Source organism: Symphalangus syndactylus, chromosome 24 (genome assembly GCF_028878055.3).
Source record: "Symphalangus syndactylus isolate Jambi chromosome 24, NHGRI_mSymSyn1-v2.1_pri, whole genome shotgun sequence".
NCBI classification, from domain to species: domain Eukaryota; kingdom Metazoa; phylum Chordata; class Mammalia; order Primates; family Hylobatidae; genus Symphalangus; species Symphalangus syndactylus.
The window spans coordinates 48,169,543-48,241,631 of record NC_072446.2 but is presented as its reverse complement, the minus strand read 5'-3'; positions in this window follow the sequence as shown (position 1 = coordinate 48,241,631).

Below are 72,089 nucleotides of genomic sequence, written 5' to 3'. Positions count from 1 at the left end.
CAGAATTGAACCTTACTTTTGATTGAGCAGTTCTGAATCATTCTTTCTGTAGAAAATGCAAGAGGATATTCCGTGCTCTAAGGGGCCTATAGTGGAAAAAGGAATATCTTCAATTAACAACTACACAGAAGCATTCTGCCAAACTTCTTTCTGTTCTGTGCATTCAACTAACAGAGTTGAAGCTTACTTTTGATTGCGCAGTTCTGAAACACTCTTTCTGTAGAGTGCATGTGGACATTGGCAACTCTATGGGGCCCAAAATGGAAAAAGGAGAATCTTCAAATAAAAACTACCCAGAAGCATTCTGCGAAACTTCTTTCTGTTCTGTGCATTCAACTAACAGAGAGGAATCTTACTATTGATTGAGCAGTTCTGAAACACTCTTTCTGTGTAAACTGCAAGTGGACATTCACAGTGCTATGGAGCATGTACTGGAAAAAGTTATATATTCAAATGAAAACTACACAGAAGCTTTCTGTGAAACTTCTTTCTGTTCTGTGCATTCCACCAACAGAGTTGAACCTTAGTTTTGATAGAGCAGGTCTGAAACACTCTTCCTGTAGAAACTGCACGGGGATATTCTGAGCACGAAGGGGCCAATAGTGGAAAAAGGAATATCTGCAAATAAAAACTACACAGAAGCATTCTGTGAAACTTCTTTCTCTTCTGTGCATTCAACTAACAGATTTGACCTTTACTTTTGATAGAGCAGTTCTGAAACACTCTGTGGAAACTGCAGGTGGACTTTCAGAGCGCTACGGGGCCTATAGTGGAGAAAGGAATATCTCCAAATAAAACATACACAGAAACATTCTCTGAAATTACTTTCTGTTCTGTGCATTCAACTAACAGAGTTTAAGCTTTCTTTTGATTGAGCAGTTCTGAAACACTCCTTCTGGAGAAACGGCAAGAGGACATTGTGTGCTCTAAGGGGCCTATAGGGGAAAAAGGCATAAGTTCAAATAAAAACTACAGAGAAGCATTGTGTGAAACTTCTTTCTGTTCTGTGCATTCAACTAACAGATTTGAAGATTACTTTTGATTGAGCAGTTCTGAAACAATCTTTCTTTAGAAACTGCAAATGGACATTGGGAACCGTAAGAGGCCTATAGTGGAAAAAGAAATATCTTCTAATAAAAACTACACAGAATCATTCTGTGAAACTTCTTTCTGTTCTGTGCATTCAACAGAGTTTAAGATTTCTTTTGATTGAGCAGTTCTGAAACACTCTTTTTGTGGAAACTGAAAGTGGACATTCAGAGCGCTAAGGGGCCTATAGTGGAGAAAGGAATATCTTCAAATAAAAACTACACAGAAGCATTCTGTGAAACTTCTTTCACTTCTATGCATTCAACTAACAGATTTGACCTTTACTTTTGATAGAGCAGTTCTGAAACTCTCTGTGGAAACTGCAAGTGGACTTTCAGAGCGCTACGGGGCCTATAGTGGAGAAAGGAATATCTCCAAATAAAACATACACAGAAACATTCTCTGAAATTACTTTCTGTTCTGTGCATTCAACTAACAGAGTTTAAACTTTCTTTTGATTGAGCAGTTCAGAAACACTCTTTCTGGAGAAACTGCAAGAGGACATTCGGAGCATTCCCGGGCCTATAGAGGAAAAAGGCCTATAAACAATTAAAAACTACACAGAAGAATTCTGTGAAACTTCTTTCTGTTCTGTGAATTCAACTAACAGAGTTGAACCTTACTTTTGATTGAGCAGTTCTGAATCATTCTTTCTGTAGAAGATGCAAGAGGATATTCCGTGCTCTAAGGGGCCTATAGTGGAAAAAGGAATATCTTCAATTAACAACTACACAGAAGCATTCTGCGAAACTTCTTTCTGTTCTGTGCATTCAACTAACAGAGTTGAAGCTTACTTTGGATTGCGCAGTTCTGAAACACTCTTTCTGTAGAGAGTGCATGTGGACATTGGCAGCTCTATGGGGCCCATAGTGGAAAAAGGAGAATCTTCAAATAAAAACTACCCAGAAGCATTCTGCGACACTTCTTTCTGTTCTGTGCATTCAACTAACAGAGAGGAAGCTTACTTTTGATTGAGCAGTTCTGAAACACTCTTTCTGTATGAACTGCAAGTGGACATTCACAGTGCTCTGGAGCATGTATTGGAAAAAGGAATATCTTCAAATGAAAACTACACAGAAGCTTTCTGTGAAACTTCTTTCTGTTCTGTGCGTTCCACCAACAGAGTTGAACCTTAATTTTGTTAGAGCAGGTCTGAAACACTCTTCCTGTAGAAACTGCAAGGGGATATTCTGAGCACGAAGGGGCCAATAGTGGAAAAAGGGATATCTGCAAATAAAAACTACACAGAAGCATTCTGTGAAACTTCTTTATGTTCTCTGCATTCAACTAACAGAGTTGAACGTTACTTTTGATTGAGCAGTTCTGAAACTCTCTTTCTGTAGAAACTGCAAGTGGATATTCAGAACGCTTAGGGGCCTATAATGGAAAAAGGAATATCTTCAAATAAAAACTACACAGAAGCATTCTGTGAAACTTCTTTCTCTTCTGTGCGTTCAACTAAGAGAGTTGAAGATTACTTTTGATTGAGCAGTTCTGAAAGACTCTTTCTGTTGAAACTGCAAGTGGACATTCGGAGCGCTAAAGGGCCTATAGTGGAAAAAGTTATATCTTCAAATGAAAACTACACAGAAGAATTCTGTGAAACTTCTTTCTGTTCTGTGCATTCAACTAACAGAGTTGAAGCTTACTTTTGATTGAGCAGTTCTGAAACACTCTTTTTGTGGAAACTGAAAGTGGACATTCAGAGCGCTAAGGGGCCTATAGTGGAGAAAGGAATATCTTCAAATAAAAACTACACAGAAGCATTCTGTGAAACTTCTTTCTGTTCTATGCATTCAACTAACAGATTTGAACTTTACTTTTGATAGAGCAGTTCTGAAACACTCTTTCTGTGGAAACTGCAAGTGGACTTTCAGAGCGCTACGGGGCCTATAGTGGAGAAAGGAATATCTCCAAATAAAACATACACAGAAATATTCTCTGAAATTACTTTCTGTTGTGTGCATTCAACTAACAGAGTTTAAGCTTTCTTTTGATTGAGCAGTTCTGAAACACTCTTTCTGGAGAAACTGCAACTGGACACTCGGAGCATTCCCGGGCCTATAGAGGAAAAAGGCCTGTAACCAATTAAAAACTACACAGAAGAAGTCTGTGAAACTTCTTTCTGTTCTATGCATTCAACGAACAGATTTGAACTTTACTTTTGATAGAGCAGTTCTGAAACACTCTTTCTGTGAAAACTGCAAGTGGACTTTCGGAGCGCTACGGGGCCTATAGTGGAGAAAGGAATATCTCCAAATAAAACATACACAGAAACATTCTCTGAAATTACTTTCTGTTCTGTCCATTCAACTAAGAGATTTTAAGCTTTCTTTTGATTGAGCAGTTCTGAAACACTCTTTCTGGAGAAACTGCAAGAGGACATTCGGAGCATTCCCTGGCCTATAGAGGAAAAAGGCTTATAACCAATTAAAAACTACACAGAAGAATTCTGTGAAACTTCTTTCTGTTCTGTGAATTCAACTAACAGAATTGAACCTTACTTTTGATTGAGCAGTTCTGAATCATTCTTTCTGTAGAAAATGCAAGAGGATATTCCATGCTCTAAGGGGCCTATAGTGGAAAAAGGAATATCTTCAATTAACAACTACACAGAAGCATTCTGCGAAACTTCTTTCTGTTCTGTGGATTCAGCTAACAGAGTTGAAGCTTACTTTTGATTGCGCAGCTCTGAAACACTCTTTCTGTAGAGAGTGCATGTGGACATTGGCAGCTCTATGGGGCCCATAGTGGAAAAAGGAGAATCTTCAAATAAAAACTACCCAGAAGCATTCTGCAAAACTTCTTTCTGTTCTGTGCATTCAACTAACAGAGAGGAAGCTTACTTTTGATTGAGCAGTTCTGAAACACTCTTTCTGTGTAAACTGCAAGTGGACATTCACAGTGCTATGGAGCATGTACTGGAAAAAGGTATATCTTCAAATGAAAACTACACAGAAGCTTTCTGTGAAACTTCTTTCTGTTCTGTGCATTCCACCAACAGAGTTGAACCTTAGTTTTGATAGAGCAGGTCTGAAACACTCTTCCTGTAGAAACTGCAAGGGGATATTCTGAGCACGAAGGGGCCAATAGTGGAAAAACGAATATCTGCGAATAAATCTACACAGAAGCATTCTGTGAAACTACTTTATGTTCTCTGCATTCAACTAACAGAGTTGAACGTTACTTTTGATTGAGCAGTTCTGAAACTCTCTTTCTGTAGAAACTGCAAGTGGATATTCAGAACGCTTAGGGGCCTATAATGGAAAAAGGAGTATCTTCAAATAAAAACTACACAGAAGCATTCTGTGAAACTTCTTTCTCTTCTGTGCATTCAACTAAGAGAGTTGAAGATTACTTTTGATTGAGCAGTTCTGAAAGACTCTTTCTGTTGAAACTGCAAGTGGACATTCGGAGCGCTAAAGGGCCTATAGTGGAAAAAGATATAACTTCAAATGAAAACTACCCAGAAGAATTCTGTGAAACTTCTTTCTGTTCTGTGCATTCAACTAACAGAGTTGAAGCTTACTTTTGATTGAGCAGTTCTGAAACACTCTTTTTGTGGAAACTGAAAGTGGACATTCAGAGCGCTAAGGGGCCTATAGTGGAGAAAGGAATATCTTCAAATAAAAACTACACAGAAGCATTCTCTGAAACTTCTTTCTGTTCTATGCATTCAACGAACCGATTTGAACTTTACTTTTGATAGAGCAGTTCTGAAACACTCTTTCTGTGGAAACTGCAAGTGGACTTTCAGAGCGCTACGGGGCCTATAGTGGAGAAAGGAATATCTCCAAATAAAACATACACAGAAACATTCTCTGAAATTACTTTCTGTTCTGTGCATTCAACTAACAGAGTTTAAGCTTTCTTTTGATTGAGCAGTTCTGAAACCCTCTTTCTGGAGAAACTGCAAGAGGACATTCGGAGCATTCCCGGGCCTATAGAGGAAAAAGGCCTATAACCAATTAAAAACTACACAGAAGAATTCTGTGAAACTTCTTTCTGTTCTGTGAATTCAACTAACAGAATTGAACCTTACTTTTGATTGAGCAGTTCTGACTCATTCTTTCTGTAGAAAATGCAAGAGGATATTCCGTGCTCTAAGGGGCCTATAGTGGAAAAAGGAATATCTTCAATTAACAACTACACAGAAGCATTCTGCCAAACTTCTTTCTGTTCTGTGCATTCAACTAACAGAGTTGAAGCTTACTTTTGATTGCGCAGTTCTGAAACACTCTTTCTGTAGAGAGTGCATGTGGACATTGGCAGCTCTATGGGGCCCATAGTGGAAAAAGGAGAATCTTCAAATAAAAACTACCCAGAAGCATTCTGCGAAACTTCTTTCTCTTCTGTGCATTCAACTAACAGAGAGGAAGCTTACTTTTGATTGAGCAGTTCTGAAACACTCTTTCTGTATAAACTGCAAGTGGACATTCACAGTGCTATGGAGCATGTATTGGAAAAAGGAATATCTTCAAATGAAAACTACACAGAAGCTTTCTGTGAAACTTCTTTATGTTCTGTGCATTCCACCAACAGAGTTGAACCTTAATTTTGATAGAGCAGGTCTGAAACACTCTTCCTGTAGAAACTGAAAGGGGATATTCTGAGCACGAAGGGGCCAACAGTGGAAAAAGGAATATCTGCAAATAAAAACTACACAGAAGCATTCTGTGAAACTTCTTTATGTTCTCTGCATTCAACTAACAGAGTTGAACGTTACTTTTGATTGAGCAGTTCTGAAACTCTCTTTCTGTAGAAACTGCAAGTGGATATTCAGAACGCTTAGGGGCCTATAATGGAAAAAGGAATATCTTCAAATAAAAACTACACAGAAGCATTCTGTGAAACTTCTTTCTCTTCTGTGCATTCAACTAAGAGAGTTGAAGATTACTTTTGATTGAGCAGTTCTGAAAGACTCTTTCTGTTGAAACTGCAAGTGGACATTCGGAGCGCTAAAGGGCCTATAGTGGAAAAAGTTATATCTTCAAATGAAAACTACCCAGAAGAATTCTGTGAAACTTCTTTCTGTTGTGTGCATTCAACTAACAGAGTTGAAGCTTACTTATGATTGAGCAGTTCTGAAACACTCTTTTTGTGGAAACTGAAAGTGGACATTCAGAGCGCTAAGGGGCCTATAGTGGAGAAAGGAATATCTTCAAATAAAAACTACACAGAAGCATTCTGTGAAACTTCTTCCTGTTCTATGCATTCAACTAACAGATTTGAACTTTACTTTTGATAGAGCAGTTCTGAAACTCTCTTTCTGTGGAAACTGCAAGTGGACTTTCAGAGCGCTACGGGGCCTATAGTGGAGAAAGGAATATCTCCAAATAAAACATACAGAGAAACATTTTCTGAAATTACTTTCTGTTCTGTGCATTCAACTAACAGAGTTTAAGCTTTCTTTTGATTGAGCAGTTCTGAAACACTCTTTCTGGAGAAACTGCAAGAGGACATTCGGAGCATTCCTGGGCCTATAGAGGAAAAAGGCGTATATCCAATTAAAAACTACACAGAAGAATTCTGTGAAACTTCTTTCTGTTCTGTGAATTCAACTAACAGAATTGAACCTTACTTTTGATTGAGCAGTTCTGAATCATTCTTTCTGTAGAAAATGCAAGAGGATATTCCGTGCTCTAAGGGGCCTATAGTGGAAAAAGGAATATCTTCAATTAAAAACTATACAGAAGCATTCTGCGAAACTTCTTTCTGTTCTGTGCATTCAACTAACAGAGTTGAAGCTTACTTTTGATTGCGCAGTTCTGAAACACTCTTTCTGTAGAGAGTGCATGTGGACATTGGCAGCTCTATGGGGCCCATAGTGGAAAAAGGAGAATCTTCAAATAAAAACTACCCAGAAGCATTCTGCGAAACTTCTTTCTGTTCTGTGCATTCAACTAACAGAGAGGAAGCTTACTTTTGATTGAGCAGTTCTGAAATACTCTTTCTGTATAAACTGCAAGTGGACATTCACAGTGCTATGGAGCATGAATTGGAAAAAGGAATATCTTCAAATGAAAACTACACAGAAGCTTTCTGTGAAACTTCTTTCTGTTCTGTGCGTTCCACCAACAGAGTTGAACCTTAATTTTGATAGAGCAGTTCTGAAACACTCTTCCTGTAGAAACTGCAAGGGGATATTCTGAGCACGAAGGGGCCAATAGTGGAAAAAGGAATATCTGCAAATAAAAACTACACAGAAGCATTATGTGAAACTTCTTTATGTTCTCTGCATTCAACTAACAGAGTTGAACGTTACTTTTGATTGAGCAGTTCTGAAACTCTCTTTCTGTAGAAACTGCAAGTGGATATTCAGAACGCTTAGGGGCCTATAATGGAAAAAGGAATATCTTCAAATAAAAACTACACAGAAGCATTCTGTGAAACTTCTTTCTCTTCTGTGCATTCAACTAAGAGAGTTGAAGATGACTTTTGATTGAGCAGTTCTGAAAGACTCTTTCTGTTGAAACTGCAAGTGGACATTCGGAGCGCTAAAGGGCCTATAGTGGAAAAAGTTGTATCTTCAAATGAAAACTACCCAGAAGAATTCTGTGAAACTTCTTTGTGTTCTGTGCATTCAACTAACAGAGTTGAAGCTTACTTTTGATTGAGCAGTTCTGAAACACTCTTTTTGTGGAACCTGAAAGTGGACATTCAGAGCGCTAAGGGGCCTATAGTGGAGAAAGGAATATCTTCAAATAAAAACTACACAGAAGCATTCTGTGAAAGTTCTTTCTGTTCTATGCATTCAACTAACAGATTTGAACTTTACTTTTGATAGAGCAGTTCTGAAACACTCTTTCTGTGGAAACTGCAAGTGGACTTTCAGAGCGCTACGGGGCCTATAGTGGAGAAAGGAATATCTCCAAATAAAACATACACAGAAATATTCTCTGAAATTACTTTCTGTTGTGTGCATTCAACTAACAGAGTTTAAGCTTTCTTTTGATTGAGCAGTTCTGAAACACTCTTTCTGGAGAAACTGCAACAGGACACTCGGAGCATTCCCGGGCCTATAGAGGAAAAAGGCCTGTAACCAATTAAAAACTACACAGAAGAAGTCTGTGAAACTTCTTTCTGTTCTATGCATTCAACGAACAGATTTGAACTTTACTTTTGATAGAGCAGTTCTGAAACACTCTTTCTGTAGAAAATGCAAGAGGATATTCCGTGCTCTAAGGGGCCTATAGTGGAAAAAGGAATATCTTCAATTAACAACTACACAGAAGCATTCTGCCAAACTTCTTTCTGTTCTGTGCATTCAACTAACAGAGTTGAAGCTTACTTTTGATTGCGCAGTTCTGAAACACTCTTTCTGTAGAGAGTGCATGTGGACATTGGCAGCTCTATGGGGCCCATAGTGGAAAAAGGAGAATCTTCAAATAAAAACTACCCAGAAGCATTCTGCGAAACTTCTTTCTCTTCTGTGCATTCAACTAACAGAGAGGAAGCTTACTTTTGATTGAGCAGTTCTGAAACACTCTTTCTGTATAAACTGCAAGTGGACATTCACAGTGCTATGGAGCATGTATTGGAAAAAGGAATATCTTCAAATGAAAAGTACACAGAAGCTTTCTGTGAAACTTCTTTCTGTTCTGTGCATTCCACCAACAGAGTTGAACCTTAATTTTGATAGAGCAGGTCTGAAACACTCTTCCTGTAGAAACTGCAAGGGGATATTCTGAGCACGAAGGGGCCAACAGTGGAAAAAGGAATATCTGCAAATAAAAACTACACAGAAGCATTCTGTGAAACTTCTTTATGTTCTCTGCATTCAACTAACAGAGTTGAACGTTACTTTTGATTGAGCAGTTCTGAAACTCTCTTTCTGTAGAAACTGCAAGTGGATATTCAGAACGCTTAGGGGCCTATAATGGAAAAAGGAATATCTTCAAATAAAAACTACACAGAAGCATTCTGTGAAACTTCTTTCTCTTCTGTGCATTCAACTAAGAGAGTTGAAGATTACTTTTGATTGAGCAGTTCTGAAAGACTCTTTCTGTTGAAACTGCAAGTGGACATTCGGAGCGCTAAAGGGCCTATAGTGGAAAAAGTTATATCTTCAAATGAAAACTACCCAGAAGAATTCTGTGAAACTTCTTTCTGTTGTGTGCATTCAACTAACAGAGTTGAAGCTTACTTATGATTGAGCAGTTCTGAAACACTCTTTTTGTGGAAACTGAAAGTGGACATTCAGAGCGCTAAGGGGCCTATAGTGGAGAAAGGAATATCTTCAAATAAAAACTACACAGAAGCATTCTGTGAAACTTCTTTCTGTTCTATGCATTCAACTAACAGATTTGAACTTTACTTTTGATAGAGCAGTTCTGAAACTCTCTTTCTGTGGAAACTGCAAGTGGACTTTCAGAGCGCTACGGGGCCTATAGTGGAGAAAGGAATATCTCCAAATAAAACATACAGAGAAACATTTTCTGAAATTACTTTCTGTTCTGTGCATTCAACTAACAGAGTTTAAGCTTTCTTTTGATTGAGCAGTTCTGAAACACTCTTTCTGGAGAAACTGCAAGAGGACATTCGGAGCATTCCTGGGCCTATAGAGGAAAAAGGCGTATATCCAATTAAAAACTACACAGAAGAATTCTGTGAAACTTCTTTCTGTTCTGTGAATTCAACTAACAGAATTGAACCTTACTTTTGATTGAGCAGTACTGAATCATTCTTTCTGTAGAAAATGCAAGAGGATATTCCGTGCTCTAAGGGGCCTATAGTGGAAAAAGGAATATCTTCAATTAAAAACTATACAGAAGCATTCTGCGAAACTTCTTTCTGTCCTGTGCATTCAACTAACAGAGTTGAAGCTTACTTTTGATTGCGCAGTTCTGAAACACTCTTTCTGTAGAGAGTGCATGTGGACATTGGCAGCTCTATGGGGCCCATAGTGGAAAAAGGAGAATCTTCAAATAAAAACTACCCAGAAGCATTCTGCGAAACTTCTTTCTGTTCTGTGCATTCAACTAACAGAGAGGAAGCTTACTTTTGATTGAGCAGTTCTGAAATACTCTTTCTGTATAAACTGCAAGTGGACATTCACAGTGCTATGGAACATGAATTGGAAAAAGGAATATCTTCAAATGAAAACTACACAGAAGCTTTCTGTGAAACTTCTTTCTGTTCTGTGCGTTCCACCAACAGAGTTGAACCTTAATTTTGATAGAGCAGTTCTGAAACACTCTTCCTGTAGAAACTGCAAGGGGATATTCTGAGCACGAAGGGGCCAATAGTGGAAAAAGGAATATCTGCAAATAAAAACTACACAGAAGCATTATGTGAAACTTCTTTATGTTCTCTGCATTCAACTAACAGAGTTGAACGTTACTTTTGATTGAGCAGTTCTGAAACTCTCTTTCTGTAGAAACTGCAAGTGGATATTCAGAACGCTTAGGGGCCTATAATGGAAAAAGGAATATCTTCAAATAAAAACTACACAGAAGCATTCTGTGAAACTTCTTTCTCTTCTGTGCATTCAACTAAGAGAGTTGAAGATGACTTTTGATTGAGCAGTTCTGAAAGACTCTTTCTGTTGAAACTGCAAGTGGACATTCGGAGCGCTAAAGGGCCTATAGTGGAAAAAGTTGTATCTTCAAATGAAAACTACCCAGAAGAATTCTGTGAAACTTCTTTGTGTTCTGTGCATTCAACTAACAGAGTTGAAGCTTACTTTTGATTGAGCAGTTCTGAAACACTCTTTTTGTGGAACCTGAAAGTGGACATTCAGAGCGCTAAGGGGCCTATAGTGGAGAAAGGAATATCTTCAAATAAAAACTACACAGAAGCATTCTGTGAAAGTTCTTTCTGTTCTATGCATTCAACTAACAGATTTGAACTTAACTTTTGATAGAGCAGTTCTGAAACACTCTTTCTGTGGAAACTGCAAGTGGACTTTCAGAGCACTACGGGGCCTAGAGTGGAGAAAGGAATATCTCCAAATAAAACATACACAGAAACATTCTCTGAAATTACTTTCTGTTCTGTGCATTCAACTAACAGAGTTTAAGCTTTCTGTTGATTGAGCAGTTCTGAAACACTCTTTCTGGAGAAACTGCAAGAGGACATTCGGAGCATTCCCGGGCCTATAGAGGAAAAAGGCCTATAACCAATTAAAAACTACACAGAAGGATTCTGTGAAACTTCTTTCTGTTCTGTGAATTCAACTAACAGAATTGAACCTTACTTTTGATTGAGCAGTTCTGAATCATTCTTTCTGTAGAAAATGCAAGAGGATAATCCGTGCTCTAAGGGGCCTATAGAGGAAAAAGGAATATCTTCAATTAACAACTACACAGAAGCATTCTGCCAAACTTCTTTCTGTTCTGTGCATTCAACTAACAGAGTTGAAGCTTACTTTTGATTGCGCAGTTCTGAAACACTCTTTCTGTAGAGAGTGCATGTGGACATTGGCAGCTCTATGGGGCCCATAGTGGAAAAAGGAGAATCTTCAAATAAAAACTACCCAGAAGCATTCTGCGAAACTTTTTTCTGTTCTGTGCATTCAACTAACAGAGAGGAAGCTTACTTTTGATTGAGCAGTTCTGAAACACTCTTTCTGTATAAACTGCAAGTGGACATTCACAGTGCTATGGAGCATGTATTGGAAAAAGGAATATCTTCAAATGAAAACTACACAGAAGCTTTCTGTGAAACTTCTTTCTGTTCTGTGCGTTCCACCAACAGAGTTGAACCTTAATTTTGATAGAGCAGGTCTGAAACACTCTTCCTGTAGAAACTGCAAGGGGATATTCCGAGCACGATGGGGCCAATAGTGGAAAAAGGAATATCTGCAAATAAAAACTACACAGAAGCATTCTGTGAAACTTCTTTATGTTCTCTGCATTCAACTAACAGAGTTGAACGTTACTTTTGATTGAGCAGTTCTGAAACTCTCTTTCTGTAGAAACTGCAAGTGGATATTCAGAACGCTTAGGGGCCTATAATGGAAAAAGGAATATCTTCAAATAAAAACTACACAGAAGCATTCTGTGAAACTTCTTTCTCTTCTGTGCATTCAACTAAGAGAGTTGAAGATTACTTTTGATTGAGCAGTTCTGAAAGACTCTTTCTGTTGAAACTGCAAGTGGACATTCGGAGCGCTAAAGGGCCTATAGTGGAAAAAGTTATATCTTCAAATGAAAACTACCCAGAAGAATTCTGTGAAACTTCTTTCTGTTCTGTGCATTCAACTAACAGAGTTGAAGCTTACTTTTGATTGAGCAGTTCTGAAACACTCTTTTTGTGGAAACTGAAAGTGGACATTCAGAGCGCTAAGGGGCCTATAGTGGAGAAAGGAATATCTTCAAATAAAAACTACACAGAAGCATTCTGTGAAACTTCTTTCTGTTCTATGCATTCAACTAACAGATTTGAACTTTACTTTTGATAGAGCAGTTCTGAAACACTCTTTCTGTGGAAACTGCAAGTGGACTTTCAGAGCGCTACGGGGCCTATAGTGGAGAAAGGAATATCTCCAAATAAAACATACACAGAAACATTCTCTGAAATTACTTTCTGTTCTGTGCATTCAACTAACAGAGTTTAAGCTTTCTTTTGATTGAGCAGTTCTGAAACCCTCTTTCTGGAGAAACTGCAAGAGGACATTCGGAGCATTCCCGGGCCTATAGAGGAAAAAGGCCTATATCCAATTAAAAACTACACAGAAGAATTCTGTGAAACTTCTTTCTGTTCTGTGAATTCAACTAACAGAATTGAACCTTACTTTTGATTGAGCAGTTCTGAATCATTCTTTCTGTAGAAAATGCAAGAGGATATTCCGTGCTCTAAGGGGCCTATAGAGGAAAAAGGAATATCTTCAATTAAAAACTATACAGAAGCATTCTGCCAAACTTCTTTCTGTTCTGTGCATTCAACTAACAGAGTTGAAGGTTACTTTTGATAGCGCAGTTCTGAAACACTCTTTCTGTAGAGAGTGCATGTGGACATTGGCAGCTCTATGGGGCCCATAGTGGAAAAAGGAGAATCTTCAAATAAAAACTACCCAGAAGCATTCTGCGAAACTTCTTTCTGTTCTGTGCATTCAACTAACAGAGAGGAAGCTTACTTTTGATTGAGCAGTTCTGAAACACTCTTTCTGTGTAAACTGCAAGTGGACATTCACAGTGCTATGGAGCATGTACTGGAAAAAGGAATATCTTCAAATGAAAACTACACAGAAGCTTTCTGTGAAACTTCTTTCTGTTCTGTGCATTCCACCAACAGAGTTGAACCTTAGTTTTGATAGAGCAGGTCTGAAACACTCTTCCTGTAGAAACTGCAAGGGGATATTCTGAGCACGAAGGGGCCAATAGTGGAAAAAGGAATATCTGCAAATAAATCTACACAGAAGCATTCTGTGAAACTTCTTTATGTTCTCTGCATTCAACTAACAGATTTGAACGTTACTTTTGATTGAGCAGTTCTGAAACTCTCTTTCTGTAGAAACTGCAAGTGGATATTCAGAACGCTTAGGGGCCTATAATGGAAAAAGGAATATCTTCAAATAAAAACTACACAGAAGCATTCTGTGAAACTACTTTCTCTTCTGTGCATTCAACTAAGAGAGTTGAAGATTACTTTTGATTGAGCAGTTCTGAAAGACTCTTTCTGTTGAAACTGCAAGTGGACATTCTTAGCGCTAAAGTTCCTATAGTGGAAAAAGTTATATCTTCAATTGAAAACTACCCAGAAGAATTCTGTGAAACTTCTTTCTGTTCTGTGCATTCAACTAACAGATTTGAAGCTTACTTTTGATTGAGCAGTTCTGAAACACTCTTTTTGTGGAATCTGAAAGTGGACATTCAGAGCGCTAAGGGGCCTACAGTGGAGAAAGGAATATCTTCAAATAAAAACTACACAGAAGCATTCTGTGAAACTTCTTTCTGTTCTATGCATTCAACGAACCGATTTGAACTTTAGTTTTGATAGAGCAGTTCTGAAAAACTCTTTCTGTGGAAACTGCAAGTGGACTTTCAGAGCGCTACGGGGCCTATAGTGGAGAAAGGAATATCTCCAAATAAAACATACACAGAAACATTCTCTGAAATTACTTTCTGTTCTGTGCATTCAACTAACAGAGTTTAAGCTTTCTTTTGATTGAGCATTTCTGAAACCCTCTTTCTGGAGAAACTGCAAGAGGACATTCGGAGCATTCCCGGGCCTATAGAGGAAAAAGGCCTATAACCAATTAAAAACTACACAGAAGAATTCTGTGAAACTTCTTTCTGTTCTGTGAATTCAACTAACAGAATTGAACCTTACTTTTGATTGAGCAGTTCTGAATCATTCTTTTTGTAGAAAATGCAAGAGGATATTCCGTGCTCTAAGGGGCCTATAGTGGAAAAAGGAATATCTTCAATTAACAACTACCCAGAAGCATTCTGCCAAACTTCTTTCTGTTCTGTGCATTCAACTAACAGAGTTGAAGCTTACTTTTTATTGCGCAGTTCTGAAACACTCTTTCTGTAGAGTGCATGTGGACATTGGCAGCTCTATGGGGCCCACAGTGGAAAAAGCAGAATCTTCAAATAAAAACTACCCAGAAGCATTCTGCGAAACTTCTTTCTGTTCTGTGCATTCAACTAACAGAGAGGAAGCTTACTTTTGATTGAGCAGTTCTGAAACACTCCTTCTGTGTAAACTGCAAGTGGACATTCACAGTGCTATGGTGCATGTACTGGAAAAAGGTATATATTCAAATGAAAACTACACAGAAGCTTTCTGTGAAACTTCTTTCTGTTCTGTGCATTCCACCAACAGAGTTGAACCTTAATTTTGTTAGAGCAGGTCTGAAACACTCTTCCTGTAGAAACTGCAAGGGGATATTCTGAGCACGAAGGGGCCAATAGTGGAAAAAGGAATATCTGCAAATAAAAACTACACAGAAGCATTCTGTGAAACTTCTTTATGTTCTCTGCATTCAACTAACAGAGTTGAACGTTACTTTTGATTGAGCAGTTCTGAAACTCTCTTTCTGTAGAAACTGCAAGTGGATATTCAGAACGCTTAGGGGCCTATAATGGAAAAAGGAATATCTTCAAATAAAAACTACACAGAAGCATTCTGTGAAACTTCTTTCTCTTCTGTGCATTCAACTAAGAGAGTTGAAGATTACTTTTGATTGAGCAGTTCTGAAAGACTCTTTCTGTTGAAACTGCAAGTGGACATTCGGAGCACTAAAGGGCCTAGAGTGGAAAAAGTTATATCTTCAAATGAAAACTACCCAGAAGAATTCTGTGAAACTTCTTTCTGTTCTGTGCATTCAACTAACAGAGTTGAAGCTTACTTTTGATTGAGCAGTTCTGAAACACTCTTTTTGTGGAAACTGAAAGTGGACATTCAGAGCGCTAAGGGGCCTATAGTGGAGAAAGGAATATCTTCAAATAAAAACTACACAGAAGCATTCTGTGAAACTTCTTTCTGTTCTATGCATTCAACTAACAGATTTGAACTTTACTTTTGATAGAGCAGTTCTGAAACACTCTTTCTGTGGAAACTGCAAGTGGACTTTCAGAGCGCTACGGGGCCTATAGTGGAGAAAGGAATATCTCCAAATAAAACATACACAGAAACATTCTCTGAAATTACTTTCTGTTCTGTGCATTCAACTAACAGAGTTTAAGCTTTCTTTTGATTGAGCAGTTCTGAAACACTCTTTCTGGAGAAACTGCAAGAGGACATTCGGAGCATTCCCGGGCCTATAGAGGAAAAAGGAGTATATCCATTTAAAAACTACACAGAAGAATTCTGTGAAACTTCTTTCTGTTCTGTGAATTCAACTAACAGAATTGAACCTTACTTTTGATTGAGCAGTTCTGAATCATTCTTTCTGTAGAAAATGCAAGAGGATATTCCGTGCTCTAAGGGGCATATAGTGGAAAAAGGAATATCTTCAATTAACAACTATACAGAAGCATTCTGCGAAACTTCTTTCTGTTCTGTGCATTCAACTAACAGAGTTGAAGCTTACTTTTGATTGCGCAGTTCTGAAACACTCTTTCTGTAGAGAGTGCATGTGGACATTGGCAGCTCTATGGGGCCCATAGTGGAAAAAGGAGAATCTTCAAATAAAAACTACCCAGAAGCATTCTGCGAAACTTCTTTCTGTTCTGTGCATTCACCTAAAAGAGAGGAAGCTTACTTTTGATTGAGCAGTTCTCAAACACTCTTTCTGTATAAACTGCAAGTGGACATTCACAGTGCTATGGAGCATGTATTGGAAAAAGGAATATCTTCAAATGAAAACTACACAGAAGCTTTCTGTGAAACTTCTTTCTGTTCTGTGCGTTCCACCAACAGAGTTGAACCTTAATTTTGATTGAGCAGGTCTGAAACACTCTTCCTGTAGAAACTGCAAGGGGATATTCTGAGCACGAAGGGGCCAATAGTGGAAAAAGGAATATCTGCAAATAAAAACTACACAGAAGCATTCTGTGAAACTTCTTTATGTTCTCTGCATTCAACTAACAGAGTTGAACGTTACTTTTGATTGAGCAGTTCTGAAACTCTCTTTCTGTAGAAACTGCAAGTGGATATTCAGAACGCTTAGGGGCCTATAATGGAAAAAGGAATATCTTCAAATAAAAACTACACAGAAGCATTCTGTGAAACTTCTTTCTCTTCTGTGCATTCAACTAAGAGATTTGAAGATTACTTTTGATTGAGCAGTTCTGAAAGACTCTTTCTGTTGAAACTGCAAGTGGACATTCGGAGCGCTAAAGGGCCTATAGTGGAAAAAGTTATATCTTCAAATGAAAACTACCCAGAAGAGTTCTGTGAAACTTCTTTCTGTTCTGTGCATTCAACTAACAGAGTTGAAGCTTACTTTTGATTGAGCAGTTCTGAAACACTCTTTTTGTGGAAACTGAAAGTGGACATTCAGAGGGCTAAGGGGCCTATAGTGGAGAAAGGAATATCTTCAAATAAAAACTACACAGAAGCATTCTGTGAAACTTCTTTCTGTTCTATGCATTCAACTAACAGATTTGAACTTTACTTTTGATAGAGCAGTTCTGAAACACTCTTTCTGTGGAAACTGCAAGTGGACTTTCAGAGCGCTACGGGGCCTATAGTGGAGAAAGGAATATCTCCAAATAAAACATACACAGAAACATTCTCTGAAATTACTTTCTGTTCTGTGCATTCAACTAACAGAGTTTTAGCTTTCTTTTGATTGAGCAGTTCTGAAACACTCTTTCTGGAGAAACTGCAAGAGGACATTCGGAGCATTCCCGGGCCTATAGAGGAAAAAGGCGTATAACCAATTAAAAACTACACAGAAGAATTCTGTGAAACTACTTTCTGTTCTGTGAATTCAACTAACAGAGTTGAACCTTACTTTTGATTGAGCAGTTCTGAATCATTCTTTCTGTAGAAAATGAAAGAGGATATTCCGTGCTCTAAGGGGCCTATAGTGGAAAAAGGAATATCTTCAATTAACAACTACACAGAAGCATTCTTCGAAACTTCTTTCTGTTCTGTGCATTCAACTAACAGAGTTGAAGCTTACTTTTGATTGCGCAGTTCTGAAACACTCTTTCTGTAGAGAGTGCATGTGGACATTGGCAGCTCTATGGGGCCCATAGTGGAAAAAGGGGAATCTTCAAATAAAAACTACCCAGAAGCATTCTGCGAAACTTCTTTCTGTTCTGTGCATTCAACTAACAGAGAGGAAGCTTACTTTTGATTGAGCAGTTCTGAAACACTCTTTCTGTGTAAACTGCAAGTGGACATTCACAGTGCTATGGAGCATGTACTGGAAAAAGGTATATCTTCAAATGAAAACTACACAGAAGCTTTCTGTGAAACTTCTTTCTGTTCTGTGCATTCCACCAACAGAGTTGAACCTTAGTTTTGATAGAGCAGGTCTGAAACACTCTTCCTGTATAAAATGCAAGGGGATATTCTGAGCACGAAGGGGCCAATAGTGGAAAAAGGAATATCTGCAAATAAAAACTACACAGAAGCATTCTGTGAAACTTCTTTATGTTCTCTGCATTCAACTAACAGGGTTGAACGTTACTTTTGATTGAGCAGTTCTGAAACTCTCTTTCTGTAGAAACTGCAAGTGGATATTCAGAACGCTTAGGGGCCTATAATGGAAAAAGGAATATTTTCAAATAAAAACTACACAGAAGCATTCTGTGAAACTTCTTTCTGTTCTGTGAATTCAACTAAGAGAGTTGAACCTTACATTTGATTGAGCAGTTCTGAATCATTCTTTCTGTAGAAAATGCAAGAGGATATTCCGTGCTCTAAGGGGCCTACAGTGGAAAAAGGAATATCTTCAATTAACAACTACACAGAAGCATTCAGCGAAACTTCTTTCTGTTCTGTGCATTCAACTAACAGAGTTGAAGCTTACTTTTGATTGCGCAGTTCTGAAACACTCTTTCTGTAGAGAGTGCATGTGGACATTGGCAGCTCTATGGGGCCCATAGTGGAAAAAGGAGAATCTTCAAATAAAAACTACCCAGAAGCATTCTGCGAAACTTCTTTCTGTTCTGTGCATTCAACTAACAGAGAGGAAGCTTACTTTTGATTGAGCAGTTCTGAAACACTCTTTCTGTGTAAACTGCAAGTGGACATTCACAGTGCTATGGAGCATGTACTGGAAAAAGGTATATCTTCAAATGAAAACTACACAGAAGCTTTCTGTGAAACTTCTTTCTGTTCTGTGCATTCCACCAACAGAGTTGAACCTTAATTTTGATAGAGGAGGTCTGAAACACTCTTCCTGTAGAAACTGCAAGGGGATATTCTGAGCACGAAAGGGCCAATAGTGGAAAAAGGAATATCTGCAAATAAAAACTACACAGAAGCATTCTGTGAAACTTCTTTATGTTCTCTGCATTCAACTAACAGAGTTGAACGTTACTTTTGATTGAGCAGTTCTGAAACTCTCTTTCTGTAGAAACTGCAAGTGGATATTCAGAACGCTTAGGGGCCTATAATGGAAAAAGGAATATCTTCAAATAAAAACTACACAGAAGCATTCTGTGAAACTTCTTTCTCTTCTGTGCATTCAACTAAGGGAGTTGAAGATTACTTTTGATTGAGCAGTTCTGAAAGACTCTTTCTGTTGAAACTGCAAGTGGACATTCGGAGCGCTAAAGGGCCTATAGTGGAAAAAGTTATATCTTCAAATGAAAACTACCCAGAAGAATTCTGTGAAACTTCTTTCTGTTCTGTGCATTCAACTAACAGAGTTGAAGCTTACTTTTGATTGAGCAGTTCTGAAACACTCTTTTTGTGGAAACTGAAAGTGGACATTCAGAGCGCTAAGGGGCCTATAGTGGAGAAAGAATATCTTCAAATAAAAACTACACAGAAGCATTCTGTGAAACTTCTTTCTGTTCTATGCATTCAACTAACAGATTTGAACTTTACTTTTGATAGAGCAGTTCTGAAACACTCTTTCTGTGGAAACTGCAAGTGGACTTTCAGAGCGCTACGGGGCCTATAGTGGAGAAAGGAATATCTCCAAATAAAACATACACAGAAAAATTCTCTGAAATTACTTTCTGTTCTGTGCATTCAACTAACAGAGTTTAGGCTTTCTTTTGAGTGAGCAGTTCTGAAACACTCTTTCTGGAGAAACTGCAGGAGGACATTCGGAGCATTCCCGGGCCTATAGAGGAAAAAGGCCTATAACCAATTAAAAACTACACAGAAGAATTCTGTGAAACTTCTTTCTCTTCTGTGAATTCAACTAACAGAATTGAACCTTACTTTTGATTGAGCAGTTCTGAATCATTCTTTCTGTAGAAAATGCAAGAGGATATTCCGTGCTCTAAGGGGCCTATAGTGGAAAAAGGAATATCTTCCATTAACAACTACACAGAAGCATTCTGCCAAACTTCTTTCTGTTCTGTGCATTCAAATAACAGAGTTGAAGCTTACTTTTGATTGCGCAGTTCTGAAACACTCTTTCTGTAGAGAGTGCATGTGGACATTGGCAGCTCTATGGGGCCCATAGTGGAAAAAGGAGAATCTTCAAATAAAAACTACCCAGAAGCATTCTGCGAAACTTCTTTCTGTTCTGTGCATTCAACTAACAGAGAGGAAGCTTACTTTTGATTGAGCAGTTCTGAAACACTCTTTCTGTATAAACTGCAAGTGGACATTCACAGTGCTATGGAGCATGTATTGGAAAAAGGAATATCTTCAAATGAAAACTACACAGAAGCTTTCTGTGAAACTTCTTTCTGTTCTGTGCGTTCCACCAACAGAGTTGAACCTTAATTTTGATAGAGCAGGTCGGAAACACTCTTCCTGTAGAAACTGCAAGGGGATATTCTGAGCACGAAGGGGCCAATAGTGGAAAAAGGAATATCTGCAAGTAAAAACTACACAGAAGCATTCTGTGAAATTTCTTTATGTTCTCTGTATTCAACTAACAGAGTTGAACGTTACTTTTGATTGAGCAGTTCTGAAACTCTCTTTCTGTAGAAACTGCAAGTGGATATTCAGAAGGCTTAGGGGCCTATAATGGAAAAAGGAATATCTTCAAATAAAAACTACACAGAAGAATTCTGTGAAACTTCTTTCTGTTCTGTGAATTCAACTAACAGAGTTGAACCTTACTTTTGATTGAGCAGTTCTGAATCATTCTTTCTGTAGAAAGTGCAAGAGGATATTCCGTGCTCTAAGGGGCCCATAGTGGAAAAAGGAATATCTTCAATTAACAACTACACAGAAGCATTCTGCCAAACTTCTTTCTGTTCTGTGAATTCAACTAACAGAATTGAACCTTACTTTTGATTGAGCAGTTCTGAATCATTCTTTCTGTAGAAAATGCAAGAGGATATTCCCTGCTCTAAGGGGCCTATAGTTAAAAAAGGAATATCTTCAATTAAGAACTACACAGAAGCATTCTGCCAAACTTCTTTCTGTTCTGTGCATTCAACTAACAGAGTTGAAGCTTACTTTTGATTGCGCAGTTCTGAAACACTCTTTCTGTAGAGAGTGCATGTGGACATTGGCAGCTCTATGGGGCCCATAGTGGAAAAAGGAGAATCTTCAAATAAAAACTACCCAGAAGCATTCTGCGAAACTTCTTTCTGTTCTGTGCATTCAACTAACAGAGAGGAAGCTTACTTTTGATTGAGCAGTTCTGAAACACTCTTTCTGTATAAACTGCAAGTGGACATTCACAGTGCTCTGGAGCATGTATGGAAAAAGGAATATCTTCAAATGAAAACTACACAGAAGCTTTCTGTGAAACTTCTTTCTGTTCTGTGCGTTCCACCAACAGAGTTGAACCTTAATTTTGATAGAGCAGGTCTGAAACACTCTTCCTGTAGAAACTGCAAGGGGATATTCTGAGCACGAAGGGGCCAATAGTGGAAAAAGGAATATCTGCAAATAAAAACTACACAGAAGCATTCTGTGAAACTTCTTTATGTTCTCTGCATTCAACTAACAGAGTTGAACGTTACTTTTGATTGAGCAGTTCTGAAACTCTCTTTCTGTAGAAACTGCAAGTGGATATTCAGAACGCTTAGGGGCCTATAATGGAAAAAGGAATATCTTCAAATAAAAACTACACAGAAGCATTCTGTGAAACTTCTTTCTCTTCTGTGCATTCAACTAAGAGAGTTGAAGATTACTTTTGATTGAGCAGTTCTGAAAGACTCTTTCTGTTGAAACTGCAAGTGGACATTCGGAGCGCTAAAGGGCCTATAGTGGAAAAAGTTGTATCTTCAAATGAAAACTACCCAGAAGAATTCTGTGAAACTTCTTTCTGTTCTGTGCATTCAACTAACAGAGTTGAAGCTTACTTTTGATTGAGCAGTTCTGAAACACTCTTTTTGTGGAACCTGAAAGTGGACATTCAGAGCGCTAAGGGGCCTATAGTGGAGAAAGGAATATCTTCAAATAAAAACTACACAGAAGCATTCTGTGAAAGTTCTTTCTGTTCTATGCATTCAACTAACAGATTTGAACTTTACTTTTGATAGAGCAGTTCTGAAACACTCTTTCTGTGTAACTGCAAGTGGACTTTCAGAGCGCTACGGGGCCTATAGTGGAGAAAGGAATATCTCCAAATAAAACATACACAGAAACATTCTCTGAAATTACTTTCTGTTCTGTGCATTCAACTAACAGAGTTTAAGCTTTCTATTGATTGAGCAGTTCTGAAACACTCTTTCTGGAGAAACTGCAAGAGGACATTCGGAGCATTCCCGGGCCTATAGAGGAAAAAGGCCTATAACCAATTAAAAACTACACAGAAGAATTCTGTGAAAATTCTTTCTGTTCTGTGAATTCAACTAACAGAGTTGAACCTTACTTTTGATTGAGCAGTTCTGAATCATTCTTTCTGTAGAATATGCAAGAGGATATTCCGTGCTCTAAGGGGCCCATAGTGGAAAAAGGAATATCTTCAATTAACAACTACACAGAAGCATTCTGCGAAACTTCTTTCTGTTCTGTGCATTCAACTAACAGAGTTGAAGCTTACTTTTGATTGCGCAGTTCTGAAACACTCTTTCTGTAGAGAGTGCATGTGGACATTGGCAGCTCTATGGGGCCCATAGTGGAAAAAGGAGAATCTTCAAATAAAAACTACCCAGAAGCATTCTGCGAAACTTCTTTCTGTTCTGTGCATTCAACTAACAGAGAGGAAGCTTACTTTTGATTGAGCAGTTCTGAAACACTCTTTCTGTGTAAACTGCAAGTGGACATTCACAGTGCTATCGAGCATGTACTGGAAAAAGGTATATCTTCAAATAAAAACTACACAGAAGCTTTCTGTGAAACTTCTTTCTGTTCTGTGCATTCCACCAACAGAGTTGAACCTTAGTTTTGATAGAGCAGGTCTGAAACACTCTTCCTGCAGAAACTGCAAGGGGATATTCTGAGCATGAAGGGGCCAATAGTGGAAAAAGGAATATCTGCAAATAAATCTACACAGAAGCATTCTGTGAAACTTCTTTATGTTCTCTGCATTCAACTAACAGATTTGAACGTTACTTTTGATTGAGCAGTTCTGAAACTCTCTTTCTGTAGAAACTGCAAGTGGATATTCAGAACGCTTAGGGGCCTATAATGGAAAAAGGAATATCTTCAAATAAAAACTACACAGAAGCATTCTGTGAAACTTCTTTCTGTTCTGTGCATTCAACTAAGAGAGTTGAAGATTTCTTTTGATTGAGCAGTTCTGAAAGACTCTTTCTGTTGAAACTGCAAGTGGACATTCGGAGCGCTAAAGGGCCTATAGTGGAAAAAGTTATATCTTCAAATGAAAACTACCCAGAAGAATTCTGTGAAACTTCTTTCTGTTCTGTGCATTCAACTAACAGAGTTGAAGCATACTTTTGATTGCGCAGTTCTGAAACACTCTTTCTGTAGAGAGTGCATGTGGACATTTGCAGCTCTATGGGGCCCATAGTGGAAAAAGGGGAATCTTCAAATAAAAACTACCCAGAAGCATTCTGCGAAACTTCTTTCTGTTCTGTGCATTCAACTAACAGAGAGGAAGCTTACTTTTGATTGAGCAGTTCTGAAACACTCTTTCTGTGTAAACTGCAAGTGGACATTCACAGTGCTATGGAGCATGTACTGGAAAAAGGTATATCTTCAAATGAAAACTACACAGAAGCTTTCTGTGAAACTTCTTTCTGTTCTGTGCATTCCACCAACAGAGTTGAACCTTAGTTTTGATAGAGCAGGTCTGAAACACTCTTCCTGTAGAAACTGCAAGGGGATATTCTGAGCACGAAGGGGCCAATAGTGGAAAAAGGAATATCTGCAAATAAAAACTACACAGAAGCATTCTGTGAAACTTCTTTATGTTCTCTGCATTCAACTAACAGAGTTGAACGTTACTTTTGATTGAGCAGTTCTGAAACTCTCTTTCTGTAGAAACTGCAAGTGGATATTCAGAACGCTTAGGGGCCTATAATGGAAAAAGGAATATCTTCAAATAAAAACTACACAGAAGCATTCTGTGAAACTTCTTTCTCTTCTGTGCATTCAACTAAGAGAGTTGAAGATTACTTTTGATTGAGCAGTTCTGAAAGACTCTTTCTGTTGAAACTGCAAGTGGACATTCGGAGCGCTAAAGGGCCTATAGTGGAAAAAGTTATATCTTCAAATGAAAACTACCCAGAAGAATTCTGTGAAACTTCTTTCTGTTCTGTGCATTCAACTAACAGAGTTGAGGCTTACTTTTGATTGAGCAGTTCTGAAACACTCTTTTTGTGGAAACTGAAAGTGGACTTTCAGAGCGCTAAGGGGCCTATAGTGGAGAAAGGAATATCTTCAAATAAAAACTACACAGAAGCATTTTGTGAAACTTCTTTCTGTTCTATGCATTCAACGAACCGATTTGAAATTTACTTTTGATAGAGCAGTTCTGAAACACTCTTTCTGTGGAAACTGCAAGTGGACTTTCAGAGCGCTACGGGGCCTATAGTGGAGAAAGGAATATCTCCAAATAAAACATACAGAGAAACATTCTCTGAAATTACTTTCTGTTCTGTGCATTCAACTAACAGAGTTTAAGCTTTCTTTTGATTGAGCAGTTCTGAAACACTCTTTCTGGAGAAACTGCAAGAAGACATTCGGAGCATTCCCGGGCCTATAGAGGAAAAAGGCCTATAACCAATTAAAAACTACACAGAAGAATTCTGTGAAACTTCTTTCTGTTCTGTGAATTCAACTAACAGAATTGAACCTTACTTTTGATTGAGCAGTTCTGAATCATTCTTTCTGTAGAAAATGCAAGAGGATATTCCGTGCTCTAAGGGGCCTATAGTGGAAAAAGGAATATCTTCAATTAACAACTACACAGAAGCATTCTGCCAAACTTCTTTCTGTTCTGTGCATTCAACTAACAGAGTTGAAGCGTAATTTTGATTGCGCAGTTCTGAAACACTCTTTCTGTAGAGAGTGCATGTGGACATTGGCAGCTCTATGGGGCCCATAGTGGAAAAAGGAGAATCTTCAAATAAAAACTACCCAGAAGCATTCTGCGAAACTTCTTTCTGTTCTGTGCATTCAACTAACAGAGAGGAAGCTTACTTTTGATTGAGCAGTTCTGAAACACTCTTTCTGTATAAACTGCAAGTGGTCTTTCACAGTGCTATGGAGCATGTATTGGAAAAAGGAATATCTTCAAATGAAAACTACACAGAAGCTTTCTGTGAAACTTCTTTCTGTTCTGTGCGTTCCACCAACAGAGTTGAACCTTAATTTTGATAGAGCAGGTCGGAAACACTCTTCCTGTAGAAACTGCAAGGGGATATTCTGGGCACGAAGGGGCCAATAGTGGAAAAAGGAATATCTGCAAATAAAAACTACACAGAAGCATTCTGTGAAACTTCTTTATGTTCTCTGCATTCAACTAACAGAGTTGAACGTTACTTTTGATTGAGCAGTTCTGAAACTCTCTTTCTGTAGAAACTGCAAGTGGATATTCAGAACGCTTAGGGGCCTATAATGGAAAAAGGAATATCTTCAAATAAAAACTACACAGAAGCATTCTGTGAAACTTCTTTCTATTCTGTGCATTCAACTAAGAGAGTTGAAGATTACTTTTGATTGAGCAGTTCTGAAAGACTCTTTCTGTTGAAACTGCAAGTGGACATTCGGAGCGCTAAAGGGCCTATAGTGGAAAAAGATATATCTTCAAATGAAAACTACCCAGAAGAATTCTGTGAAACTTCTTTCTGTTCTGTGCATTCAACTAACAGAGTTGAAGCTTACTTTTGATTGAGCAGTTCTGAAACACTCTTTTTGTGGAAACTGAAAGTGGACATTCAGAGCGCTAAGGGGCCTATAGTGGAGAAAGGAATATCTTCAAATAAAAACTACACAGAAGCATTCTGTGAAAGTTCTTTCTTTTCTATGCATTCAACTAACAGATTTGAACTTTACTTTTGATAGAGCAGTTCTGAAACCCTCTTTCTGTGGAAACTGCAAGTGGACTTTCAGAGCGCTACGGGGCCTATAGTGGAGAAAGGAATATCTCCAAATAAAACATACACAGAAACATTCTCTGAAATTACTTTCTGTTCTGTGCATTCAACTAACAGAGTTTAAGCTTTCTTTTGATTGAGCAGTTCTGAAACACTCTTTCTGGAGAAACTGCAAGAGGACATTCGGAGCATTCCCGGGCCTATAGAGGAAAAAGGCCTATAAGCAATTAAAAACTACACAGAAGAATTCTGTGAAACTTCTTTCTGTTCTATGCATTCAACGAACAGATTTGAACTTTACTTTTGATAGAGCAGTTCTGAAACACTCTTTCTGTGGAAACTGCAAGTGGACTTTCGGAGCGCTACGGGGCCTATAGTGGAGAAAGGAATATCTCCAAATAAAACATACACAGAAACATTCTCTGAAATTACTTTCTGTTCTGTCCATTCAACTAAGAGATTTTAAGCTTTCTTTTGATTGAGCAGTTCTGAAACACTCTTTTGGAGAAACTGCAAGAGGACATTCGGAGCATTCCCTGGCCTATAGAGGAAAAAGTCTTATAACCAATTAAAAACTACACAGAAGAATTCTGTGAAACTTCTTTCTGTTCTGTGAATTCAACTAACAGAGTTGAACCTTACTTTTGATTGAGCAGTTCTGAATCATTCTTTCTGTAGAAAATGCAAGAGGATATTCCATGCTCTAAGGGGCCTATAGTGGAAAAAGGAATATCTTCAATTAACAACTACACAGAAGCATTCTGCCAAACTTCTTTCAGTTCTGTGGATTCAGCTAACAGAGTTGAAGCTTACTTTTGATTGCGCAGTTCTGAAACACTCTTTCTGTATAGAGTGCATGTGGACATTGGCAGCTCTATGGGGCCCATAGTGGAAAAAGGAGAATCTTCAAATAAAAACTACCCAGAAGCATTCTGCGAAACTTCTTTCTGTTCTGTACATTCAACTAACAGAGAGGAAGCTTACTTTTGATTGAACAGTTCTGAAACACTCTTTCTGTATAAACTGCAAGGGGACATTCACAGTGCTATGGAGCATGTATTGGAAAAAGGAATATCTTCAAATGAAAACTACACAGAAGCTTTCTGTGAAATTTCTTTCTGTTCTGTGCATTCCACCAACAGAGTTGAACCTTAATTTTGATAGAGCAGTTCTGAAACACTCTTCCTGTAGAAACGGCAAGGGGATATTCTGAGCACGAAGGGGACAATAGTGGAAAAAGGAATATCTGCAAATAAAAACTACACAGAAGCATTCTGTGAAACTTCTTTATGTTCTCTGCTTTCAACTAACAGAGTTGAACGTTACTTTTGATTGAGCAGTTCTGAAACTCTCTTTCTGTAGAAACTGCAAGTGGATATTCAGAACGCTTAGGGGCCTATAATTGAAAAACGAATATCTTCAAATAAAAACTACACAGAAGCATTCTGTGAAATTTCTTTCTCTTCTGTGCATTCAACTAAGAGAGTTGAAGATTACTTTTGATTGAGCAGTTCTGAAAGACTCTTTCTGTTGAAACTGCAAGTGGACATTCGGAGCGCTAAAGGGCCTATAGTGGAAAAAGTTATATCTTCAAATGAAAACTACCCAGAAGAATTCTGTGAACTTCTTTCTGTTCTGTGTATTCAACTAAGAGAGTTGAAGATTACTTTTGATTGAGCAGTTCTGAAACACTCTTTTTGTGGAACCTGAAAGTGGACATTCAGGGCACAAAGGGGCCTATAGTGGAGAAAGGAATATCTTCAAATAAAAACTACACAGAAGCATTCTGTGAAACTTCTTTCTGTTCTATGCATTCAACTAACAGATTTGAACTTTACTTTTGATAGAGCAGTTCTGAAACACTCTTTCTGTGGAAACTGCAAGTGGACTTTCAGAGCGCTACGGGGCCTATAGTGGAGAAAGGAATATCTCCAAATAAAACATACACAGAAACATTCTCTGAAATTACTTTCTGTTCTGTGCATTCAACTAACAGAGTTTAAGCTTTCTTTTGATTGAGCAGTTCTGAAACACTCTTTCTGGAGAAACTGCAAGAGGACATTCGGAGCATTCCCGGGCCTATAGAGGAAAAAGGCCTATAACCAATTAAAAACTACACAGAAGAATTCTGTGAAACTTCTTTCTGTTCTGTGAATTCAACTAACAGAGTTGAACCTTACTTTTGATTGAGCAGTTCTGAATCATTCTTTCTGTAGAAAATGCAAGAGGATATTCCGTGCTCTAAGGGGCCTATAGTGGAAAAAGGAATATCTTCAATTAACAACTACACAGAAGCATTCTGCGAAACTTCTTTCTGTTCTGGGCATTCAACTAACAGAGTTGAAGCTTACGTTTGATTGCACAGTTCTGAAACACTCTTTCTGTAGAGAGTGCATGTGGACATTTGCAGCTCTATGGGGCCCATAGTGGAAAAAGGAGAATCTTCAAATAAAAACTACCCAGAAGCATTCTGCGAAACTTCTTTCTGTTCTGTGCATTCAACTAACAGAGAGGAAGCTTACTTTTGATTGAGCAGTTCTGAAACACTCTTTCTGTATAAACTGCAAGTGGACATTCACAGTGCTATGGAGCATGTATTGGAAAAAGGAATATCTTCAAATGAAAACTACACAGAAGCTTTCTGTGAAACTTCTTTCTGTTCTGTGCATTCCACCAACAGAGTTGAACCTTAATTTTGATAGAGCAGTTCTGAAACACTCTTCCTGTAGAAACTGCAAGGGGATATTCTGAGCACGAAGGGGCCAATAGTGGAAAAAGGAATATCTGCAAATAAAAACTACACAGAAGCATTCTGTGAAACTTCTTTATGTTCTATGCTTTCAACTAACAGAGTTGAACGTTACTTTTGATTGAGCAGTTCTGAAACTCTCTTTCTGTAGAAACTGCAAGTGGACATTCACAGTGCTATGGAGCATGTATTGGAAAAAGGAATATCTTCAGATGAAAACTACCCAGAAGAATTCTGTGAAACTTCTTTCTGTTCTGTGTATTCAACTAAGAGAGTTGAAGAATACTTTTGATTGAGCAGTTCTGAAACACTCTTTTTGTGGAACCTGAAAGTGGACATTCAGAGCGCTAAGGGGCCTATAGTGGAGAAAGGAATATCTTCAAATAAAAACTACACAGAAGCATTCTGTGAAACTTCTTTCTGTTCTATGCATTCAACTAACAGATTTGAACTTTACTTTTGATAGAGCAGTTCTGAAACACTCTTTCTGTGGAAACTGCAAGTGGACTTTCTGAGTGCTACGGGGCCTATAGTGGAGAAAGGAATATCTCCAAATAAAACATACACAGAAACATTCTATGAAATTACTTTCTGTTCTGTGCATTCAACTAACAGAGTTTAAGCTTTCTTTTGATTGAGCAGTTCTGAAACACTCTTTCTGGAGAAACTGCAAGAGGACATTCGGAGCATTCCCGGGCCTATAGAGGAAAAAGGCCTATAACCAATTAAAAACTACACAGAAGAATTCTGTGAAACTTCTTTCTGTTCTGTGAATTCAACTAACAGAGTTGAACCTTCCTTTTGATTGAGGAGTTCTGAATCATTCTTTCTGTAGAAAATGCAAGAGGATATTCCGTGCTCTAAGGGGCCTATTGTGGAAAAAGGAATATCTTCAATTAACAACTACACAGAAGCATTCTGCGAAACTTCTTTCTGTTCTGGGCATTCAACTAACAGAGTTGAAGCGTACTTTTGATTGCGCAGTTCTGAAACACTCTTTCTGTAGAGAGTGCATGTGGACATTTGCATCTCTATGGGGCCCATAGTGGAAAAAGGAGAATCTTCAAATAAAAACTACCCAGAAGCATTCTGCGAAACTTGTTTCTGTTCTGTGCATTGAACTAACAGAGAGGAAGCTTACTTTTGATTGAGCAGTTCTGAAACACTCTTTCTGTATAAACTGCAAGTGGACATTCACAGTGCTATGGAGCATGTATTGGAAAAAGGAATATCTTCAAATGAAAACTACACAGAAGCTTTCTGTGAAACTTCTTTCTGTTCTGTGCGTTCCACCAACAGAGTTGAACCTTAATTTTGATAGAGCAGGTCGGAAACACTCTTCCTGTAGAAACTGCAAGGGGATATTCTGAGCACGAAGGGGCCAATAGTGGAAAAAGGAATATCTGCAAGTAAAAACTACACAGAAGCATTCTGTGAAATTTCTTTATGTTCTCTGTATTCAACTAACAGAGTTGAAAGTTACTTTTGATTGAGCAGTTCTGAAACTCTCTTTCTGTAGAAACTGCAAGTGGATATTCAGAAGGCTTAGGGGCCTATAATGGAAAAAGGAATATCTTCAAATAAAAACTACACAGAAGCATTCTTTGAAACTTCTTTCTGTTCTGTGCATTCAACTAAGAGAGTTGAGGATTTCTTTTGATTGAGCACTTCTGAAACACTCTTTCTGTTGAAACTGCAAGTGGACATTCGGAGCGCTAAACGGCCTATAGTGGAAAAATTATATCTTCAAATGAAAACTACCCAGAAGAATTCTGTGAAACTTCTTTCTGTTCTGTGCATTCAACTAACAGAGTTGAAGTTTACTTTTGATTGAGCAGTTCTGAAACACTGTTTTTTTTGAAACTGAAAGTGGACATTCATTGCGCTACGGGGCCTATAGTGGAGAAAGGAATATCTTCAAATAAAAACTACACAGAAGCATTCTGTGAAACTTCTTTCTGTTCTATGCATTCAACTAACAGATTTGAACTTTACTTTTGATAGAGCAGTTATGAAACACTCTTTCTGTGGAAACTGCAAGTGGACTTTCAGAGCGCTACAGGGCTTATAGTGGAGAAAGGAATATCTCCAAATAAAACATACACAGAACCATTCTCTGAAATTAATTTCTGTTCTGTGCATTCAACTAACAGAATTTAAGCTTTCTTTTGATTGAGCAGTTCTGAAACACTCTTTCTGCAGTAACTGCAAGAGGACATTCTTTGCTCTAAGTGGCCTATAGTGGAAAAAGTCATATGTTCAATTAAAAACTACACAAAAGCATTTTGCGAAACTTCTTTCTGTTCTGTTAGTTCAACTAACAGAGTTGAAGTTTACTTTTGATTGCACAGTTCTGAAACACTCTTCCTGTAGAAAGTGCATGTGGACATTCGCAGCGCTATGGGGCCTATAGTGGAAAAAGGAGTGTCTACAAATTAAAACTACCCAGAAGCGTTCTGCGAAACGTGTTTCTGTTCTGTGTATTCAACCAACAGAAATGAAGCATACTTTTGATTGAACAGTTCTGAATCACTCTCTCTGTATAAACTGCAAGTGGACATTCAGAGTGCTACGGGGCCTATAGTGGAGAAAGGAATATCTCCAAATAAAACATACACAGAACAATTCTCTGAAATTACTTTCTGTTCTGTGCATTCAACTAACAGAGTTTAAGCTTTCTTTTGATTGAACAGTTCTGAAACACTCTTTCTGGAGAAACTGCAAGAGGACATTCTGTGCTCTAAGGGGCCTATAGTGGAAAAAGGCATATGTTCAAATAAAAACTACACAGAAGCACTCTGTGAAACTTCTTTCTTTTCTTTGCATTCAACTAACAGATTTGAACTTTACTTTTGATTGAGCAGTTCTGAAACAATCTTTCTTTATAAACTGCAAATGGACATTGGGAACCGTAAGAGGCCTATAGTGGAAAAAGGAATATCTTCTAATAAAAACTACACAGAATCATTCTGTGAAACTTCTTTCTGTTCTGTGCATTCAACTAAGAGAGATGAAGCATACATTTGATTGAGCAGTTATGAAAGACTGTTTCTGGAGAAACTGCAAGAGGACATTCGGAGCATTCCCGGGCCTATAGAGGAAAAAGGCATATAACCAATTAAAAACTACACAGAAGAATTCTGTGAAACTTCTTTCTATTCTGTGAATTCAACTAACAGAGTTGAACCTTACTTTTGATTGAGCAGTTCTGAATCATTCTTTCTGTAGAAAATGCAAGAGGATATTCCGTGCTCTATGGGGCCTATAGTGGAAAAAGGAATATCTTCAATTACCAACTACACAGAAGCATTCTGTGAAACTTCTTTGTTTTCTTTGGATTCAACTAACAGAGTTGAAGCTTACTTTTGATTGCGCAGCTTCTGAAACACTCTTTCTCTAGAAAGTGCATGTGGACATTGGCAGCTCAATGAGGCCCATAGAGAAAAAAGAAGTATCTTCAAATAAAAACTACCCAGAAGCATTCTGTGAAACTTCTTTCTGTTCTGGGCATTCAACTAACAGAGAGGAAGCTTACTTTTGATTGAGCATTTCTGAAAAACTCTTTCTGTATAAACTGCAAGTGGACACTCACAGGGCTATGGAGCATATATTGGAAACAGGAATATCTTCAAATGAAAACTACACAGAAGCTTTCTGTGGAACTTCTTGCTGTTCTGTGCATTCCACCAACAGAGTTGAACCTTAATTTTGATAGAGCAGTTCTGAAAATCTCTTTCTGTAGAAACTGCAAGTGGATATTCTGAACACGATGGTGTCAATAGTGGAAAAAGGAATATCTGCAAATAAAAACTACACAGAAGCATTCTGTGAAAATTCTTTATGTACTCGGCATTCAACTAACAGAGTTGAAGCCTACTTTTGATTGAGTAGTTCTGAAACACTCTTTCTGTAGAAACTGCAAGTGGATATTCAGAGCGCTAAGTGGCCTATAGTGGAAAAAGAAATATCTTCATATAAAAACTACACAGAAGCATTGTGTGAAACTCCTTTCTCTTCTCTGCATTCAACTAAGAGAGTTGAAGCTTACTTTTGAATGAGCAGTTGTGAAACACTCTTTCTGTAGAAACTGCAAGTGGACATTTGGAGCCCTAAGGGGCCTATAGGGGACAAAAGTATACATTCAAATGAAAACTACCCAGAAGAATTCTGTGAAACTTCTTTCTGTTCTGTGCATTCAAATAACAGAGTTGAAGCTTACATTTGATTGAGCAGTTCTGAAACACTTTTTGTGGAAACAAAGCGGACATTGCGAGCGCTAATGGGCCTATAGTGGAGAAAGGAATGTCTTCAAATAAAAACTACACAGAAGCATTCTGTGAAACTTCTTTCTGTTCTGTGCATTCAACTAACAGATTTGAACTTTACTTTTGATAGAGCAGTTCTGAAACACTCTTTCTTTGGAAACTGCAAGTGGACAGTCAGAGAGCTATGGGGCCTATAGTGGAAAAAGTTATATCTTCAAGTGAAAACCACCCAGAAGAATTCTGTGAAACTTCTTTCTGTTTTGTGCATTCAACTAACAGAGTTGAAGCATTCTTTTGACTGAGCAGTTCTGAAACACTCTTTCTGGAGAAACTGCAAGAGGACATTCTGTGCTCTAAGGGGCCTATTGTGGAAAAAGTCATATGTTCAATTAAAAATTACACAGAAACATTCTGCGAAACTTCTTTCTGTTCTGTGTATTCAACTAACAGAGTTGAAGCTTACTTTTGATTGCACAGTTCTGAAACACTCTTCCTGTAGAAAGTGCATATGGACATTCGCAGCGCTATGGGGCCTATAGTGGAAAAAGTAGTGTCTTCAAATAAAAACTACCCAGAAGCATTCTGTGAAACGTCTTTCTGTTCTGTGCATTCAACGAACAGAGATGAAGCATACTTTTGATTGAGCAGTTCTGAAACACTCTCTCAGTACAAAGTGCAAGTGGACATTCAGAGTGCTACAGACATATAGTGGAAAAAGGAATACCTTCAAATGAAAACTACAGAGATGTTTTCTATGAAACTTCTTTCTCTTCTGTGCATTCCACCAACAGATTTGAACCTTTCTTTTGATTGAGCAGTTCTGAAAATCTCTTTCTGTAGAAACTGCAAGTGGATATTCAAAACGCTAGGGGGCCTATAGTGGAAAAAGGAATATCTTCTAATAAAAACTACACAGAATCATTCTGTGAAACTTCTTTCTGTTCTGTGCATTCAACTAAGAGAGATGAAGCTTACTTTTGATTGAGGAGTTCTGAAACACTTTCTGGAATAACTGCAAGAGGACATTCGCAGCCCTACTGGGCCTATAGAGGAAAAAGGCATATCTCCAATTAAAAACTACACAGAAGAATTCTGTGAAACTTCTTTCTATTCTGTGAATTCAACTAACAGAGTTGAACCTTACTTTTGATTGAGCAGTTCTGAATCATTCTTTCTGTAGAAAATGCAAGAGGATATTCCGTGCTCTAAGGGGCCTAGAGTGGAAAAAGGAATATCTTCAAATAACAACTACACAGAAGCATTCTGCGAAACTTCTTTCTGTTCTGTGCATTCAACTAACAGAGTTGAACCTTCTTTTGATTGCGCAGTTCTGAAACACTCTTTCTGTAGAGAGTGCATGTGGACATTTGCAGATCTATGGAGCCCATTGTGGAAAAAGAAGTATCTTCAAATAAAAACTACCCGGAAGCATTCTGCGAAACTTCTTTCTGTTCTGTACATTCAACTAACAGAGAGGAAGCTTACTTTTGATTGAGCATTTCTGAAACACTCTTTCTGTATAAACGGCAATGGACACTCACAGTGCTATGGAGCATATATTGGAAAAAGGAATATCTTCAAATGAAAACTACACAGAAGCTTCCTGTGGAACTTCTTGCTGTTCTGTGCATTCCACCAACAGAGTTGAACCTTAATTTTGATAGAGCAGTTCTGAAACACTCTTCCTGTAGAAACTGCAAGTGGATATTCTGTGCACGAGGGGGCCAATAGTGGAAAAAGTAATATCTGCAAATAAAAACTACACAGAAGCATTCTGTGAAACTTCTTTATGTACTCTGCATTCAACTAACAGAGTTGAAGCCTACTTTTGATGGAGCAGTTCTGAAAGAATCTTTCTTCAGATACTGCAAATGGACATTGGGAACCGTAAGAGGCCTATAGTGGAAAAAGGAATATCTTCTAATAAAAACTACACAGAATCATTCTGTGAAACTTCTTTCTGTTCTGTGCATTCAATTAAGAGAGATGAAGCTTACTTTTGATTGAGCAGTTCTGAAACACTCTTTCTGGGGAAACTGCAAGAGGACATTCGAAGCCCTACCGTGCCATCAGAGGAAAAAGGCATATCTCCAATTAAAAACTACACAGAAGCATTCTGTTAAACTTCTTTCTGTTCTGTGTATTCAAGTAAGAGAGTTGAAGATTACTTTTGATAGAGCAGTTCTGAAACACTCTTTCTGTAGAAACTGCAAGTGGACCTTCGGAGCACTAAAGGGCCTATAGTGGAAAAAGTTGTATCTTCAAATGAAAACTACCCAGAAGAATTCTGTGAAACTTCTTTCTGTTCTGTGCATTCAACTAACAGATTTGAAGCTTTCTTTTGATTGAGCAGTAATGAAACACTCTTTATGGAGAAACTGCAAGAGGACATTCTGTGCTCTTAGGGGCCTATAGTGCAAAAAGGCATATGTTCAATTAAAAACTACACAGAAGCATTCTACGAAACTTCTTTCTGTTCTGTTAGTTCAACTAACAGAGTTGAAGCTTACTTTTGATAGCACAGTTCTGAAACTCTCTTCCTGTAGAAAGTGCATGTGGACATTTGCAGCGCTATGGTGCCTATAGTGGAAAAAGAAGTGTCTTCAAATAAAAACTACCCAGAAGCATGCTGTTAAACTTCTTTCTGTTCTGTGCAATCAACTAACAGATTTGAACTTTACTTTTGATAGAGCAGTTCTGAAACACTCTTTCTTTGGAAACTGCAAGTGGACATTCAGAGCGCTACGGGGCCTATAGTGGAGAAAGGAATATCTTCAAATAAAACATACACAGAAGCATTCTCTGAAATCTTTCTGTTCTGTGCATTCAACTAACAGATTTGAAGATTTCTTTTGATTGAGCAGTTCTGAAACACTCTTTCTGGAGAAACTGCAAGAGGACATTCTGTGCTCTAAGGGTCCTATAGTGGAAAAAGGCATAGGTTCAATTAAAAACTACACGGAAGCATTCTGCGAAACTTCTTTCTGTTCTGTTAGTTCAACTAACAGATTTGAAGCTTACTTTTGATTGCACAGTTCTGAAACACTCTTCCTTTAGAAAGCGCATGTCGACATTCGCAGCGCTATGGGGCCTACAGTGGAAAAAGGAGTGTCTTCAAATAAAAACTACCCAGAAGCATTCTGTGAAACTTCTTTCTCTTCTGTGCATTCAACTAACAGATTTGAACTTTACTTTTGATTGAGCAGTTCTGAAACAATCTTTCTTTAGAAACTGCAAATGGACATTCGGAACCGTAAGAGGCATATAGTGGAAAAAGGAATATCTTCTAATAAAAACTACACAGAATCATTCTGTGAAACTTCTTTCTGTTCTGTGCATTCCACTAAGACAGATGAAGCTTACTTTTGATTGAGTAGTTCTGAAAAACTCTTTCTGGAGAAACTGCAAGAGGACACTCGGAGCCCTACTGGGCCTATAGAGGAAAAAGGCATATCTCCAATTAAAAACTCCACAGAAGAATTCTGCGAAACTCCTTTCTGTTCTGTGAATTCAACTAACAGAGTTGAACCTTACTTTTGATTGAGCAGTTCTGAATCATTCTTTCTGTAGAAAATGCAAGAGGATATTCCGTGCTCTAAGGGGCCTATATTGGAAAAAGGAATATCTTCAATTAGCAACTACACAGAAGCATTCTGTGAAATTTCTTTCTGTTCTGTGCATTCAACTAACAGAGTTGAAGCTTACTTTTGATTGCGCAGTTCTGAAACACTCTTTCTGTAGAAAGTGTGTGTGGACATTGGCAGCTCTATGGGGCCCATAGAGAAAAAAGTAGTATCTTCAAATAAAAACTACCAGAAGCATTCTGTTAAACTTCTTTCTGTTCTGTGTATTCAAGTAAGAGAGTTGAAGATTACTTTTGTTTGAGCAGTTCTGAAACACTCTTTCTGTAGAAACTGCAAGTGGACCTTCGGAGCGCTAAAAGGCCTATAGTGGAAAAAGTTGTATGTTCAAATGAAAACTCCTCAGAAGACTTCTGTGAAACTTATTTCTGTTTTGTGCATTCAACTAACAGAGTTTAAGCTTTCTGTTGATTGAGCAGTTCTGAAACACTCTTTCTGGAGAAACTGCAAGAGGACATTCTGTGCTCTAAGGGGCCTATAGTGGAAAAAGGCGTGTGTTCAATTAACTACACAGAAGCATTCTGCGAAACTACTTTCTGTTCTGTTAGTTCAACTAACAGAGTTGAAGGTTACTTTTGATTGCACAGTTCGGAAACACTCTTCCTTTAGAAAGCGCATGTGGACATTCGCAGCGCTATGGGGCCTATAGTGGAAAAAGGAGTGTCTTCAAATAAAAACTACCCAGAAGCATTCTGCGAAACGTCTTTCTGTTCTGTGCATTCAACTAACAGAGATGAAGCATACTTTTGATTGAGCAGTTCTGAAACACTCTCTCCGTATAAACTGGAAGTGGACATTCAGAGTGCTAGGGACATATAGTGGAAAAAGGAATATCATCAAACGAAAACTACGCAGAAGCTTTCTGTGAAACTTCTTTCTGCTCTGTGCATTCCACCAACAGAGTTGAACCTTACTTTTGATTGAGCAGTTCTGAAACTCTCTTTCTGTGGAAACTGCCAGTGGATATTCTGAGCGCTAAGTGGCCTCTAGGAGAAAAAGGAATATCTTCAAATAGAAACTACACAGAAGCATTGTGTGAAACTTCTTTCTATTCTGTGCATTCAACTAAGAGATCTGAAGCTTACTTTTTATTGAGCAGTTCTGAAACACTCTTTCTGTAGAAACTGGAAGTGGACATTCGCAGCCCTAAGGGGCCTATAGTGGATAAAGTTATATCTTCAAATGAAAACTACACAGAAACTTTCTATGAAACTTCTTTCTCTTCTGTGCATTCCACCTACAGATTTGAACTTTACTTTTGATAGAGCAGTTCTGAAACTCTCTTTCTGTAGAAACTGCAAGTGGATATTCAAAACGCTAAGGGGCCTATAGTGGAAAAAGTCATATCTTCAAATAAAAACTACACAGAAGCATTCTGTGAAACTTCTTTCTGTTCTGTGCATTCAACTAACAGATGTGAATTTTACTTTTGATTGAGCAGTTCTGAAACAATCTTTCCTTAGAAACTGCAAATGGACATTCCGAACCGTAAGAGGCCTATAGTGGAAAAAGGAATATCTTCTAATAAAAACTACACAGAATCATTCTGTGAAACTTCTTTCTGTTCTGTGCATTCTACTAGCAGAGATGAAGCTTATTTTTGATTGAGCAGTTCTGAACCACTCTTTCTGGAGAAACTGCAAGAGGACATTCGGAGCCCTACCGAGCCCATAGAGGAAAAAGGCATATCTCTAATTAAAAACTACACAGAAGAATTCTGCGAAACTCCTTTCTGTTCTGTGAATTCAACTAACAGAGGTGAACCGTACTTTTGATTGGGCAGTTCTGAATCATTCTTTCTGTAGAAAATGCAAGAGGATATTCCGTGCTCTAAGGGGCCTATAGTGGAAAAAGGAATATCTTCAATTAACAACTACACAGAAGCATTCTGCGAAACTTCTTTCTGTTCTGTGCATTCAACTAACAGAGTTGAAGCTTACTTGTGATTGCGCAGTTCTGAAACAATCTTTCCGTAGAAAGTGCATGTGGACATTGGCAGCTCTATGGGGCCCATAGAGGAAAAAGTCGTATCTTCAAATAAAAACTACCCAGAAGCATTCTGCGAACCTTCTTTCTGTTCTGGGCATTCAACTAACAGAGGGCAAGCTTACTTTTGATTGAGCAGTTCTGAAACACTCTTTCTATATATACTGCAAGTGGACTTTCACAGTGCTATGGAGCATATATTGGAAAAAGGAATATCCTCAAATGAAAACTGCACAGAAGCATTCTGTGAAACTTCTTCCTGTTCTGTGCATTCCACCAACAGATTTGAACCTTAATTTTGATAGAGCAGTTCTGAAACACTCTTCCTGTAGAAACTGCAAGTGGATATTCTGAGCACGATGGGGCCAATAGTGGAAAAAGGAACATCTGCAAATAAAAACTAAACAGAAGCATTCTGTGAAACTTCTTTATGTTCTCTGCATTCAACTAACAGAGTTGAAGCCTACTTTTGATTGAGTAGTTTTGAAGCACTCTTTCTGTAGAAACTGCAAGTGGATATTCAGAGTGCTAATTGGCCTATAGTGGAAAAAGGAATATCTTCAAATAAAAACTACACAGAAGCATTGTGTGAAACTACTTTCTCTTCTCTGCATTCAACTAAGAGAGTTGAAGTTTACTTTTGATTGAGTAGTTCTGAAACACTCTTTCTGTAGAAACTGCAAGTGCACATTCGGAGCCCTAGGGGGCCTATAGGGGAAAAAGGTATATATTCAAATGAAAACCAGACAGAAGTTTTCTGTGAAACTTGTTTCTGTTTTGTGCATTCCACCAACAGAGATAAACGTTACTTTTGATTGAGCAGTTCTGTAACTCTCTTTCTGTTGAAACTGCAAGTGGATATTCAAAACCCTTAGGGGCCTAAAATGGAAAAAGGAATATCTTCAAATAAAAACTTCCCAGAAGCATTCTACGAAACTTCTTTCTGTTCTGTGCATTCAACTAACAGAGAGGAAGCTTACTTTTGATTGAGCAGTTCTGAAACACTCTTTCTGTATAAACTGCATGTGGACATTCACAGTGATATGGAGCATATATTGGAAAAAGGAATATCTTCAAATGAAAACTACACAGAAGCTTTCTGTGAAACTTCTTTCTCCTCTGGGCATTCCACCAACAGAGTTGAAACTTACTTTTGATTGGGCAGTTCTGAAACTCTCTTTCTGTAGAAACTGCCAGTGGATATTCTGAGCACTAAGGGGCCAGTAGTGGAAAAAGGAATATCTGCAAATAAAAACTACACAGAAGCATTCTGTGAAAATACTTTATGTTCTCTGCATTCAACTAACAGTGTTGAAGCTTACTTTTGATTGAGTAGTTCTGAAACACTCTTTCGGTAGAAACTGCAAGTGGATATTCTGAGCGCTAAGTGGCCTCTAGTGGAAAAAGGAATATCTTCAAATAAAAACTACACAGAATCATTGTGTGAAACTCCTTTCTCTTCTCGGCATTCAACTAAGAGAGTTGAAGCTGACTTTTGATTGAGCAGTTCTGAAACACTCTCTCTGTACAAACTGCAAGTGGACATTCAGAGTGCTACGGACATATAGTGGAAAAAGAAATATCTTCAAATTAAAACTACAAAGAAGTTTTCTATGAAACTTCTTTCTCTTCTGTGCATTTCACCAACAGATTTGAACCTTACTTTTGATTGAGTAGTTCTGAAACTCTCTTTCTGTGGAAACTGCAAGTGGATATGCAAAACGCTAAGGGGCCTATAGTGGAAAAAGGCATATCTTCAAATAAAAACTACACAGAATCATTCTGTGAAACTTCTTTTTGTTCTGTGCATTCAACTAAGAGAGATGAAGCTTACATTTGATTGAGCAGTTCTGAAACATTCTTTCTGGAGAAACTGCAAGAGGACATTTGGAGCCCTACAGGGCCTATAGAGGAAAAAGCATATCTCCAATTAAAAACTACACAGAAGAATTCTGCGAAACTTCTTTCTCTTCTGTGAATTCAACTAACAGAGTTGAACCTTACTTTTGAATGAGCAGTTCTGAATCATTCTTTCTGTATAAAATGCAAGAGGATATTCCGTGCTCTAAGGGGCCTATATTGGAAAAAGGAATAACCTCAATTAACAACTACACAGAAGCATTCTGCGAAACTTCTTTCTGTTCTGTGCATTCAACTAACAGAGTTGAAGCTTACTTGTGATTGCGGAGTTCTGAAACACTCTTTCTGTAGAAAGTGCATGTGGACATGGGCAGCTCTATGGGGCCCATAGTGGAAAAAGGAGTATCTTCAAATACAAACTACCCAGAAGCATCCTGCGAAACTTCTTTCTGTTCTGTGCATTCAACTAACAGAGAGGAAACTTACTTTTGACTGAGCAGTTCTGAAACACTCTTTCTGTATAAACTGCAAGTGGACATTCACAGTGCTATGGAGCATATATTGGAAAAATTAATATCTTCAAATGAAAACTACACAGAAGCATTCTGTGAAACTTCTTTCTGTTCTGGGCATTCCACCAACAGAGTTGAACATTAATTTTGATAGAGCAGTTCTGAAACACTCTTCCTGTAGAAACTGCAAGTGTATATTCTGAGCACGAAGGGGCCAATAGTGGAAAAAGGAATATCTGCAAATACAAACTACACAGAAGCATTCTGTGATACTACTTTATGTTCTCTGCATTCAACTAACAGAGTTGAAGCCTCCTTTTGATTGAGTAGTTCTGAAACACTCTTTCTGTAGAAACTGCAAGTGGATATTCAGAGCGCTGAGTGGCGTATAGTGGAAAAAGTAATATCTTCACATAAAAACTACACAGAAGCATTGTGTGAAACTACTTTCTCTTCTCTGCATTCAACTAAGAGAGTTGAAGTTTACTTTTGATTGAGCAGTTCTGAAACACTCTTTATGTTGAAACTGCAAGTGGACATTCGGAGCCCTAAGGGGCCTATGGGGGAAAAAGGTATACATTCAAATGAAAACTACACAGAAGAATTCTGTGAAACTTGTTTCTGTTTTGTGCATTACACCAACAGAGTTGAACGTTACTTTTGATTGAGCAGTTCTGAAACTGTCTTTCTGTAGAAACTGCAAGTGGATATTCAGAACGCTTAGGGGCCTATAATGGAAAAAGGAATATCTTCAAATAAAAACAACACAGAAGCATTCTGTGAAACTTCTTTGTGTTCTGTGTATTCAAGTAAGAGAGTTGAAGACTACTTTTGATTGAGCTGTTCTGAAACACTCTTTATGTAGAAATTGCAAGTGGACATTCGGAGCACTAAAGGGCCTATAGTGGAAAAAGGAATATCTTCAAATGAAAACTACCCAGAAGAATTCTGTGAAACTCCTTTCTGTTCTGTGTATTCAACTAACAGAGTTGAAGCTTACTTTTGATTGAGCAGTTCTGAAACACTCTTTTTGTGGAAACTGAAAGTGGACATTCAGAGCGCTAAGGGGCCTATAGTGGAGAAAGGAATATCTGCAAATAAAAACTACACAGAATCATTCTGTGAAACTACTTTATGTTCTCTGCATTCAACTAACAGTGTTGAAGTTTACTTTTGATTGAGTAGGTCTGAAACACTCTTTCTGTAGAAACTGCAAGTGGATATTCTGAGCGCTATGTGGCCTCTAGTGGAAAAAGGAATATCTTCAAATAAAAACTACACAGAAGCATTGTGTGAAACTTCTTTCTGTTCTGTGCATTCAACTAAGAGAGTTGAAGCTTTCTTTTTATTGAGCAGTTCTGAAACACTCTTTCTGTAGAAACTGGAAGTGGACATTCGGCGCCCTAAGGGGCCTAGAGTGGATAAAGGTATATCTTCAAATGAAAACTACACAGAAGCTTTCTATGAAACTTCTTTCTCTTCTGTGCATTCCACCAACAGAGTTGAAGCTTACTTTTGATTGAGCAGATCTGAAACTCTCTTTCGGTAGAACCTGCAAGTGGATATTCAAAACGCTAAGGGTCCTATAGTGGAAAAAGGCATATCTTCAAATAAGAACTACACAGAAACATTCTGTGAAACTTCTTTCTATTCTGTGCATTCAACTAACAGCTTTGAACTTTACTTTTGATTGAGCAGTTCTGAAACAATCTTTCTTTAGAAACTGCAAATGGACATTCAGAACCGTAAGAGGCCTATAGTGGAAAAAGGAATATCTTGTAATAAAAACTACACAGAATCATTCTGTGAAACTTCTTTCTGTTCTGTGCATTCAACTAAGAGAGATGAAGCTTACTTTTGATTGAGCAGTTCTGAAACACTCTTTCTGGAGAAACTGCAAGAGGACATTCGGAACCCTACCGGGCCTATAGAGGAAAAAGGCATATCTCCAATTAAAAACTACACAGAAGAATTCTGTGAAACTTCTTTCTGTTCTGTGAATTCAACTAACAGAGTTGAACCTTACTTTTGATTGGGCAGTTCTGAATCATTCTTTCTGTAGAAAATGCAAGAGGATATTCCATGCTCTAAGGGGCCTATAGTGGAAAAAGGAATATCTTCAATTAACAAATACACAGAAGCATTCTGCGAAACTTCTTTCTGTTCTGTGCATTCAACTAACAGAGTTGAAGCTTACTTGTGATTGCGCAGTTCTGAAACAATCTTTCTGTAGAAAGTGCATGTGGACATGGGCAGCTCTATGGGGCCCATAGAGGAAAAAGACGTATCTTCAAATAAAAACTACCCAGAAGCATTCTGCGAAACTTCTTTCTGTTCTGGGCATTCAACAAACAGAGGGCAAGCTTACTTTTGATTGAGCAGTTCTGAAACACTCTTTCTATATATACTGCATGTGGACTTTCACAGTGCTATGGAGCATATATTGGAAAAAGGAATATCCTCAAATGAAAACTACACAGAAGCATTCTGTGAAACTTCTTCCTGTTCTGTGCATTCCACCAACAGATTTGAACCTTAATTTTGATAGAGCAGTTCTGAAACACTCTTCCTGTAGAAACTGCAAGTGGATATTCTTAGCACGATGGGGCCAATAGTGGAAAAAGGAACATCTGCAAATAAAAACTAAACAGAAGCATTCTGTGAAACTTCTTTATGTTCTCTGCATTCAACTAACAGAGTTGAAACCTACTTTTGATTGAGTAGTTTTGAAGCACTCTTTCTGTAGAAACTGCAAGTGGATATTCAGAGTGCTAATTGGCCTATAGTGGAAAAAGGAATATCTTCAAATAAAAACTACACAGAAGCATTGTGTGAAACTACTTTCTCTTCTCTGCATTCAACTAAGAGAGTTGAAGTTTACTTTTGATTGAGTAGTTCTGAAACACTCTTTCTGTAGAAACTGCAAGTGGACATTCGGAGCCCTAGGGGGCCTATAGGGGAAAAAGGTATATATTCAAATGAAAACCAGACAGAAGTTTTCTGTGAAACTTGTTTCTGTTTTGTGCATTCCACCAACAGAGATAAAAGTTACTTTTGATTGAGCAGTTCTGTAACTCTCTTTCTGTTGAAACTGCAAGTGGATATTCAAAACCCTTAGGGGCCTATAATGGAAAAAGGAATATCTTCAAATAAAAGCTTCCCAGAAGCATTCTGTGAAACTTCTTTCTGTTCTGTGCATTCAACTAACAGAGAGGAAGCTTACTTTTGATTGAGCAGTTCTGAAACACTCTTTCTGTATAAACTGCATGTGGACATTCACAGTGATATGGAGCATATATTGGAAAAAGGAATATCTTCAAATAAAACATACACCGAGGCATTATCTGAAATTTCTTTCTTTTCTGTGCATTCAACTAACAGAGTTTAAGCTTTCTATTGATTGAGCAGTTCTGAAACATTCTTTCTTGAGAAACTGCAAGAGGACATTCTGTGCTCTAAGGGGCCTATAGTGGAAAAAGACATATGTTCAATTAAATACTACACGGAAGCATTCTGCGAAACTTCTTTCAGTTCTGTTAGTTCAACTAACAGAGTTGAAGCTTACTTTTGATTGCACAGTTCTGAAACACTCTTCCTGTAGAAAGTGCATGTGGACATTCGCAGCGCTATGGGGCCTCTAGTGGAAAAAGGAGTGTCTTCAAATAAAAACTACCCAGAAGCATTCTGCGAAACGTCTTTCTGTTCTGTGCATTCAACTAACCGAGATGAAGCATACTTTTGATTGAGCAGTTCTGAAACACTCTCTCTGTATAAACTGCAAGTGGACCTTCAGAGTGCTAGGGACATATAGTGGAAGAAGGAATATCTTCAAATGAAAACTACACAGAAGCATTCTGTGAAACTTCTTTGTGTTCTGTGTATTCAAGTAAGAAATTTGAAGACTACTTTTGATTGAGCTGTTCTGAAACACTCTTTATGTAGAAATTGCAAGTGGACATTCGGAGCACTAAAGGGCCTATAGTGGAAAAAGTTAAATCTTCAAATGAAAACTACCCAGAAGAATTCTGAGAAACTTCTTTCTGTTCTGTGTATTCAACTAACAGAGTTGAAGCTTACTTTTGATTGAGCAGTTCTGAAACACTCTTTTTGTGGAAACTGAAAGTGGACATTCAGAGCGCTAAGGGGCCTATAGTGGAGAAAGGAATTTCTGCAAATAAAAACTACACAGAAGCATTCTGTGAAACTACTTTATGTTCTCTGCATTCAACTAACAGTGTTGAAGTTTACTTTTGATTGAGTAGTTCTGAAACACTCTTTCTGTAGAAACTGCAAGTGGATATTCTGAGCGCTATGTGGCCTCTAGTGGAAAAAGGAATATCTTCAAATAAAAACTACACAGAAGCATTGTGTGAAACTTTTTCTGTTCTGTGCATTCAACTAAGAGAGTTGAAGCTTTCTTTTTATTGAACAGTTCTGAAACCCTCTTTCTGTAGAAACTGGAAGTGGACATTCGGCGCCCTAAGGGGCCTATAGTGGATAAAGGTATATCTTCAAATGAAAACTACACAGAAGCTTTCTATGAAACTTCTTTCTCTTCTGTGCATTCCACCAACAGAGGTGAACTTTACTTTTGATTTAGCAGATCTGAAACTCTCTTTCGGTAGAAACTGCAAGTGGATATTGAAAACGCTAAGGGTCCTATAGTGGAAAAAGTCATATCTTGAAATAAAAACTACACAGAAACATTCTGTGAAACTTCTTTCTATTCTGTGCATTCATCTAACAGCTTTGAACTTTACTTTTGATTGAGCAGTTCTGAAACAATCTTTCTTTAGATACTGCAAATGGACATTCAGAACAGTAAGAGGCCTATAGTGGAAAAAGGAATATCTTCTAATAAAAACTACACAGAATCATTCTGTGAAACTACTTTCTGTTCTGTGCATTCAACTAAGAGAGATGAAGCTTACTTTTGATTGAGCAGTTCTGAGACACTCTTTCTGGAGAAACTGCAAGAGGACATTCGGAGCCCTACCGGGCCTATAGAGGAAAAAGGCATATCTCCAATTAAAAACTACACAGAAGAATTCTGTGAAACTTCTTTCTGTTCTGTGAATTCAACTAACAGAGTTGAACCTTACTTTTGATTGGGCAGTTCTGAATCATACTTTCTGTAGAAAATGCAAGAGGATATTCCGTGCTCTAAGTGGCCTATAGTGGAAAAAGGAATATCTTCAATTAACAAATACACAGAAGCATTCTGCGAAACTTCTTTCTGTTCTGTGCATTCAACTAACAGAGTTGAAGATTACTTTTGATTGCGCAGTTCTGAAACACTCTTTCTGTAGAGAGTGCCTGTGGACATTGGCAGCTCTATGGGGCCCATAGTGGAAAAAGGAGTATCTTCAAATACAAACTACCCAGAAGCATTCTGCGAAACTTCTTTCTGTTTTGTGCATTCAACTAACAGAGAGGAAGCTTACTTTTGATAGAGCAGTTCTGAAACACTCTTTCTGTATAAAATGCAAGTGGACATTCTCAGTGCTATGGAGCATATATTGGAAAAATTAATATCTTCAAATGAAAACCACACAGAAGCATTCTGTGAAACTTCTTTCTGTTCTGTGCATTCCACCAACAGAGTTGAACCTTAATTTTGATAGAGCAGTTCTGAAACACTCTTCCTGTAGAAACTGCAAGGGTATATTCTGAGCACGAAGGGGCCAATAGTGGAAAAAGGAATATCTGCAAATACAAACTACACAGAAGCATTCTGTGAAACTACTTTATGTTCTCTGCATTCAACTAACAGAGTTGAAGCCTCCTTTTGATTGAATAGTTCTGAAACACTCTTTCTGTGGAAACTGCAAGTGGATATTCAGAGCGCTAAGTGGCGTATAGTGGAAAAAGTTATATCTTCAAATAAAAACTACACAGAAGCATTGTGTGAAGCTACTTTCTCTTCTCTGCATTCAACTAAGAGAGTTGAAGTTTACTTTTGATTGAGCAGTTCTGAAACACTCTTTATGTTGAAACTGCAAGTGGACATTCGGAGCCCTAAGGGGCCTATGGGGGAAAAAGGTATATATACAAATGAAAACTACACAGAAGCTTTCTGTGAAACTTGTTTCTGTTTTGTGCATTACACCAACAGAGTTGAATGTTACTTTTGATTGAGCAGTTCTGAAACTGTCTTTCTGTAGAAACTGCAAGTGGATATTCAGAACGCTTAGGGGCCTATAATGGAAAAAGGAATATCTTCAAATAAAAACTACACAGAAGCATTCTGTGAAACTTCTTTGTGTTCTGTGTATTCAAGTAAGAGAGTTGAAGACTACTTTTGATTGAGCTGTTCTGAAACACTCTTTCTGTAGAAATTGCAAGTGCACATTCGGAGCACTAAAGGGCCTATAGTGGAAAAAGTTAAATCTTCAAATGAAAACTACCCAGAAGAATTCTGTGAAACTTCTTTCTGTTCTGTGTATTCAACTAACAGAGTTGAAGCTTACTTTTGATTGAGCAGTTCTGAAACACTCTTTTTGTGGAAACTGAACGTGGACATTCAGAGCGCAAAGGGGCCTATAGTGGAGGAAGGAATATCTTCAAATAAAAACTACACAGAAGCATTCTGTGAAACTTCTTTCTGTTCTGTGCATTCAACTAACAGATTTGAAATTTACATTTGTTAGAGCAGTTCTGAAACACTCTTTCTTTGGAAACTGCAAGTGGACATTCGGAGCGCTACGGGGCCTATAGTGGAGAAAGGAATATCTTCAAATAAAACATACACAGAAGCATTCTCTGAAATTTCTTTCTGTTCTGTGCATTCAACTTAGAGATTTTAAGCTTTCTATCGGTTTAGTAGTTCTGAAACACTCTTTCTGGAGAAACTGCAGGAGGACATTCTGTGCTCTAAGGGGCCTAGAGTGGAAAAAGGCATATGTTCAATTAAAAACTACACAGAAGCATTCTGCGAAACTTCTTTCTGTTCTGTTTGTTCAACTAACAGAGTTGAAGCTTACTTGTGATTGCGCAGTTGTGAAACACTCTTTCTGTGGAAAGTGCATGTGGACATTCGCAGCTCTATGGAGCCCATAGAGGAAAAAGGCGTATGTTGAAATAAAAACTACCCAGAAGCATTCTGCGAAACTTCTTTCTTTTCTGGGCATTCAACTAACAGAGAGGAAGCTTACTTTTGATTGAGCAGTTCTGAAACACTCTTTCTGTATAAACTGCAAGTGGACATTCACAGTGCTATGGATGATATATTGGAAAAAGGTATATCTTCAAATGAAAACTACACAGAAGCTTTCTGTGCAACTTCTTTCTGTTCTGTGCATTCCACCAACAGAGTTGAACCTTAATTTTGATAGAGCAGGTCTGAAGCACTCTTCCTGTAGAAACTGCAAGGGGATATTCTGAGCACGAAGGGACCAATAGTGGAAAAAGTAACATCTGCAAATAAAAACTACACAGAAGCGTTCTGTGAAATTACTTTATGTTCTCTGCATTCAACTAAAAGAGTTGAAGCCTACTTTTGAGTGAGTAGTTCTGAATAACTCTTTCTGTAGAAACTGCAAGTGGATATTCAGAGCGCTAAGTGGCCTATAGTGGAAAAAGGAATATCTTCAATAAAAACTACAGAGAAGCATTGCGTGAAACTCCTTTCTCTTCTCTGCATTCAACTAAGAGATTTGAAACATACTTTTGATTGAGCAGTTCTGAAACACTCTTTCTGTAGAAACTGCAAGTGGACATTCGGAGCCCTAAGTAGCCTATAGGGGAAAAAGATATATATTCAAATGAAAACTACACAGAAGCATCATGTGAAACTTGTTTCTGTTCTGTGCATTCCACCAACAGAGTTGAACGTTACTTTTGATTGAGCAGTTCTGAAACTCTCTTTCTGTAGAAACTGCAAGTGGATATTCAGAATGCTTATGGGCCTATAATCGAAAGAGGAATATCTTCAAATAAAAACTACACAGAAGCATTCTGTGAAACTTCTTTGTGTTCTGTGTATTCAAGTAAGAGAATTGAAGACTACTTTTGATTGAGCTGTTCTGAAACACTCTTTCTGTAGAAATTGCAAGTGGACATTCGGAGCACTAAAGGGCCTATAGTGGAAAAAGTTAAATCTTCAAATGAAAACTACCCAGAAGAATTCTGTGAAACTTCTTTCTGTTCTGTGTATTCAACTAACAGAGTTGAAGCTTACTTTTGATTGAGCAGTTCTGAAACACTCTTTTTGTGGAAACTGAAAGTGGACATTCAGAGCGCAAAGGGGCCTATAGTGGAGAAAGGAATATCTTCAAATAAAAACTACACAGAAGCATTCTGTGAAACTTCTTTCTGTTCTGTGCATTCAACTAACAGATTTGAAATTTACATTTGTTAGAGCAGTTCTGAAACACTCTTTCTTTGGAAACTGCAAGTGGACATTCGGAGCGCTACGGGGCCTATAGTGGAGAAAGGAATATCTTCAAATAAAACATACACAGAAGCATTCTCTGAAATTTCTTTCTGTTCTGTGCATTCAACTTAGAGAGTTTAAGCTTTCTATCGGTTGAGTAGTTCTGAAACACTCTTTCTGTAGAAACTGGAAGTGGACATTCGGAGCGCTAAAGGCCTATAGTGGAAAAAGGTATATCTTCAAATGAAAACTACCCAGAAGAATTCCGTGAAACTTCTTTCTGTTCTGTGCATTCAACTAACAGAGTTGAAGCTTACTTTTGATTGAACAGTTCTGAAACACTCTTTTTGTGGAAACTGAAAGTGGACATTCAGAGCGCAAAGGGGCCTATAGTGGAGAAAGGAATATCTTCAAATAAAAACTACACAGAAGCATTCTGTGAAACTTCTTTCTGTTCTGTGCATTCAACTAACAGATTTGAACTTTACATATGATAGAGCAGTTTTGAAACACTCTTTCTGTAGAAAGTGCATGTGGACATTGGCAGCTCTATGGGGCCCATAGAGGAAAAAGTCGTATCTCCAAATAAAAACTACCCAAAAGCATTCTGCGAAACTTCTTTCTGTTCTGGGCATTCAACTAACAGAGATGAAGCATACTTTTGATTGAGCAGTTCTGAAACACTCTCTCTGTATAAACTGCAAGTGGACATTCAGAGTGCTAGGGACATATAGTGGAAATAGGAATATCTTCAAATGAAAACTACACAGAAGCTTTCTGTGAAACTTCTTCCTGCTCTGTGCATTCCACCAACAGAGTTGAACCTTACTTTTGATTGAGCAGTTCTGAAACTCTCTTTCTGTAGAAACTGCCAGTGGATATTCTGAGCACTAAGGGGCCAGTAGTGGAAAATGGAATATCTGCAAATAAAAACTACACAGAAGCATTGTGTGAAAATACTTTATGTTCTCTGCATTCAACTAACAGTGTTGAAGCTTACTTTGATTGATTAGTTCTGAAACACTCTTTCTGTACAAACTGCTAGTGGATAATCTGAGCGCTAAGTGGCCTATAGTGGAAAAAGGAATAACTTCAAATAAAAACTACACAGAAGCATCGTGGAAACTTCTTTCTGTTCTGTGCATTCAACTAACAGAGAGGAAGCTTACTTTTGATTGAGCAGTTCTGAAACACTCTTTCTGTATAAACTGCAAGTGGACATTCGCAGTGCTATGGATCATATATTGGAAAAAGGAATATCTTCAAATGAAAACTACACAGAAGCTTTCTGTGAAACTTCTTTCTGTTCTGTGCATTCCACCAACAGAGTTGAACCTTAATTTTGATAGAGCAGTTCTGAAACACTCTTCCTGTAGAAACTGCAAGTGGATATTCTGAGCACGAAGGGGCCAATAGTGGAAAAAGGAATATCTGCAAATAAAAACTACCCAGAGGCATTCTGTGAAACTTCTTTATGTTCTCTGCATTCAACTAACACGGTTGAAGCCTACTTTTGATTGATTAGTTCTGAAACACTCTTTCTGTAGAAACTGCAAGTGGATATTCAGAGCGCTAAGTGGCCTATAGTGGAAAAAGGAATATCTTCAAATAAAAACTACACAGAAGCATTCTGTGAAACTTCTTTCTGTTCTGTGCATTCAACTAACAGCTTTGAACTTTACTTTTGATTGAGCGTTTCTGAAACAATCTTTCTTTAGAAACTGCAAATGGACATTCGGAACCATAAGAGGCCAATAGTGGAAAAAGGAATATCTTCTAATAAAAACTACACAGAATCATTCTGTGAAACTTCTTTCTGTTCTGTGCATTCAACTAAGAGAGATGAAGCTTACTTTTGATTGAGCAGTTCTGAAACACTCTTTCTGGAGAAACTGCAAGAGGACATTCGGAGCCCTACCGGGCCTATGGAAGAAAAAGGCATATCTCCAATTAAAAACTACACAGAATAATTCTGCGAAACTTCTTTCTGTTCTGTGAATTCAACTAACAGAGTTGAACCTTACTTTTGATTGAGCAGTTCTGAATCATTCTTTCTGTAGAAAATGCAAGAGGATATTCCTTGCTCTAAGTGGCCTATATTGGAAAAAGGAATATCTTCAATTAACAACTACAGAGAAGCATTCTGCAAAAGTACTTTCTGTTCTGTGCATTCAACTAACAGAGTTGAAACTTACTTGTGATTGCGCGGTTCTGAAACACTCTTTCTGTAGAAAGTGCATGTGGACATTCGCAGCTTTATGGGACCCATAGAGGAAAAACACGTATCTTCAAATAAAAACTACCCAGAAGTATTCTGCGAAACTTCTTTCTGTTCTGGGCATTCAACTAACAGAGAGGAAGCTTACTTTTGATTGAGCAGTTCTGAAACACTCTTTCTTTGGAAACTGCAAGTGGACATTCAGAGCGCTATGGGGCCTATAGTGGAGAAAGGAATATCTTCAAATAAAACATACACCGAGGCATTATCTGAAATTTCTTTCTGTTCTGTGCATTCAACTAACAGAGTTTAAGCTTTCTATTGATTGAGCAGTTCTGAAACATTCTTTCTTGAGAAACTGCAAGAGAACATTCTGTGCTCTAAGGGGCCTATAGTGGAAAAAGGCATATGTTCAATTAAATACTACACGGAAGCATTCTGCGAAACTTCTTTCTGTTCTGTTAGTTCAACTAACAGAGTTGAAGCTTACTTTTGATTGCACAGTTCTGAAACACTCTTCCTGTAGAAAGTGCATGTGGACATTCGCAGCGCTATGGGGCCTCTAGTGGAAAAAGGAGTGTCTTCAAATAAAAACTACCCAGAAGCATTCTGCGAAACGTCTTTCTGTTCTGTGCATTCAACTAACCGAGATGAAGCATACTTTTGATTGAGCAGTTCTGAAACACTCTCTCTGTATAAACTGCAAGTGGACCTTCAGAGTGCTAGGGACATATAGTGGAAAAAGGAATATCTTCAAATGAAAACTACACAGAAGCATTCTGTGAAACTTCTTTGTGTTCTGTGTATTCAAGTAAGAGAGTTGAAGACTACTTTTGATTGAGCTGTTCTGAAACACTCTTTATGTAGAAATTGCAAGTGGACATTCGGAGCACTAAAGGGCCTATAGTGGAAAAAGTTAAATCTTCGAATGAAAACTACCCAGAAGAATTCTGTGAAACTTCTTTCTGTTCTGTGTATTCAACTAACAGAGTTGAAGCTTACTTTTGATTGAGCAGTTCTGAAACACTCTTTTTGTGGAAACTGAAAGTGGACATTCAGAGCGCTAAGGGGCCTATAGTGGAGAAAGGAATTTCTGCAAATAAAAACTACACAGAAGCATTCTGTGAAACTACTTTATGTTCTCTGCATTCAACTAACAGTGTTGAAGTTTACTTTTGATTGAGTAGTTCTGAAACACTCTTTCTGTAGAAACTGCAAGTGGATATTCTGAGCGCTATGTGGCCTCTAGGGGAAAAAGGAATATCTTCAAATAAAAACTACACAGAAGCATTGTGTGAAACTTCTTTCTGTTCTGTGCATTCAACTAAGAGAGTTGAAGATTTCTTTTTATTGAGCAGTTCTGAAACACTCTTTCTGTAGAAACTGGAAGTGGACATTCGGCGCCCTAAGGGGCCTATAGTGGATAAAGTTATATCTTCAAATGAAATCTACACAGAAGCTTTCTATGAAACTTCTTTCTCTTCTGTGCATTCCACCAACAGAGGTGAACCTTAATTTTGATAGAGCAGGTCTGAACCACTCTTTCTGTAGAAACTGCATTAGGACATTCGGAGCGCTAAGGGGCCTATAGTGGAAAAAGGTGTATCTTCAAATGAAAACTACACAGAAGAATTCTGTGAAACTTCTTTCTGTTCTGTGCATTCAACTAACAGAGTTTAAGCTTTCTTTTGATTGAGCAGTTCTGAAACACTCTTTCTGGAGAAACTGCACGAGGACATTCGGGGCCCTACGGGGCCTATAGTGGAAAAAGGCATATCTTCAATTAAAATCTACACAGAAGCATTCTGCGAAACTTCTTCCTGTTCTGTACATTCAACTAACAGTGTTGAACCTTACTTTTGATTGAGGAGTTCTGAATCATTCTTTCTGTAGAAAATGCAAGAAGGCATTCTGTGCTCTAAGGGGCCTATAGTGTAAAAAGTATTGTCTTCAATTAAAACTACACGGAAGCATTCTGTGAAACTTCTTTCTGTTCTATGCATTCCACCAACAGAGTTGAACCTTACTTTTGATTGAGCAGTTCTGAAACTCTCTTTCTGTAGAAACTGCAAGTGGATATTCTGAGCACAAAGGGGCCAATAGCGGAAAAAGGAATATCTTCAAATAAAAACTACACAGAAGCATTCTGTGAAACTTCTTTATGTTCTCTGCATTCAACTAACAGATTTGAAGCTTACTTTTGATTGAGTAGTTCTGAAACACTCTTTCTGTAGAAACTGCAAGTGGATATCCAGAGTGCTAAGGGGCCTATAGTGGAAAAAGGAATATCTTCAAATAAATACTACACAGAAGCATTCTGTGAAACTTCTTTCTGTTCTGTGCACTCAACTAAGACAGTTGAAGTTTACTTTTGTTTGAGCAGTTCTGAAACACTCTTTCTGTCGAAATTGCAAGTGGACATTCGTAGCACAAAGCGGCCAATAGTGTAAAAAGGAATATCTTCAAATAAAAACTACACAGAAGCATTCTGTGCAACTTCTTTCTGTTCTGTGCATTCAACTAAGAGAGTTGAAGCTTACTTTTGATTGAGCAGTTCTGAAACCCTCTTTCTGTATAAATTGCAAGCAGACATTTGGAGCGCTAAGGGGCCTATAGTGGCAAAAGGTATATCTTCAAATGAAAACTACTCAGAAGCTTTCTGTGAAACTTCTTTCTGTTCTGTGCATTCCACCTCTGTGCATTCCACCAACAGAGTTGAACTTTACTTTTGATTGAGCAGTTCTGAAACTCTCTTTCTGTAGAAACTGCAAGTGGATATACAGAGCGCTTAGGGGACTACAGGGGAAAAAGGAATATCTTCAAATAAAAACTACACAGAAGCATTCTGTGCAACTTCTTTCTGTTCTGTGCATTCAACTAAGAGAGTTGAAGCTTACTTTTGTTTGAGCAGTTCTGAAACACTCTTTCTGTCGAAATTGCAAGTGGACATTCGGAGCACAAAGCGGCCAATAGTGTGAAATGGAATATCTTCAAATAAAAACAACACAGAAGCATTCTGTGAATCTCCTTTATGTTCTCTGCATTCAGCTAACAGAGTTGAAGCTTACTTTTGATTGAGTAGTTCTTAAACACTCTTTCTGTAGAAACTGTAAGTGGATATTCAGAGCGCTTAGGGGATTCCAGGGGAAAAAGTAATATCTTCAAATGAAAACCCCACAGAAGAATACTGTGAAACTTCTTTCTGTTCTGTGCATTCAACAAACAGAGTTGAAGTTTACTTTTGATTGTGCAGTTCCGAAACACTCTTTCTGTTGAAAGTGCATGTGGAAATTCGCAGCGCTTGGGGCCTATAGTGGAAAAAGTAGTGTCTTCAAATAAAAACTATCCAGAAGCATTCTGCGAAACATCTTTCGGTTCTGTGCATTCAACTAACAGAATATAAGCTTTCTTTTGATTGAGCACTTCTGAAACACTCCTTCTGGAGAAACTGCAAGAGGACATTCGAAGCCCTAAGTGGACTATAGTGGAAAAAGGCATTTCTTCAATTAAAAACTACACAGAAGCATTCTGCGAAACTTCTTTCTGTTCTGTGCATTCAACTAACAGAGTTGAAGCTTACTTTTGATTTCACAGTTCTGAAACACTCTTTCTTTATAAACTGCAAGTGGACATTCAGAGTGCTATGGGGCATATAGTAGAAAAAGGAGTATCTTCAAATGAAAACTACACAGAAACTTTCTGCGAAACTTCTTTCAGTTCTGTGCATTCCACCAACAGTGTTGAATCTTACTTTTGATTGAGCAGTTCTGAAATTCTCTTTCTGTAGAAACTGCAAGTGTATATTCAGAACGCTATGGGGCCTATAGTGGAAAAAGGAATATCTTCAAATAAAAACTACACAGAAGCATTATGTGAAACTTCTTCTTCTTCTGTGCATTCAACTAAGAGAGTTGAAGCTTACTTTTGATTGAGCAGTTCTGAAACACTCTTTCTGTAGAAACTGCAAGTGGACATTCGGAGCACTAATTGGCCTATTGTGGAAAAAGGAGTATCTTCAAATGAAAACTACACAGAAGAATTCTGTGAAACTTCATTCTGTTCTGTGCATGCAACTAACAGAGTTTAAGCTTTCTTTTGATTGAGCAGTTCTGAAACACTCTTTCTGGAGGAACTGCAAGAGGACATTCGGGGCCCTACGGGGCCTATAGTGGAAAAAGGCATATCTTCAATTAAAATCTACACAGAAGCATTCTGCGAAACTTCTTTCTGTTCTGTGCATTCAACTAACAGTTTTGAAGCTTACTTTTGATTGAGCAGTTCTGAATCATTCTTTCTGTAGAAAATGCAAGAGGACATTCTGTGCGATATGGTGCCTATAGTGTAAAAAGTATTATCTTCAATTAAAACTACACAGAGGCATTCTGCGAAACTTCTTTCTTTTCTGTGCATTCAGCTACGAGAGTTGAAGCTTTCTTTTGATTGCGCAGTTGTGAAACTCCTTCTGTAGAAAGTGCATGTGGACATTGGCAGCGCTATGCAGCCTATAGTGGAAAAAGAAGTATCTTCAAATAAAAACTATCCAGAATCATTCTGCGAAACTTCTTTCTTCTCTGTGCATTCAACCATCAGAGTTTAATCTTTCTTTTAATTGAGCACTTCTGAAACACTCTTTCTGGAGGAACTTCAAGAGGACATTCGGAGCCCTAAGGGGCATATAGAGGAAAAAGGCTTATCTTCAATTAAAAACTACACGGAAGCATTCTGCAAAATTTTTCTGTTCTGTGCATTCTACTAAGAGTGTTGAAGCTTTCTTTTGATTGAGTACGTCTGAAACACTCTTTCTGTAGAAACTGCAAGTGGATATTCATAGCGCTTAGGGGACTACAGGGGAAAAAGGAATATCTTCAAATAAAAACTACACAGAAGCATTCTGTGCAACAACTTTCCGTTCTGTGCATTCAACTAAGAGAGTTGAAGCTTACTTTTGATTGAGCAGTTCTGAAACACTCTTTCTGTAGAAATTGCAAGCGGACATTCGGAGCGCTAATTGGCCTGTAGTGGCAAAAGGTATATCTTCAAATGAAAACTACACAGAAGCTTTCTGTGAAACTTCTTTCTGTTCTGTGCATTCCACCTCTGTGCATTCCACCAACATTGTTGAACGTTACTTTTGATTGAGCAGTTCTGAAACTCTCTTTCTGTAGAAACTGCAGGTGGATATTCAGTGCGCTAAGGGTCCTATAGTGGAAAAAGGACTATCTTCAAATAAAAACTACACAGAAGCATTCTGTGAAACTTTCTTCTGTTCTGTGCATTCAACTAAGAGAGTTGAAGGTCACTTTTGATTGAGCAGTTCTGAAACACTCTTTCTGTAAAAACTGCAGGTGGACATTCAGAGCACTAAGGGGACTATAGTTGAAAAACGTATATCTTCAAATGAAAACCACACAGAATAATACTGTGAAACTTCTTTCTGTTCTGTGCATTCAACTAACAGAGTTGAAGTTTACTTTTGATTGCGCAGTTCTGAAACACTCTTTCTGTAGAAACTGCATGTGGACATTCGGAGCCATAAGCGGACTATAGTGGAAAAAGGAATATCTACAAATAAAAAATACACGGAAGCATTCTGTGAAACTTCTTTCTGTTCTGTGCATTCAACTAACAGAGGTGAAGATTACTTTTGATTGCGCCGCTCTGAAACACTCTTTCTGTAGAAACTGCATGTGGACATTTGCAGAACTATGGGGCCTTTAGTGGAAAAAGGAATATCTTCAAATAAAAACTACACAGAAGCATTCTGCGAAACTACTTTCGGTTTTGTGCACTCAACTAACAGAATTGAAGCCTACTTTTGATTGAGCAGTTCTGAAACACTCTTTCTGTCTAAACTGCAAGTGGATATTCTGAGCACTAAGGGACCAGTAGTGGAAAAAGGAATATCATCAAATAAAAACTACACAGAAGAATTCTGTGAATCTTCTTTCTATTCTGTGCATTCAACTAACAGATTTGAACTTTACTTTTGATTGAGTAGTTCTGAAACACTCTTTCTGTAGAAACTGCAAGTGGATATTCAGGGTGCTAAGGGGCCTATAGGTGAAAAAGGAATATCATCTAATTAAAACTACACAGAAGCATTCTGTGAAAATACTTTCTGTTCTGTGCAATCAACTAACAGAGTTTAAGCTTTATTTTGATTGAGCAGTTCTGAAACACCCTTTCTGGAGAAACTGCAAGAGGACATTCGGAGCCCTAAGTGGCCTATAGTGGAAAAAGGCATATCTTCAATTAAAAACTACACAGAAGAATTCTGCGAAACTACTTACTGTTCTGTGCATTCAACTAACAGAGTTGAACCTTACTTTTGATTGAGCAGTTCTGAATCATTCTTTCTGTAGAAAATGCAAGAGGACATTCCGTGCTCTAGGGGGCCTACAGTGGAAAAAGGAATTTCTTCAATTAAAAACTATACAGAAGCAGTCTGTGAAACTTCTTTCTGTTCTGTGCATTCAACTAACAGTGTTGAAGGTTACTTTTGATTGTGCAGTTCTGAAACATTATTTCTGTAGAAACTGCATATGGACGTTCGCAGCTCTATGGGGCCTATAGTAGAAAAAGGAATATCTTCAAATACAAACTAGACAGAAGCATTCTGCGAAAGTTCTTTCTGTTCTGTGCACTCAACTAACAGAGGTGAAGCTTACTTTTGATTGCGCAGTTCTGAAACACTCTTTATGTAGAAACTGCATGTGGACATTCGCAGCACTATGGGGCCTATAGTGGAAAAAGGAATGTCTCCAAATAAAAACTACAGAGAAATATTCTGCGAAACTTCTTTCTGTTCTGTGCATTCAACTAACAGAATTGAAGCTTACTTTTGATTGAGCAGTTCTGAAACACTCTTTCTGTCTAAACTGCAAGTGGACATTCGGAGTGCTACGGGGCTTAAAGTGGAAAAAGGAGTATCTTCAAATAAAAAGTACACGGAAGAATTCTGTGAAACTTCCTTTGTTTTGTGCATTCAACCAACAGAGTTGAACCTTACTTTTGATTGAGCACTTCTGAAACTCTCTTTCTGTAGAAACTGCAAGTGGATATTCTGAGCACTAAGGGGCCTATAGTGGAAAAGGGAATATCTTCAAATAAAAACTACACAGAAGAATTCTGTGAAACTTCTTTCTGTTCTGTGCTTTCAACTAACAGATTTGAACTTTACTTTTGATTGTGTAGTTCTGAAACCCTCTTTCTGTGTAAACTGCAAGTGGATATTAAGAGGGTTAAGGGGACTTAAGTGGAGAAAAGAATATCTTAAAATAAAAACTACACAGAAGCATTCTGTGAAACATCTTTCTGTTCTCTGCATTCAAGTAACGGAGTTGAAGCTTCCTTTGATTGAGCAGTTCTGAAACACTCTTTCTTTAGAAACTGCAAGTGGACATTCGGAACCATAAGAGGCCTATAGTGGAAAAAGGAACATCTACAAATAAAAACTACACAGAAGCATTCTGCGAAACCTCTTTCTGTTGTGTGCATTCAAATAACAGAATTGAAGTTTACATTTGATTCAGCAGCTCTGAAACACTCTTTCTGTCTAATCTGCAAGTGGATATTCGGAGTGCTATGGGGCCTAAAGTGGAAAAAGGAATATCTTCAAATAAAAACTACACAGAAGCATTCTGTGAAACTTCTTTTGTTTAGTGCATTCAACCAACAGAGTTGAACATTTCTTTTGATTGAGCAGTTCTGAAATTCTCTTTCTGTAGAAACTGCAAGTGGATATTCTGAGCACTAAGGGGCCAATAGTGGAAAAGGCAATATCTTCAATAAAATCTACACAGAAGAATTCTGTGAAACTTCTTTCTGTTCTGTGCATTCAACTAACAGATTTGAACTTTACTTTGATTGAGTAATTCTGAAACACTCTTTCTGTAGAAACTGCATGTGGACATTCACAGCGCTGTGGGGCCTATAGTGGGAAAAGTAATACCTTCAAATAAAAACTACACAGAAGCATTCTGCGAAATTACTTTCTGTTCTGTGCATTCAACTAACAGAGATGGAGCTTACTTTTGATTGAGCAGTTCTGAAACACATTTTCTGTGGAAACTGCAAGTGTACACTCAGAGCGCTAAGGGGCCAATAGTGGTAAAAGGAATATCTTCAAATAAAAACTACACATAAACATTCTGTGAAACTTCTTTCTGTTCTGTGCATTCAACTAACAGAGTTGAGTTGTAGCTTACTTTTGATTGAGCAGTTCTGAAACACACGGTCTGTGGAAACTGCAAGTGGACATTGAGAGCACTAAGGGGCCTATAGGGGTAAAAGGAATACCTTCAAATAAAAACTACACAGAAGCATTCTGTGAAACTTCTTTCTGTTCTGTGCATTCAACTAACAGAGTTGAAGCTTACTTTTGATTGTGCAGTTCTGAAACACTCCGTGGAACCTGCAAGTGGACATTCAGAGCGCTAAGGGGCCTATAGTGGAAAAAGTTATATCTTCAAATAAAAACTACCCAGAAGCATTCTGCGAAACTTCTTTCTGTTCTGTGCATTCAACTAACAGAGGTGAAGCTTACTTTTGATTGAGCAGTTCTGAAACACTCTTTCTTTAGATACTGTAAGTGGACATTCGGAACCATAAGTGGACTATGGTGGAAAAAGGAATATCTTCAAATAAAAACTATGCAGAAGCATTCTGTGAAACTTCTTTCTGTTCTGTGCATTCAACTAACAGAGTTGAATACTTCTTTTGATTGCGCAGTTCTGAAACACTCTTTCTGGAGAAATTGAAAGAGGACATTCGGAGACCTAAGGGGCCTATAGTGGAAAAAGGAATATCTTCAAATAAAAGCTACACGGAAGCATTCTGCGAAACTTGTTTCTGTTCTGTGCATTCAACTAACAGAGTTGAAAATAACTTTTGATTGCGCCGCTCCGAAACACTCTTTGTGTAGAAACTGCATGTGGACATTTGCAGCACTATGGGGCCTTTAGTGGAAAAAGGAATATCTTCAAATAAAAACTACACAGAAGAATTCTGTGAAACTTCCTTTGTTTTGTGCATTCAACCAACAGAGTTGAACCTTACTTTTGATTGAGCACTTCTGAAACTCTCTTTCTGTAGAAACTGCAAGTGGATATTCTGAGCACTAAGGGGCCTATAGTGGAAAAGGGAATATCTTCAAATAAAAACTACACAGAAGAATTCTCTGAAACTTTTTCTGTTCTGTGCATTCAACTAACTGATTTGAACTTTACTTTTGATTGAGTAGTTCTGAAACCCTCTTTCTGTGTAAACTGCAAGTGGATATTAAGAGGGTTAAGGGGACTTAAGTGGAGAAAAGAATATCTTCAAATATAAACTACACAGAAGCATTCTGTGAAACATCTTTCCGTTCTCTGCATTCAAGTAACGGAGTTGAAGCTTCCTTTGATTGAGCAGTTCTGAAACACTCTTTCTTTAGAAACTGCAAGTGGACATTCGGAACCATAAGAGGCCTATAGTGGAAAAAGGAATATCTTCAAATAAAAACTACACAGAAGCATTCTGCGAAACCTCTTTCTGTTGTGTGCATTCAAATAACAGAATTGAAGCTTACATTTGATTCGGCAGCTCTGAAACACTCTTTCTGTCTAATCTGCAAGTGGACATTCGCAGTGCTATGGGGCCTAAAGTGGAAAAAGGAATATCTTCAAATAAAAACTACACAGAAGCATTCTGTGAAACTTCTTTTGTTTAGTGCATTCAACCAACAGAGTTGAACATTTCTTTTGATTGAGCAGTTCTGAAATTCTCTTTCTGTAGAAACTGCAAGTGGATATTCTGAGCACTAAGGGGCCAATAGTGGAAAAGGCAATATCTTCAATAAAATCTACACAGAAGAATTCTGTGAAACTTCTTTCTGTTCTGTGCATTCAACTAACAGATTTGAACTTTACTTTGATTGAGTAGTTCTGAAACACTCTTTCTGTAGAAACTGCATGTGGACATTCACAGCGCTGTGTGGCCTATAGTGGGAAAAGTAATACCTTCAAATAAAAACTACACAGAAGCATTCTGCGAAATTACTTTCTGTTCTGTGCATTCATCAACAGAGTTGTAGCTTACTTTTGATTGAGCAGTTCTGAAACATACTTTCTGTGGAAACTGCAAGTGTACATTCAGAGCGCTAAGGGGCCAATAGTGGTAGAAGGAATATCTTCAAATAAAAACTACAGAGAAGCATTCTGTGAAAATTCTTTCTGTTCTGTGCATTCAACTAACAGAGTTGAGTTGTAGCTTACTTTTGATTGAGCAGTTCTGAAACACACGATCTGTGGAAACTGCAAGTGGACATTGAGAGCGCTAAGGGGCCTACAGGGGTAAAAGTAATACCTTCAAATAAAAACTACACAGAAGCATTCTGTGAAACTTCTTTCTGTTCTGTGCATTCAACTAACAGAGTTGAAGCTTACTTTTGATTGTGCAGTTCTGAAACACTCCGTGGAACCTGCAAGTGGACATTCAGTGTGCTAAGGGGCCTATAGTGGAGAAAGGAATATCTTCAAATAAAAAATACACAGGAGCATTCTGTGAAACTTCTTTCTGTTCTGTGTATTCAACTAACAGAGTTGAAGCTTACATTGTTTGAGCAGTTTTGAAACACTCTGAAGAAACTGCAAGAGGACATTCGGTGCGCCAAGGGGCCTATAGTGGAAAAAGGAATGTCTTCAAATAAAAACTACACAGAAGCATTCTGCGAAACTTCTTTCTGTTCTGTGCATTCAACTAACAGAGGTTAAGCTTACTTTTGATTGAGCAGTTCTGAAACACTCTTTCTTTAGATACTGTAAGTGGACATTCGGAACCATAAGTGGACTATGGTGGAAAAAGGAATATCTTCAAATAAAAACTACGCAGAAGCATTCTGTGAAACTTCTTTCTGTTCTGTGCATTCAACTAAGAGAGTTGAATCCTTCTTTTGATTGCGCAGTTCTGAAACACTCTTTCTGGAGAAAATGAAAGAGGACATTCGGAGACCTAAGGGGCCTATAGTGGAAAAAGGAATATCTTCAAATAAAAACTACACGGAAGCATTCTGCAAAACTTGTTCCTGTTCTGTGCATTCAACTAACAGAGTTGAAAATAACTTTTGATTGCGCCGCTCCGAAACACTCTTTGTGTAGAAACTGCATGTGGACATTTGCAGCACTATGGGGCCTTTAGTGGAAAAAGGAATATCTTCAAATAAAAACTACACAGAAGCATTCTGCGAAACTTCTTTCTGTTCTGTGCCTTCAACTAACAGAGTTGAACCTTACTTTTAATTGAGCAGTTCTGAATCATTCTTTCTGCAGAAAATGCAAGAGGACATTCTGTGCTCTAAGGGGCTTATAGTGGAAAAAGGATTATCTTCAATTAGAAACTACACAGAAGCATTCTGCAAAACTTCTTTCTGTTCTGTGCATTCAACTAAGAGAGTTGAAGCTTATTTTTGATTTTGCAGTTCTGAAACAGTCTTTCTTTAGAAAGTGCAAGATTACATTCTGAGCCCTAAGGGGCCTATAGTGGAAAAAGGCATATCTTCAATTAAAAACTACACAGAAGCATTCTGCGAAACTTCTTTCTGTTCTGGTCATTCAACTAACAGAGATGAACCTTACTTTTGATTGTGCAGTTCTGAAACACTCTTTCTGTAGAAAATTCAAGAGGACATTCTGTGCTCTATGGGGCCTATAGTGGAAAAAGGTATATCTCCAATTAAAAACTACACAGAAGCATTCTGTGAAACTTCTTTCTGTTCTTTGCATTCAACTAACAGAGTTGAAGCTTACTTTGATTGAACAGTTCTGAAACACTGTGTAGAAACTGCAAGAGGACATTCGGTGCACCAAGGGGCCTATAGTGGAAAAAGAAATATCTTCAAATAAAAACTACACAGAAGCATTCTGCGAGACTTCTTTCTGTTCTGTGCATTCAACTAACAGAGGTGAAGTTGACTTTTGATTGAGCAGTTCTGAAAATCTCTTTCTTTAGAAACTGCAAGTGGACATTCACATCCTTAAGGGACCTATAGCGGAAAAAGAAATATCTTCAAATAAAAAGTACACAGAAGCATTCTGTGAAACTTCTGTCTGTTCTGTGCATTCAAGTAGCAGAGTTTAAGCTTTCTTTTGATTGAGCAATTCTGAAACACTCTTTCTGTAGAAACTGCAAGAGGACATTCAGAGCCCTAAAAGGTGTGTAGTGGAAAAAGGCATATCTTCACTTAAAAACTACACAGAAGAATTCTGCGAAACTTCTTTCTGTTCTGTGCATTCAACTAACAGAGTTGAACCTTAGTTTTGATTGAGCAGTTCTGAATCATTCTTTCTGTAGAAAATGCAAGAGGACATTCTGTGCTCTAAGGGGCCTGTAGTGGAAAAAGATACATCTCCAATTAAAAACTACACAGAAGCATTCTGCGAAACTTCCTTCTGTTCTGTGCATTCAACTAACAGAGTTGAACCTTACTTTTTATTGCGCAGATCTGAAACACTTTTTCTGTAGAAAGTGCATGTGGATATTCGCAGCGCTATGGGGCCTATAGTGGAAAAAGGAATATCTTCAAATAAAAACTACACAGTAGCATTCTGTGAAATTTCTTTCTGTTCTGTGCATTCATCTAACAGGGTTTAAGCTTTCTTTTGATTGAGCAGTCCTTAAACACTCTTTCTGGAGAAATTGCAAGAGGACATACGGAGCCCTAAGGGGCCTTTAGTGGAAAAATGCTTATCTTCAATTAAATACTACCCAGAAGCATTCTGCGAAACTCCTTTCTGTTCTGTGCATTCAACTAACAGAGATGAAACTTACTTTTGATTGAGCAGTTCTGAAACCCTCTTTCCCCGGAGCGTGATGTTCCCCTTCCTGTGTCCATGAGTTCTCATTGTGCAATTCCCACCTATGAGTGAGAACATGCGGTGTTTGATTTTTTGTCCTTGCGATAGTTTACTGAGAATGATGTTTTCCAGTTTCATCCATGTCCCTACAAAGGACACGAACTCATCATTTTTTATGGCTGCATAGTATTCCATGGTGTATATGTGCCACATTTTCTTAATCCAGTCTATCGTTGTTGGACATTTGGGTTGGTTCCAACTCTTTGCTATTGTGAATAGTGCCGCAATAAACATACGTGTGCATGTGTCTTTATAGCAGCATGATTTATAGTCCTTTGGATATATACCCAGTAATGGGATGGCTGGGTCAAATGGTATTTCTAGTTCTAGATCCCTGAGGAATTGCCACACTGACTTCCACAATGGTTGAACTAGTTTACAGTCCCACCAAGAGCGTAAAAGTGTTCCTATTTCTCCACATCCCCTCCAACACCTGTTGTTTCCTGATTTTTTAATGATGGCCATTCTAACTGGTGTGAGATGGTATCTCACTGTGGTTTTGATTTGCATTTCTCTGATGGCCAGTGATGAGGAGCATTTCTTCATGTGTTTTTTGGCTGCATAAATGTCTTCTTTTGAGAAGTGTCTGTTCATGTCCTCTGCCCCCTTTTTGATGGGGTTGTTTGTTTTTTTCTTGTAAATTTGTTTGAGTTCATTGTAGATTCTGGATATTAGCCCTTTGTCAGATGAGTAGGTTGCAAAAAATTTCTCCCATTGTGTAGGTTGCCTGTTCACTCTGATGATAGTTTCTTTTGCTGTGCAGAAGCTCTTTAGTTTAATGAGATCCCATTTGTCGATTTTGGCTTTTGTTGCCATTGCTTTTGGTGTTTTAGACATGAAGTCCTTGCCCACGCCTATGTCCTGAATGGTATTACCTAGGTTTTCTTGTAGGATTTTAATGGTTTTAGGTCTAACATATAAGTCTTTAATCCATCTTGAATTAATTTTTGTATAAGGTGTAAGGAAGGGATCCAGTTGCAGCTTTCTACATATGGCTAGCCAGTTTTCCCAGCACCATTTATTAAATAGGGAATCCTTTCCCCATTTCTTGTTTTTGTCAGGTTTGTCAAAGATCAGATAGTTGTAGCTATGCGGCATCATTTCTGAGGGCTCTGTTCTGTTCCATTAATCTATGTCTCTGTTGTGGTACCAGTACCATGCTGTTTTGGTTACTGTAGCCTTGTAGTATAGTTTAAAGTCAGGTAGTGTGATGCCTCCAGCTTTGTTCTTTTGGCTTAGGATTGACTTGGCGATGCGGGCTCTTTTTTGGTTCCATATGAACTTTAAAGTAGTTTTTTCCAATTCTGTGAAGAAAGTTATTGGTAGCTTGATGGGGATGGCATTGAATCTATAAATTACCTTGGGCAGTATGGCCATTTTCACGATACTGATTCTTCCAACCCATGAGCATGGAATGTTCTTCCATTTGTTTGTATCCTCTTTTATTTCATTGAGCAGTGGTTTGTAGTTCTCCTTGAAGAGGTCCTTCACATCCCTTGTAAGTTGTATTCCTAGGTATTTTATTCTCTTTGAAGCAATTGTGAATGGGAGTTCACTCATGATTTGGCTCTCTGTTTGTCTGTTATTGGTGTACAAGAATGCTTGTGATTTTTGTACATTAATTTTGTATCCTGAGATATTGCTGAAGTTGCTAATCAGCTTAAGGAGATTTTGGGCTGAGACAATGGGGTTTTCTAGATATACAATCATGTCATCTGCAAACAGGGACAATTTGACTTCCTCTTTTCCTAATTGAATATCCTTTATTTCCTTCTCCTGCCTGATTGCTCTGGACAGAACATCCAGCACTATGTTGAATAGAAGCGGTGAGAGAGGGCATCCCTGTCTTGTGCCAGTTTTCAGAGGGAATGCTTCCAGTTTTTGCCCATTCAGTATGATAATGGCTGTGGGTTTGATGAAGATAGCCCTTATTATTTTGAGATACGACCCATCAATACCTAATTTATTGAGAAAAAAGAGAATTTCAGACCAATATCCTTGATGAACATTGATACAAAAATCCTCAATAAAATACTGGCAAACACAAACCAGCAGCACATCAAAAAGCTTATCCACCATGATCAAGTGGGCCTCATCCCTGGGATGCAAGGCTGGTTCAACATACGCAAATCAATAAACGTAATCCAGTATGTAAACAGAACCAAAGACAAAAACCACATGATTATCTCAATAGATGCAGAAAAGGCCTCTGACAAAATTCAACAACCCCTCATGCTAAAAACTCTCATTAAATTAGGAAAAACTCATTCTTCAGAAACTGCAAGTGGACATTCGGAACCATAAGAGACCTACAGTGGAAAAAGGCATATCTTCACTTAAAAACTACACAGAAGCATTCTGCGAAACTTCTTTCTGTTCTGTGCATTCAACTAACACAGTTGAACCTTTCTTTTGATAGAGCAGTTCTGAATCATTCTTTGTGTAGAAAATGCAAGAGGACATTCTGTGCTCTAACGGGCCTAGAGTGGAAAAAGTTATATCCCCAATTAAAAACTACACAGAAGCATTCTGCGAAACTTCTCTCTGTTCTGTGCATTCAACTAACAGAGTTGAACCTTACTTTTCATTGCGCAGATCTGAAACACTATTTCTGTAGAAAGTGCGTGTGGAAATTCACAGCGTTATGGGGTCTATAGTGGAAAAAGGAATATCTTCAAATAAAAACTACAAAGTAGCATTCTGTGAAACTTCTTTCTGTTCTGTGCATTCAACTAACAGGGTTTAAGTTTCTTTTGATTGAGCAGTCCTGAAACACTCTTTCTGGAGAAATTGCAAGAGGACATACGGAGCCCTAAGGGGTCTTTAGTGGAAAAAGGCTTATCTTCAATTAGAAACTACCCAGAAGCATTCTGAGAAACTTCTTTCTGTTCTGTGCGTTCAACTAACAGAGATGAAACTTACTTTTAATTGAGCAGTTCTGAAACCCTCTTTCTTTATAAACTGCAAGTGGACATTCAGAGTGCTATGGGGCAAATAGTGGAAAAAGGAATATCTTCAAATGAAAATTACACAGAAGTATTCTGTGAAACTTCTTTCTGTTGTGTGCATTCCACCAACGTAGTTGAACCTTACTTTTGATTGAGCAGTTCTGAAATTCTCTTTCTGTAGAAACTGCAAGTGGATATTATGAGCACTAAGGGGCCAATATTGAGAAAGGAATATCTTCAAATAAAAACTACACGGAAGCATTCTGTGAAACCTCGTTATGTTCTCTGCATTCAACTAACAGAGTTGAAGCTTACTTTTGATTGAGTAGTTCTGAAACACTATTTCGGTAGAAACTGCAAATGGATATTCAGAGCGCTAAGGGGCCTATAGTGGAAAAAGGAATATCTTCAAATAAAAACTACACAGAAACATTCTGTGAAACTTCTTTCTGTTCTGTGCATTCAACTAACAGAGTTGAACCTTACTTTTGATTGAGCAGATCTGAAACACTCTTTCTGTAGAAACTGCAAGTGTATATTCGGAGCGCTAAGGGGCCTATAGTGGAAAAAGGTATATCTTCAAATGAAAACTATACAGAAGAATTCTGTGAAACTTCTTTCCATTCTGTGCATTCAACTAACAGAGTTTAAGATTTCTTTGGATTGAGCAGTTCTGAAACACTCTTTCTGGAGAAACTGCAAGAGGACATACGGAGCCCTACGGGGCCTATAGTGGAAAAAGGCTTATCTTCAATTAAAAACTACACAGAAGCATTCTGTGAAACTTCTTTGTGTTCTGTGCATTCAACTAACAGAGATGAACCTTACTTTTGATTGAGCAGTTCTGAACCATTCTTTCTGTAGAAAATGCAAGAGGACATACTGTGCTCTAAGGGGCCTATAGTGGAAAAAGGAATATCTTCAATTAGAACTACACAGAAGCATTCTGCGAAACTTCTTTCTGTTCTGTGCATTCAGCTAACAGAGTTGAAGATTAGTTTTGATTGCGCAGTTCTGAAACACTCTTTGCGTAGAAACTGCAAGAGGACATTCGGAGCCCTAAGGGGCCTATAGTGGAAAAAGGCATATCATCAATTAAAAACTACATAGAAGCATTCTGCGAAACTTCTTTCTGTTCTGTGCTTTCAACTAACAGAATTGAAGCCTACTTTTGATTGAGCATTTCTTAAACACTCTTTCTGTCTAAACTGCAAATGGACATTCGGAGTACTATAGGGCTTAAAGTGGAAAAAGGATTATCTTCAAATAAACAATACACAAAATTCTTCTGTGAAACTTCTTTTGTTTTGTGCATTCAACGAACACATTTGAACATTTCTTTTGATTGAACAGTTCTGAAACTCTCTTTCTGTAGAAACTGCAAGTGGATATTCTGAGAACTAAGGGGCCAGTAGTAGAAAAAGTAATATCGTCAAATAAAAACTACACAGAAGAATTCTGTGAAAATTCTTTCTGTTCTGTGCATTCAACTAAGAGATTTGAAATTTACTTTTGATTGAGTAGTTCTGAAACACTCTTTCTGTAGAAACTGCAAGTGGATATTCAGAGCGTAGGGGAACTATAGTGGAAAAAGGAATAACTTCTAATTAAAACTACACAGAAGTATTCTGTGAATCTACATTCTGTTCTGTGCATTCAACTATGAGATTTGAAGCTTTCTTTTGATTGAGCAGTTCTGAAACACTCTGTAGAGACTGTCAGTGGATATTCGGAGCGCTAAGGGGCCTTCAGTGGAAAAAGGTATATCTTCAAATGAAAACTACACAGAAGAATTCTGTGAAAATTCTTTCTCTTCTGGGCATTCAACTAACAGAGTTGAAGCTTACTTTTGATTGAGCAGTTCTGAAACACTCTTTCTGTAGAAACTGCAAGTGGTTATTCAGAGCGCTAAGTGGCCTATAGTGGGGAAAGGAATATCTTCAAATAAAAACTACACAGAAGCATTGTGTGAAACTCCTTTCTCTTCTCTGCATTCAACTAAGAGAGTTGAAGATTACTTTTGATTGAGCAGTTCTGAGACACTCTTTCCGTAGAAACTGCAAGTGGACATTCGGAGCCCTAAGGGGCCTATAGGGGAAAAAGGTATATATTCAAATGAAAACTACACAGAAGCTTTCTGTGAAACTTGTTTCTGTTCTGTGCATTCCACCAACAGAGTTGAACGTTACTTTTCATTGAGCAGTTCTGAAACTCTCTTTCTGTAGAAACTGCAAGTGGATATTCAGAACGCTTAGGGGCCTATAATGGAAAAAGGAATATCTTCAAATAAAAACTACACAGAAGCATTCTGTGAAACTTCTTTGTGTTCTGTGTATTCAAGTAAGAGAGTTGAAGATTACTTTTGATTGAGCAGTTCTGAAACACTCTTTTGTAGAAACTGCAAGTGGACATTCGGAGCGCTAAAGGGCCTGTAGTGGAAAAAGTTATATCTTCAAATGAAAACTACCCAGAAGAATTCTGTGAAACTTCTTTCTGTTCTGTGCATTCAACTAACAGAGTTGAAGCTTACTTTTGATTGAGCAGTTCTGAAACACTCTTTTTGTGGAAACTGAAAGTGGACATTCAGAGCGCTAAGTGGCCTATAGTGGAGAAAGGAATATCTTCAAATAAAAACCACACAGAAGCATTCTGTGAAACTTCTTTCTGTTCCGTGCATTCAACTAACAGATTTGAACTTTACTTTTGATAGAGCAGTTCTGAAACACTCTTTCTTTGGAAACTGCAAGTGGACATTCAGAGCACTACGGGGCCTATAGTGGAGAAAGTAATATCTTCAAATAAAACATACACAGAAACATTCTCTGAAATTTCTTTCTGTTCTGTGCATTCAACTAACAGAGTTTAAGCTTACTTTTGACTGAGCAGTTCTGAAACACCCTTTCTGGAGAAACTGCAAGAGGACATTCTGTGCTCTAAGAGGCCTATATTGGAGAAAGGCGTATGTTCAATTAAAAACTACACAGAAGCATTCTGCGAAACTTCTTTCTGTTCTGTTAGTTCAACTAACAGAGTTGAAGCTTCCTTTTGATTGCACAGTTCTGAAACACTCTTCCTGTAGAAAGTGCATGTGGACATTCGCAGCGCTATGGGGCCTATAGTGGAAAAAGGAGTGTCTTCAAATAAAAACTACCCAGAAGCATTCTGCGAAACGTCTTTCTGTTCTGTGCATTCAACTAACCGAGATGAAGCATACTTTTGATTCAGCAGTTCTGAAACACTCTCTCTGTATAAACTGCAAGTGGACATTCAGAGTGCTAGGGACATATAGTGGAAAAAGGAATATCTTCAAATGAAAACTACACAGAAGCTTTCTGTGAAACTTCTTTCTGCTCTGTGCATTCCACCAACAGAGTTAATATTACTTTTGATTGAGCAGTTCTGAAACTCTCTTTCTGTAGAAACTGCCAGTGGATATTCTGAGCACTAAGGGGCCAGTAGTGGAAAAAGGAATATCTGCAAATAAAAACTACACAGAAGCATTCTGCGAAACTACTTTATGTTCTCTGCATTCAACTAACAGTGTTGAAGCTTACTTTTGATTGAGTAGTTCTGAAACACTCTTTCTGTAGAAACTGCAAGTGGATATTCTGAGCGCTAAGTGGCCTCTAGTGGAAAAAGGAATATCTTCAAATAAAAACTACACAGAAGCATTGTGTGAAACTTCTTTCTGTTCTGTGCAATCAACTAAGAGATTTGAAGCTTACTTTTTATTGAGCAGTTCTGAAACACTCCTTCTGTAGAAACTGGAAGTGGACATTCGGAGCCCTAAGGGGCCTAGAGTGGATAAAGTTATATCTTCAAATGAAAACTACACAGAAGCTTTCTATGAAACTTCTTTCTCTTCTGTGAATTCCACCAACAGAGTTGAACCTTACTTTTGATTGAGAAGTTCTGAAACTCTCTTTCTGTAGAAACTGCAAGTGGATATTCAAAACGCTAAGGGGCCTACAGTGGAAAAAGGCATATCTTCAAATAAAAACTACACAGAAGCATTCTGTGAAACATCTTTCTGTTCTGTGCATTCAAATAACAGATTTGAACTTTACTTTTGATTGAGCAGTTCTTAAACACTCTTTCTGTAGAAACTGCAAGAGGACATTCGGAGCCCTAAAAGGCCTATAGTGGAAAAAGGCATATCATCAATTAAAAGCTACACAGAAGCATTCTGCGAAACTTCTTTCTGTTCTGTGCATTCAACTAACAGAGTTGAAGCATACTTTTGATTGTGCAGTTCTGAAACACTGTTTCTGTACAAACTGCATGTGGACATTCACAGCGCTATGGGGCCTATAGTGGAAAAAGGAATATCTTCAAATAAAAACTACACGGATGCATTCTGCCAAACTTCTTTCTCTTCTGTGCATTCAACTAAGAGAGTTGAAGCTTACTTTTGATTGCGCAGTTCTGAAACACTCTTTCTGTAGGAACTGCAAGTGGACATTCCGAGCGCTAAGGGGCCTAGAGTGGAAAAAGATATATCTTTAAATGAAAACTACACAGAAGCTTTCTGTGAAACTGCTTTCTACTCTGTGCATTCCAACAACAGAGTTGAAACTTACTTTCTGTTGAGCAGTTCTGAAACTCTCCTTCTGTAGAGA